General features: G+C 47.8%; 1 pseudogene across 1 annotated transcript; it reads right to left on the reverse strand.

Annotated features, from left to right (window-relative positions):
• Positions 1 to 3048: 3048 nt before the first annotated feature.
• On the reverse strand, positions 3049 to 59154 carry LOC144823998 (uncharacterized; annotated as a pseudogene). Its single transcript, XR_013608867.1, has 2 exons — positions 58642 to 59154; positions 3049 to 6228 (listed from the first exon to the last, which is right to left on the reverse strand). The product of XR_013608867.1 is annotated as an uncharacterized LOC144823998 (transcript).
• Positions 59155 to 72089: the final 12935 nt, after the last annotated feature.

Consider the following 72089-nt stretch of genomic DNA (forward strand, 5'->3'; position numbering starts at 1 on the left):
CCTGTGGCGTCCCGCAGGGTTCATCCTTGTCACCTCTCCTTTTCAACCTGTACCTCACCCCCCTGATCCGCTCCCTCCGGGGAAGGAATGTCACTGCATTTAATTATGCAGACGACATTCAGCTTGTGTTTAACCTCGATTCCTCGGACGAAGCGGCCCAAGACTTTCAGTCCACCCTCTGCCACATCAGTAACTGGATGGGCGCCCACCATCTTAAACTGAATCCCGACAAGACGGAGCTTGTTCTTGTCGGAGGCCCATCCAACCCCTGGAATTCCACCTTCTGGCCCCTTTCCCTTGGCCCCTCCCCTCGCCCTGCTGAGAAGGTGAAAAGCCTGGGTGTCTACATCTCCCAGGATCTCTCTATGAAGCACCAGGTCAGTGCCACTGTGTCCTCCTGTTTTTTCCAGCTTAGGAAGATCCGGAAAATAGCTCACTTCTTGACCACTGAAGCCCTCACTTTGGCACTGCTTGCATTAGTCATCTCCCGGATCGACTATGCTAACGCCCTGTATGCAGGCATCCCACAATATAAAATTAAAAGACTACAGCTGATACAGAATCAGGCAGCCCGCCTGATCTTCCATCAACCCAAACATCACCACGTCCGCCCCTTGCTCAAAGCCCGTCATTGGCTCCCTGTATCGGGGCGTTGTAAGTTCAAACTAGGCTGTTTGACCCATAAATCTCTGGCCGGCATCGGTCCCTCCTTCATCTCCTCTCTTTTGCACCCCTACGTTCCCCCCAGGCACCTCCGATCTTCCTATCATGCGCTCCTCCAGACACCCAGGTTCAGGCGCAAAAAACACGGAGGTCTTAGATTCTCTTTCCTGGCTCCCTCATTCTGGAACTCACTCCCGCTGGAACTCAGACTCTCTCCTTCCTACCCTCACTTTAGGTCCCTCCTCAAAACGCACCTCTTCCGCAGCTTTTATACATAAGCACCTCTTATCGACAGTAACTAAATGGAATTTAATACCTTTTTAATTATGTGTAGCATATATGTATTATTTATCTTGTATTGTGACAGCTCTTAGTATTGTGTGTGCTTTTATGACTTGCTGTCGAATAAAGCTTTTTGAATTGAAAGGTGGAGGATAAAACCATAAGTGGAAGCTAAAATACTTGTGTAAAGGTGAGGGTTGAAACCACTATTTAAAGGTGGATGTTAGAACCTTGGAGCACAGGTGGAGGATAGAACCCAGATGGAGAAGGGGCGGGTACAACTATTTTGCACATTATGCATCACGGGAATTCATACAACGGAGAGGCACTAGCGGAACATCACAATTTTCTGCCTCAATCACAGTCAGACACAAAGTGGAAAATCATTTTGTAGTACTACTTTTTCAAGTGGAACCTCGTGAAACTTATCTACAATCATGGAACAATTGCCCATGACCAGAAGATGGATCAGTGGTGTCTTATTGATCCTTTGATCTTTAGGAATGTAATTTATCTCAAATTGAGGATTCAAGACCTATATTATGTGTGGCTTCAACTACTTTCACACTCGCCATAACACCTTGTGCACATGGACAGCCACATGCGTGTGCCATGATTGGAACACTGGATTAATGGAAAAGAATTGTAGAGCTGTTCTTAATTTATGGGATCAGTTTCACATGATACTTTTTTTTTTTTTTTTTACAAGGGCTTAGCACAAACATTGTTTTAGTCTATGGGGTGCCTGCCACTGAACACAAACATAAACCACACAATTTAATGGGGCAGTTCAAATTAAATTCAGTCAAGTACAGAAGAACAAATAAATGCTTAATAAGAAAGCCTACTCTTTTTGTAATACCTCACAGGCTGACCAGATGTTTCATAATTGCTGAGAAAGTCATGTTTTGTAACCATCTGTCCTAACAGATTTTGAAAATGTAGTATATTCTGGTTTCAGGGGGTTACATTCATACTTTTCTCTCCGCCCCAGTGCAGAATCAGTTAGAAGGCTAAAACAGATAGAAATTGAATAACATATAATACTTAGTATAAAGGCTGTATTTAATTCCCAATATACCCTAATTTCTTTGATTTCTATGCTGACAAGTGCTGTCAATTAAGCCAGTCTGTGCACCTTGGTAACTGCAAAACTGTTATTTCTACTTATATGTCTTTGGCATGTCTCAGTTTTCAGTTTCGGTAATTTGGTCACTCTACCCTTCATACATTGTGTGATATGAGGTGACCCACTAGAGTGCAATTTGTAGTAAATGTTTTCTTACGTTCAGTTCATTCTTGTGGTTTCTGTAAGGTGTGAACTTTCACTTTACATTCCTACCTAATGAATGTCTTGTCAAAGTCTGAAAATTCATGTTATCTAACAACTGTGGACTCTCTGAGCCTTGTCACATTCAATAACATTCATATTGTTTCTCTGTGGTTTGGACATTCTGGTGTACCAGTACATTTCTTTTTGTAATGAAATATTTATCACATTAGAAACATTGATATGGTTTCTCTCCAGTGTTGGATATCTGCTATTGCATTAGCTTATCCTTTCTGCTAAATGCCTTGTCACACTCCGCGCGTTCACATGATTCCTTCCTTGTATAGAGATTCAAATGTTTATTTAGTGATGAGTTTGTGATGAACTTCTTTTCACATTGAGTATATCTGGGTTCTCACCATTGTCAGATTTCAAATTATATAGTAGTCCAGTCTTTGTACTGTATAGCTTGTCACATTCAGTATACTGATGTGGCTTCTCCCGGTGGAAAATCTCAGATGAGAAAACAGTGTTCCTTTTTGTGAATAAATGACTTGTCACATTCTACTTTCGACGGCACATTGGAGCTCTCTTTGTTATGAATGCATTATCTCATTCTGATCAGTGGTATGGTTTCCACCCTGTATGAACCTATCAATGTAAAAATGGTCTTCACTTTTCAATAAAGTGTGTTGGATTGAGTACATTGATATAATTTGCCCCGGTGTGAATTCCCATGGTCTGTCTCCTGTGTGGGTTCTCTGATGTCGCAGTAAGTGTTTTTCTAATGAATGTCTTGTCAAACCAATTACAAGCATATGATTACTTCCCATGTGGATTCTCTGATATAGTACTAATAGGTGCTTTAAAGTGAATTCCTTGTCCTATTCAGTACATTCATAGGGTAATTCTCCAGTGTGGACTTAATGATGCAGCATTAGGATGTTCTTTGCAACAAATGCCTTGTCACATCAAGTGTATTCATATTGTTTCTCCCCAGCGTGGACTTTCAGATGTAGCATTAGGCAGTCCTTTGAAAGAAACCCCTTCTCACAATCACTACAACCATAATGTTTCTCTCTAGGGTGGATTTTCCAATGTCGTATTAGCATGTGATTTAGAGTGAATCACTTGTCACATACAGCGCATTCATATGGTTTCTCTCCAGTGTGGATTTTCTGATGTTGTACTAGCATGTGCTTTAGAGTGAATGCTTTTCCACATTCAGTACATTCATATGGTGTCTTTCATATGTGGACTTTCAGATGTCTCATTAGGTGGGTCTTTCTCCTAAATGCCTTGCCACATTCAGTGCATTCATATGGTCTCTCCCCTGTGTGGGTTTTCTGATGTTCCCACAAGTGGTGTTTTCTACTGTATGCCTTGTCACATTCAGTGCATTCATATGGTTTCTCTCCAGTGTGGGTATTCTGATGTACCATTAAGTGCGGTTTTCTAAAGAATGTTTTGTGACACACACTACATCCATAGGGTTTCTTCCCAGTATGGATTTCGCGATGATGTTCTAGTTGGTACTTTATAGTGTATGCCTTATCACATTCAGTACATTTATATGGTGTCTCTCCAGAGTGGATTTTCTGGTGTCGCCTTAGACTTCCCTTTGCAAAAAATGCCTTGTCACATTCATTGCATTGATATTTCTTCCCGGTGTGGGTTTCCTGATGCTCCATTAACCGCTGTTTTGTGATAAATGCCTTCTCACATTCTCTACAACCATATGGTTTATTTCCAGTGTGTCTCTTCTGATGTAGTATAAGCGTGTGCTTTGTAGTGAATGCCTTTCCACAGTCAGCGCAATCATATGGTTTCTCTCCAGTGTGAGTTTTTTGGTGTTGCTTTAATTCCCCTTTTGTAACAAATGCCTTCTCACATTCACTACACCCATATGGTTTCTCTCCAGAGTGGAGTTTCTGATGTCGCAAGAGATGGCCTTTTCTAAAGAATGCCTTCTCGCATTCACTACAACCATATGGTTTCTCCCCGGTGTGGATTTTCTGATGTTGCAAGAGATATCTTTCTGTAAAGAACGCCCCGTCACATTCAGTGCATTTATAAGGTTTCTCCCCAGTATGGAATTTCTGATGTACAATAAGGGCTTCCTTAGTAATGAATGCCTTGTCACATTCAGTGCATGTATATGGTTTCTCACCAGTGTGCAATCTCTGATGTCGTATTAGGGATTCACGTGTATTGAACGCCTTGTTACATTCCGTGCATTCATATGGTTTCTCTCCAGTGTGCAATCTCTGATGTCGTATTAGGGATTCACGTGTATTGAACGCCTTGTTACATTCCGTGCATTCATATGGTTTCTCTCCAGTGTGGACTCTCTGATGTCGTATTAGTTCTCCGTTAGTAATGAATGCCTTCTCACATTCACTACAACCATAGGGTTTCTCTCCAGTGTGGATTTTCTGATGGTGCTTTAACAGCGCTTTTGTAACAAATGCCTTGTCACATTCAGCACATAAATAAGGTTTCTCCCCAATGTGGACTGCATAATGTTGATTTAGCTCTCCTTTTGTAAAGAATCCCTTGTTACATTCAGTACATTTATGTGGTTTCTCCCCTGTGTGGACTGTATGATGTCGCATTAACTCTTTTTTTGTAATGAATGGCTTGTTACATTCTGTACATTTATATGGTTTTTCTCCAGTGTGGATTTTCAGATGTCGCATTAGGGATTCCTTTTCAACGAATGCCTTATCACATTCAGTACATTTATATGGCTTCTCTTCAGTATGCATTTTCAGGTGTCGCATTAAAGATGTCTTTCCAACAAATGTCTTGTTACATTCTGTACATTTAAATGGTTTCTCCCCAGTGTGGGTTTTCAGATGTTGCTTTAGATTTGTCTTTGCAGCGAATGACCTGTCACATTCACTACAATGAAAGGGTTTCTCTCCAGTGTGGAATCTCTGATGCTGTTTTAACTGCTTTTTGCCACTGAATGCCTTGTCACATTCAGTACATTTATATGGCTTCTCACCAGTGTGAAATCTCTGATGTTGGTTTAATAGCGGTTTGCTTATGAATGCCTTGTCACATTCAGTACACTTATATGGCTTCTCTCCAGTGTGGATTTTCAGATGTTGCATTCGGTTTGTCTTTGCAACGAATGACCTGTCACATTCACTACAATGAAAGGGTTTCTCTCCAGTGTGGAATCTGTGATGTTGCTTCAACAGCTCTTTGCTAATGAATGCCTTGTCACATTCAGTACATTTATATGGCTTCTCTCCAGTGTGAATTTTCAGAAGTTGCATTAGGTTTGCCTTTGCAATGAATATCTTGTCACATTCTCTACATTCATATGATTTTTTCCCAATGTGGACGTTTTGTTGTCGTATTAGCTCTGCCTTTGTAATGAATGCTGGATTAGATTCAGTTAGTTTAAAAGGGTTCCCATCAGTATGGACAGTCTGATGTGACTGCAAGTTTTCCATTGTTATGAATATGTTTTCCTCAGCAGGGCTTGCCTGATCTATCAGCAGGTGTCCTTTTGCATGCAATCTGACATTCAGTACATTCAATAACTTCTTCCTGGTGTCGACTCTTTTCATTGAATGTCTGCCCACATTCCTTACATTTATATGTTCAGTCTTCTGTGGGCAACCTTGTGCAACTTTAGATGGCCTGTGGCCATGAATGTTTTATCACATTGAGACTATTTATAGTCATTCCATTATGTGAACCAAAGTCACATTAAATAAATACTGTCTTTCTTCTATGCTTACTTCATGTGCTCCTTATAGGATACTATAAAATTTGCTTTGAGAGCTTTAGTACATTTAGAAAGTTTTCTATTCCCTAGTGTCTCTCTGGTTAGTCTTTTTGAGTCGAGTATTTTTTTCACGTTGCTTGACAGCGTAGATTAAGATATTTTATTGATTATGAACAGGTCTCCTTGGAATAGGTTTCAATGCCCAACTATGCCTTTAAAAGTAGCCTTATGTCCTTTCCGTCTTCCATTCTTAAAGCATTTCTTTCATCTGTAAAAAAAAAAAAAAAAAAGTAAATCAATACTAAATAAACTATAATTATGATCTAATCTTTTTCAGAAAGCCATATACTGTACATTTATAAAAAAAAGTGAAAGAAACTCTGAAATACACTTAGTCTTTCCTGTTTTCAGCTTCTATTTGATGTGAACTGCAGATGGGGATTAGTCAGTGTAAAAATCAGGGGTTATCAGTGTTTAGAAGTTTTTAAGCTGAGCAAATTCATTTTCACAGTTTCTATCTAGGGCTTTCAAAGACTTTTGCTTTGTGCATGAGCGTTGCAGGATAAACAGTGTATATGAGGTTCCCCGTGCTGTGGGTACGCCATGGAACAATACAAGTCATTTGGATTACTTTTGCCCAGGAGCTCCCTTGACCAGAGGGAAAAAAACACTAGATACACTCTCTAGTACATTACATGCTTGCAGAAGCACAACATGAGCAGCTCCTCACCAAGATCTGCCCTTCTGAAAACACAAAGTATGAAACATATATCAAGGGTGACTACGCACTGGGCTTCATTTTATCATACAAGCAACCATGCTACAGTGAGTAAAAGATGTGTTTGCGTACATGTACCATCATGCATTGGGAAGGACAATGGCAGTCCTGCCAGAACCAGTGTGCAACACACCCCTTGACAATCTTTTGAGCATATAGTGCTTATGGTTTGTTCTACGCCAGTCTTTACAGTCTGGCACTGGGTTAGCGTTCTACATCCACAGAGATTTTCTTAGTTGTTTGCTTTAAGCCTTGGATTCTACATGATACAACATTTCTGCTGAAACATCTAAAAACAAAAATACAGACAATAGAGAAATGTAGACAATTCTAAAAGTTGCAGAAATATTGAATTTTCTAAGGAGTAATTTCTGTAGATCAAAGGTTCTTAACCCCTTCTCTGCTAGCCCCCCCACCCCCCTCCCCAACGCCGTGAAAAGCCTTTTTCTTGGCTATTTGGGGTAGTTCGCACTTACACCCTCATAACTTTTTGTCCCTGTAAGGTATCCACGCCAAATTTGCTTCTATTTTTCCAACATCCTGCGGATTCTATCAGGTGTTGATGGATTCCACTAAAGGGGACTGAGAATTTAGCCAAATTACAGCTACATTTTGGGTTTTTGGGGAAAAATGAGGAAAAGGAGCTGCAGAAGAAAACATCTGTTTTTGTTCCCTGTAAATGGAATCAATGAAGGGTTTGCGGTGCTAGAGTCACCATCCTCCCAGCAACAATCAAAATGGAATAAAAACAGATATTTCAACACTGATTGGGCACTTTATTGGGACATGGCCCATTTTAACTATTTTTGTGATTTCAACCTCCTTCCAGTTAGTGGTAGAAAAGCTTGTGAAATCCATGATGGATCCTGGAAAGCTATAGATTTTTGAAAAGTAGTCACACTCCTGAATTCAGCAAGGGGTCACTTGCGTCGATCCTTCAAGTTTTTCCTATAGAAAGTAACAGTTGAAATAAACAAATATTGAAATTGATTTAAAAAAAAACTGCCATTTGTACATTTCATTTTCATCTGTAACTTCTTCCAACTATGCCAGATATTTTTTAAAGCAATACTCCATTACATTCACTGGACCCTTCTGGTTGCAGGGATATACAGAGTTTGTAGTTTAACCAAGAATCGAAATTTGCCTAGCTACAGTCACGGTAAGTTTCAATTCTATTAAGGACACGAAGGCGAGGATTAGGCTTTTCTTCCTTCGCATTTTAATAAAGTAAATCTCACAGCAGCCTTAGAAAAGCATTATCAAACAATTTTATCATCAAGGATAACAAAAAACAAGACGTTTCCAATCCGCTGGAACTACAAGTCCCATCAGTCCAGCCAACATTGCCACTGCAGTCCTTCAGTGCAGACCACCACGGCTAGATAACGAGTCCCTCCTCTTTCTTCGTGCGAACTACACCAACCGTCTACTGGTCTTTCTTGGAACCATCAGTCCCTAGCAGGAGAAACATAACAGCGTAAGCGTTGTAAAACATCAAACCTTACACCTGTCAAAAACGAAGTCACGTGAGTTATACACTACAATCAAGACTTCAAACCAGAAAAATAAGTACTTACTGACATACGGGTGGGTTCGTATCCACTGGAGACCTGGGAGGGATAATCCTCGCCTCCGTGTCCTTAATAGAATTGAAACTTACTGTCACTGTAGCTAGGCAAATTTCGATTCTATGGCAGGACCGGAGGCTCAGATTATGCTTGTTCAAAGCTTACTCACCACCAAATGAGCAATATCCACCATAGGTTTAAAGTAAAACCTCTTAAACGTAGAATCCGAGGACCAATCCGCTGCTCGCATTAGATCCTCCAACCGAGCGCCCACTGAAAACGCCTTCGAAGCCATGGCTCCTCTGGCCGAGTGGGCTCCAAACTGCTTCGTATCAATACCTGCCTCTTGCATGACCCAACGCACCCACCTCGCTATGGTGGGGGAAGAGACTGCTTTGTGTGGCTTTCGTAAGGCAATTAGCAGTTGTCTCTCGCCCGGAGGGCGAATGTCCAGGCTAACCTCCTCGTAAGCCTTTAGGCATTTGACAACACACAACTTGGGAACGTCCACGAAGGCCGGGTAAGAGATGGAACGCGACCCGGACTTAGTGCGACGCCCCACCGAGAATGTCACCCCATCTGGTGAAAAAACTCGCCGATACATCCAAAGCGCGAACATCGGAAACTCTCCGACAGGACACCAAGCATAAAAGCATCGCTAATTTAGCTGAAAGCTCCTTTAGAGACAACTATGCATTGGGTTGCCAGGAGAGAAAAAGGTTCAGAACCACATTAACGTCCCACAGGATCGAGTACCGTGGTTCGGGAGGTAGAGAAAGACGTATACCCCGCAGGAGCCTACACACAAATGGATGTTCCCCAATCGGCTTCCCGTCCAGCGGGTTGTGCGCCACTGAGATCGCCGAACGTATGGCGTTAATTGATCTGTACGCCAAACCATCCGATGCCAATTCCGCCAGAAAATTCAACATGGGAACAACTCCTGCGACCAAGGGATCCAAGTCCCGTCGAAGACACCAACGCACCCACTTGACCCAAGCGGATCTATAGCGCTTCGCGGTACCGGTAGCCCAAGCCTTGGACATGAGATCCTCAGCTGATCTCGAAAGGCCCGGGAGCGACCAACGTCATAGGTCCACTGAGAAAGGACCCCACAGACCGTTCAGCCACTGAAAAACTCGAACGTCCATCTGCCACTGGCTGGAGTCTCATGTTCCTGGAGTGCTAGTCCGCCACCTGATTGGCTTGTCCCGGCAAGTACTCCGCCGTTACCGACAGGTGGTGGGCTAGAAAGTAGTCCCAGAAATCCTTTGCCAAATTCGCCAGGGCCCTTGACCTCAGCCCGCAGAGATGGTTGACATAGCGGACCGCTGACACGTTGTCCATCCGCAACAGGACACACGATCTCGCTGAGTCTTTGGTCCAGCAACGTACGGCAAAAGAGCCCGCCAGAAGTTCCAAACAGTTGATGTGTAAATTCTGTTCTTCTGACGACCAGACGCCGCCCGTGAAGAAATCTCCGCAGCGGGCGCCCCAGCCCGACCTGCTCGCGTCGGATTCTATCACCAGGTCCGGGGTCGAGCCACAAATCTCCCGACCATTCCAGGCCTCCATATGGGACAACCACCAAACCATCTCCTCCTTGACCTCCTGCGTGAGGGGAACCACCTGATCGTAGGACATACCCTTCCTGAGATGACAAGCCTTGAGACGTTGAAGCGCCCTGTAGTGAAGGGGCACCGGAAAGATTGCCTGGATGGACGAGGAGAGAAGCCCCACCACTCTGACAATCTGCCGCAGGGAAGTCTGTGTTTTGGCTATGGTCTGCCGCAGTACATGGCGGATCTTTGCCATCTTCTGAGCTGGAAGGCTCAAGGTGCATTGAACGGAGTCCACTACGAACCCTAGGAAGGTTACCTTCTGACACAGCTCGAGAACCGACTTATCGCTGTTGATAATAAAACCTAGCCCTTGTAAAAGGGAGACCGCCTGCTGCAGCAGAAGGTGTAATCTTTGGGGACATTGCGCCATTAGCAAGATGTCGTCTAGATAGACAAGCATGCGAATCCCTTGGCCCCGCAGAAACTCTACGGCGGGGTGTAACACTTTCGTGAAACACCATGGGGTCGAGGAAAGGCCGAATGGAAGGGCGGTGAACTCGAAAACCTGACCCCCCCACTGAAACTGGAGGAACCGGCGGTGAGAGGGATGGATGGGAACCACTAGGTACGGATCCTTGAGTGGAGTGGTGTGGCTCACTGGTTAGAGGCGGCAGACCCGGGAGCAGAGGTCGGCCCGGGACCAAGGTTCAATTCCTGACGCGGCAGGGTCTTGGACCAGGGTCAACGGACTCGATAATTCTCGCCTCGGTGCCTACTCTAACTAGGGCTCACACTCGGCAACTCTGGGCATTAGCTTGCCTCATCTCCACAACGGCCCTCCACATACGCTGGGGATGCCTGGTTTCACCTTGGAGATACCCAGTAGGGACCATCTCACAGGGAAAGCCAGGACGGGTTCCCCAGCAGTCTCCAGCGCAGAGATACTCCTTCGGGAGTCGATTCTAGCGCTTTAGAAACCCACAATCAATCAATCAATCCAACCGCACCATACAGTCGTGCGGCAGAAGGACATCCCGGAGGAGGTGAATACCCTCCATCTTGAAATGCCGATAAATCAGCCAACCATTGAACTCCTTCAGGTTGATCACCGGCCACTTTCCCCCATCGGTCTTCTCCACCAAGAAAATATTGCTGAGGAAGCCCGAGGGGTGAAGCGTTGTCGGCCGAACAGCGCCCTTGCGAAGCAATTCCGAGACCTCTACGTCGATTAACTGGGCATCGGCCTCTGAAAACGTTATGGGACGCGGGGTTCCGGACTGCCTGGGATAATTAAAAAACTCTATGTGGAACCCGCGGACCGTTTGCAAAACCCAAGCGTCCGCCGTAAGTGCCTTCCACGCACCCCAAAAGGCCGCTAAGCGACCTCCAATCTGCACTTGACCCGCTGGTATGAAACTTACCGTTGGGATTGTTGCCTGCGTTGGACTTGAATCCCCGGCGAAGCGCTGCCCTCTTGTCGGATAAAAGTTGCTATAACTGGCTGAGGAGTTATACTGGCCTCGCCCGGAGCCTTGCCCTCTGTTGCCGGCATGTTGACCGCCTCGGCAGGGCGCGCGGCCCCCACCGTGCCCGGCCCCTTGGGAGAAACGTTGCTGAAAAACCCGTTTGATATTTGATTGGGCCTTGTCAAGGGAAGTGAACGTAGACACAAATTTCCCCAGTTCCTTTATGAAGGGCTCCCCAAAGAGGCCCCCTTGGGCCACAGCCCCCGCCTCCGAAGAGGCTAGGTCCCCTAGCTTCGGGTCTAACTTAATCAAGAGGGACCTACGGCGCTCTGTGGATAGGGCGCAATTGGCATTGCCTAAGAAAACCACCACCCTCTGCGCCCAGTTCGAGAGGATCTCTGGTGAAATGGCGGCCCCTGAAACCTTAGCTTCCTCCGCAATGTCTAAAATTTTGGTTATGGGGTCCAATAGTTTATCTTGGCAAAACCGCCAAGAGCGGTCTATGCCCTTACGCGGGTCCTTGATAAATTTGGCTAAGAAGGTGGCCATCTTAGGGTCCAGCTCTGGCGTTAGCGCCACCTTTCCCTCAAGCGTGGGTCTGGGACACTCTCCCCCTCAGGCAGCCCCTTGCCTCCTTCTCTAGGGGCTTGCGGAGTCGGCTGGCCACGAACTTCGCCACCTTGTCCCCAGGGGTCCAGGCCGCGGATCGCGGATGAATGATTTCATCTGGATCCAGCATGCCGGAACTATCCTGAGGCAACTCGATGGCGGAGCCCGACGGACGCCAAGACCGCACAGACTCTCCATCGTCCTCCGAGTCAGGAGAATCCGCACCCGGGGAAGGGGGAGCTGTTCCCGAGGGCAACGAAGGGGTGGGCACGGAGGGCGCTTTAGGGGTGACGGAAGTCGCCTTTGCCAAGAAAGCATCGCGAAGCCGCTCAAAGGCACCTCTGTCAACACCCTGCGCATCCCCAGAAGCCCCCTCCTGCAAGGTTTCTTTGGGGCTGGAGGGCCCTCCCCCGATGGCCCCGGGAGCTCTCCAGGCCCCCCCAAGTGGGCTTGCGCAAGTTTGACGCATTCCTCAAAATTTCGGGCAGAAAGGCGGTCCTCCATGGGGCCTACTACCTCGGTGACGCAGCGGTAAATGGAAGAGTCCACCGCCTGAAAGAACTTGTTATCATTAAGGTAGGAGTGTGTAGCCTCCTCGTCATAGTACTCGTCTTGATCCATGACTTAAGCGCACCAGCAGCCCGGTCCTCAATATGTATTACCAAGTCAAGGGCTATCACTACGGGCTGTGTGCAAAATGTGGGCAGACAGGAGGACTGCAAGACTATTTGGACCCAAAGCAACAGGCAATAAGGGGGGCACCTCACCCTAAGAGCGCGCAGACCCTCTGTACACAGACCGGGTCACAAGCACCTTCTCCGCGCACTCTGCCACACCCTTTCACCACACAGTGCCACAACTCGCCCTCAGGCGCTCCACGCGGTCTCAGCCGCAGTACTGACCCCCACGGGGCGTTTTGAACAAATGGGGGGCTGATACAGACCCGAAACCGGGCGTAGGAGAAGGGCTGGGGCAAGGCTCGGGAACGCGGCGCAGCTCCACAGCGCGGCTCCTCTGTGAGGAAAAAACGCGCTGCGGAGCAGCAAGACGTCAGAGCTCCCCCTAGCGGCTGTTTATGCGCCGCGTACGCCGGCACAATCGCGTGAGGAACAACTCCGTTCCCGCGATTAAAAGGGGCTCTGAAACAGAAGAACCGTTATGGTAAACAACAACAAGCCCCAGAAAGCGCTCCCCACCTTTGAGACCCCCCAACAGGGCCAACCCCAGAAAAGCGGAGAGCAAAGAAAGACAACTTAACTGGCTGCGTGAGCAGCGAAGAAAGATGAGGAACACAGAGGAGGGACTCGTTATCTAGCCGTGGTGGTCTGCACTGAAGAAGGACTGCAGTGGCAATGATGGCTGGACTGATGGGACTTGTAGTTCCAGCGGATTGGAAACGTGTTGTTTTTTGTTATCCTTGATGATAAAATTGTTTGATAATGCTTTTCTAAGGCTGCTGTGAGATTTACTTTATTAAAATGCGAAGGAAGAAAAGCATAATCTGAGCCTCCGGTCCGGCCATAGAATCCATGATACCCAGAGCCAATAACTGAGCTGCACCTTGTAATGTTTTTTTTTATTAAGTACCAGGTATATATAGCAATTCATCTGGTAAAATATAAAGAGTGCAAAATAGGTATAAAGGAAAACTATGTATTTCCGAAATGGGCATAAGATGTGGAGTTTAGGAGCAGTTTGTATTTGCACATCCCTGAATTGATGGCTACACATACTATTATGTGAATTAGAGGGCATTTCTTAAAATTACTTCTTTCTTACAACAGTCTGACATTTGAAATGCACAAATGCAGAGGTAGACAATTGTTAATACTAATCCGTATTCCCGTAAATCTCCTGATAAAAATACATTTTTTCCATTGAAAACTGACCCTTTTTTGCAAAATGCCTAGCTGTGAATATTGGCCCTACCTCAGCCGGCACCTAGAGAAACCTAGCCAACCTGTACATTTTTTAAAACTAGACACCTAGTAGAATCCCGGACTAGGTGACTTGTGTGGCTCTCACCAGGTTCTGTTACCCAGAATCCCTTGCAAATTCTAAAATCTGAGGGGAGCCACACACTTCCTTCCACCCAGCATACCCCCAAGGCTTCAGATCAAAATTCTACCTCACATAATTCTTACCTCTGGGTAAGCCTAGTGGCTGCAACAAGAAACGGACCAAAAGGCAGCGTGAAAATATCACTTTTTCCCAATGAAAACTGACCCTTTTTTTTTACAATGTACCTAGCTGTGAATTTTGGGCCATAGCTCAGCCAGAAACTAGGGAAAACTAGCAAACCTGTACATTTTTGAAAACTAAGCACCTATGGGAATCCAGGATGGATGATTTGTGTGGCTCTCACCCGGTTCGGTTACCCAGAATCCCTTGCAATCCGCAAAATTAGTCTCAAAAACCATTTTCCTCACATTTCTGTATTGGAATATTCTTGAATCTGCAGAGAGCCACCAACTGCCTTCCAACTACCATTCACTAAAATTTCCAGATAAAAATGGCACATCACTTGTTGAGGTGGGCCTAGTGCCTGTGACAGGGAAGGGTCCAAAACGTATTGTAGAGACATCAAAAGTATCTATCACAAAACAACCTGGTTTTACAAGGGATGCATCTGCTGTTTTGGTCCCCGGCTCGGTGCCCATTTAGGGAAACCTTCCAAACCCGTCTGAAAACTGGACACCCAGGGGAGCCCAGGCAGGTGTGGCTTGCGTAAATCCCCCCCAAAGTTTTCTTACCTAGAATCCTCTGCAAACCTAAAAAATTAGCTAAGAACGATATTTTCCTTACGTTTCTGTGTGGGTTCTCCATGCCTGCACACATTTCTTCCACCCAGCTTTCTCCTTGGTCTCCCAATAAAAAATTATACCTCACTTATAGGGGTGGGCCAAGTGCCTGCACCAGGGAAGGGACAAAAACATGTAGAGTTTGAGGGGGAACCAAAAGGACAGTTTTTAAAAATACTTTTTAGGCTTATCTACATTGGGTACCCACACAAGACCGGTATCATTTATCGGGAAGCTGAGGGGAACGCTGAGTGGTAGGAAATGTCAACGCAATGATCCCACACAGAAATGTATGGAAAATGTGATTTCTTTAGCTAAGTTTGCAGTGGATTCTGGGAAAGAAAACGTTGGGGGTCCATGCAAGTCACACCTCCCTCGGATCCCCTGGGTGTCTAGTTTTCAGAAATGTCTGGGATTTGTAGGTTTCCCTAGATGGTCGCAGAGCCCTAGATCAACAAGCATTGGCATAGCCAATAGGTCTCGCCTTTGGGACCTTTGTACGTTTTTGGCCCCAGCGATTGGCTTTTGCGATGTTTTTAAGCTCTGTTGAGCTCTACAGCACTACTCTACAGTACCCCTTTACTGCATCATTCTAAAGCACCACTCTGCAGCACCACTTTGCAGCACAAGTTATGGTAACTTTTAGTAACTGTGGACATTAGTAAACAGCAACTTCCTAGGTATGTACACGTAGGTTACCAGTGAAGCTCCGTTTTTTTGCATTTAGGGTAAATCTACATTGCAAAAAAAAAAAAATATCAAGATGTGTGTGGGCAGGTTGGATAGCACGCCTCCACATGTGTTTGAAATTTATTAACACCTTGCTTCTAAAAGACGACCAACTGAAGCCGCCAACAAGCCTGGAGTGGTATGAAGCTTTCCAATAGTTTTTAAATGGGATGTAAATGTGGCTTTGATCAACTTGCACATATGGGGGCTGTTTAAACTACAGGCTGGCAATTGCCTTACACAGAAACAAATATTGTACAAAAGTTAATATTCCGATTGCGCTGTAACAGTTTTGTTTGTAAAAAGCGTCATGAAATTCTCTTTCCAAAACTGCTTCCTTTTTAGACCCACTCTTTAAACCTATATGCTAACATTAAAGAAATGAAATGAAATGAAAGGGAACATTTATAAAGCGCGATGGTTACCCTGAGGCGTCTCAGCGCTACAGACAGATGCGAGCTGATGAAAGAAGAAAGTTAATCAGGGTGAGAGAACAGTAGAGTTTTTAACTGTTTGCAGAAACAAAGCAGATTGGATTCTGAGCGCATGTTGAGGGGAAGGGAGTTCCAGAGTTTTGAGGCATTATAAGAAAAAGAACGGCCTCCACTTCTGGATTTTTTAATCCTGGGGACTGTTACCAGCGAGGAGGATGCTGATCTAAGATATCTTACAAGTTTGTGTGGGGTGATCAGAGAATGATTTATGGATGGACCAGTTTTCCAGTAGGCTTGGTGGGAAATACAGCGAGTCTTGAACTCGATTGTACGCCTCACTGGTAGCGAGTTTAGGGTCCTCAGACCGGCCTTTATTGGAAGACGCCTGGGGATTTGAAGGAGAGTCCGAGCCGCAGAATTCTGCACCACCTGAAGAATGTTAAGAGTGAGTTGGGGGGACCTAGGTACAGGGCGTTTCCGAAGTCCAGTCTGGATAGGACTAGGCCTTGAACCATTATTTTCCTCGCTTCGAAGGGTACTAAGGGGAGGACCTTCCGAATTAGCCTGAGAAGGCCGAAGCAGGTTGCCGAGAGTTTGGTGGCTTGGGCATTAAAGCTGAGGGTTTTATCGAGCCATATACCAAGTCTCTTGATTTTTTCCTTAGGTGAAGGAGGTGGGCCTAATGAGGGAGGCCAGAGTGATTTGAGAGCTAGTGGGGAGGGATTGCCTAAAAACATTAGCTCGGTTTTATCACAGTTCAATTTCAGGTATGACTGGGTCATCCAGTTTGAAACTTCTTCCAAGCAGGTCCTAAGGTTGTCTGGGTTTGTGTTGAGTTGGTTGAGGGAGACCACCAGCTGGGTGTCGTCCGCGTATGTGATTATTTTAATACCGAATGGACGGACCTCCTCAGCTAGTGGCCCCATGTAGACATTAAACAATGTAGGGCTCAAGGACGAGCCCTGAGGGACACCGCAAGGAAGAGATTTGCTTGGGGAGATGGAAGAACCCTCAAATACCTCAAAGGAACGGTCGGTGAGGAACATTTCAAGCCAAGAAATGGCCGTGCCAGAGATCCCGATGTTAGTAAGCCGTGAGAGAAGTGTGCTGTGGTTGACAGTGTCAAAAGTGGCACTGAGGTCCAGGAGGATTATGGCCGCTGATCCTCCCTGCTCCAAGATCTTTTGTGCCTCCTCCGTCACTGCCAGCAGCGCAGTTTCTGTTCCATGCCTGGGATGAAAGCCGGTTTGGGAGTCATCGAGTAGATGGTTAGATTCGATGAAATCTACCAGAGTGGCATTGGCAAATTTTTCCAGTACTTTGCTCATCCAAGGGAGCAGAGAGATGGGTCTGTAGTTTTTCAACTCGGACTGGTCGAGATTTGGTTTTTTTAAGAGGGCCCTAACGATCGCGCGTTTCCAGGGTAATGGAACAACACCTGAGCCTAGGGAGGAATTCAGTAGGTTAAGTACTGTGAGGAGAATGGTGTCGTTGACCATATTCATAGAGCGTGGGGGGCTGGGTCATTAGGAGAGCCTGATTTGACCCGAAGTATTATGGAGTTTAATAGAATGGGGCTGAGTGGCGGAAAGGATTGTAGGGTGGCCGTGGGGTAGGTGTCAGAGATAGGGGTGGTTGGAGATCGGACGCTGGGGGGGGGGGGGGTCAGAAAAGCGGAATAGATGATTTGAATTTTGTTCGAGAAGAACTCTGCTAAATCGTTACAGCGGACTTGTGCATTGCCCGGATCTAAGGGCTGCTCTGGGCGCTTTAGGAGGGTTTTTGCGATCATGTACATTTCTTTTGGTTTGGATGCCGCTGTATTGATATTTTTCTGCGAAAAAAATTTATTGGGCCGTTTTGATCTCCTTTTTATATGCTCTGAGCATGAGTCTGTAGTTGCTTTTATTGACAGGGGAGAAGTCTAGTCTCCATTTCCTTTCGAGGCGTTTGCATTTGGTTTTTAGTTCCCGAAGTGCGGGGGAGTACCAGGGGGCCGTCTTGGAGCTCCGCTTAGGATCCATGCAACTTAGGGGGAGTACCAAGTCTAGACAGTTGGATTGATCTGACCATGGAAATGGGGAGGGAGTATTGACGACCAGTTCCGGACAATTACTAAAGATGGGATCGAGGAGGTGGCCTTTTAAATTAGTTGGATTAGTTACTAACTGGGTCAACTGCAGGGCAGCTAGACTGGCCAGCAAGTGCCGAGCAGTAGGGTTGGTAGGATCGTCAAAATGAATATTAAGGTCACCCAGGAGAGTGAAGTTAGCTGGCGTGGTTGCTAGACAAGCTAGAGTTGATGGAAGGTTGGTGGTGAAGTCACCCAGGAGTCCAGGAGGGCGATATACGAGGATTCCTGAGAACGTGTTAGGGGAAAACTCTATAACAAATGAGATGCTTGCACAATCTGGAATAGGGTGATGAGAGCTCCGGCACTGAAATGTGTCCCGGAAGATAATGGCTAATCCCCCTCCCTTCCCGGTTTTACGGTCAAGGTGAATTATCTGGTACCCAGGAGGGATGGCCTGAACCAGATCCGGTTCGGAATCATTGGTGAGCCATGTTTCAGTCAGAAAAATGGTATCCGGGTCATGGCCCTGAATGAGAAGATTGATTTCTAAATAATGTTTTACCATGGATCTACAGTTTAGAAGGTACATCTTGTACGTTATTGGAAGGGTTTCGTTAGGCGGCAATCCCAGAAAGTAAAAACCGCACCCGGGGCAAGTGGACTGGGGGAGGCTGGGTCCCAGGAGGGATCACAGGGTTTTTGGATGTTGGGCCTAAGGTCGAGGAGCTTCCCGGAGCTGAATGATGTGAGAACTGGAGCGGAAGATGCAGGGTTTCTGGCCCCTGGCCCCGGTCGGGCGCAGACTGCTTGCCTCCGGAGCGCCATCGGCGCTCCCGCTGTGCACGTCCGCAGCGCGTCCTGTGAGGTGTGGCCATTTAAGTGGATGGTGTCGGGAGGGGAGAGCAACTAGTCCGCCGACCCACTCCTCACCTAAGATGGCGGCTACCCACCTGACAGCACCTAGTCGGCTGCGGTGGTAAAGTTTGAGCGCGAGGAGGTATATAAAAATAAAGGTTAAAATATTCAGCGATGTTGTATTCCTGGCGTCCGCCTCAGGAATGGTGAGCGAGCAGGCATAATGTAGCATTGTGGAGGTGGGGAGTAGGGCCTTTCTATTGAACGCACGTCATTAGCAGTGTTAATGTGGGCAGAGTGTATCCTGGAGCTATCCCACAGCCTTATCTGTTGTTATACCCACTGTGCAGCTGAGGAACCAAATGTTGATGTGAAAACTTCCTGAGGAGGAGCGCGTTAAACATTAAAAATTTAAAGCAGGTCTAGAAATTAAAGAAGTGAACAAACGTTTGGGAATGCCTAAACTTCTTGATAAACACATTGTTTTTCATGTTTATAAAATATTGCATTACCTCTTGCACCTAAATAAAAAGATATGGAGAGAAAAAAAATACGTACGGAAAAGAAAACCGAAATAGACATTATAGAAAGTAGTGTACAGAAACAAAAAACTAAGACACAGTAAGACAGAAAGAGGTGTAGATAGATACGGAAGCATAGACAGAGATACAGAGAAATAGAGCGATAACAGGTTATCAAGAAAAACACATGTGTTTTATTTTAGCGATTGTGCCTGTGTTTTTAAACCGCATAACTGTGACAGCACAGTGTGTGAGAGAAGATAGTAGATGGTAGGGGTGGGACAGAGTGAGTACCTTCAGCGCTCAAGCAGAGCGCGCCCTGGAGCCATCCCCACGGCCTTATCACTTGTTATACCAACTGTGCACCAGCAGGACACAGATGTAAATGCTAAGACTATGCTGGTAGGAGGGCTTTTTTGTTTTTTAAAACCTATTGCTTAAAACAAACATGTGTTTACATTTTAAAGATTGTGCCTTTGTTTTGGACCAGTACTACACAATGTGGGAAAAGGAAAATAGTATTACGCGTTTGTGGAGGGTGAGGGGGACGGGAGGGGATTGGTTTTAATTAAACGTGTTTATAAAATAAGTGTTACCGCGCATCTACTAAAAATTTTAGGAACACATCATCAAAGAGCCCCTTCACTGTTTTAACTACTGCTCATTCAGAGACTGCACTTCAAAACAATAACAGGCTACATGGAACTAGAGGGAAAAACGGTGGAAGCGTCCACAGATTTCTTTAATTAACAGAGTGCCCGCTTCTCTCAGAGTCGTGCAACGGGAGGGGGGGGGGGGTATAGTGTCAGAGCGTATTTACTGTTTGACTTGGCCCTTTTCGCAGGGTCATCCTGATCTTTTGACTTCCTCCTATATTTTTTCTACACCTGTTGGCTATTTTTTGGTTCTGGGCACTTTACCACTGCTGATCAGTGCTAAAGTGCATGTGCTCTCCCTATTGTAAATTGATGTATTAATCAGTGGTTCCATGTTTGGCTATCTGGTTTACTTGTCAGACCCTAGTACTGTGCACTAAGTGTGCCCAGGGCGTGTAAACATAAAATGCTGCTGGTGGGTCTGCAGCACTGGTTGTGCCACCCACAGAAGCAGGCTTGTAAAATGTGTCTAAGGTCTGCCATTGCAGAGCCTGCGTGCAGTCTGGTACTGTCATGCTGACTGGGCAAGTGCACCCACTTGCCAGTCCCTAAACCTTCCCTTTTCTTCATATCATACCAGCTCCCCAGAGTTCTTGTGGAAGTGCCTGCTGCTGTTTTGGGCCTTCTGAGGAACTGCGTGTCGCAAGGAGCTGGAAGCACGACTCAACGAGAAGAAGCATGTCGCCGTCGCTGTGCCTGCCGTCGCACATCCGGAGAAGGAGGGTGTCGCTGCTGGAACGGTCGCTCTGCACTGCATCGGAGAGAAGTGTGCCGCAACGAAGGTGAAGCGGGTCGCCGTCGCTGCTTCTGCCGTCGCAACTCCGAAGAAGGAGGGTGTCACCGCTGTGGTTGTCTCGCAACGAGGTCAGAGCGTGTCGTCGTTGATGTGCCTGCTGGCGCACATCCGGAGAAGGAGGGTGTCACCGCTGGAACTGTCGCATTGCACCGCATCGACCAAGAGCACCTCGCATCGCCGAGAAGCATTCCGCCGTCGGAGCTGCTGCCGTCGCATCTTGAATGTCGCCGCGGTAGTTGTCGCATCGAGCGGAAGCTTCACGTATCGTGGGAGAAGAGCGTCACCGCTGGAGCTGCCGCATCTTGGATGTCGCCGATGTAGTCCATGCATCGAACCGAGAACCTTCTCGCATCCCCGAGATGCGTGCTGCATCTGGAAGATCTTCATGTCTTTATTTCTTTGTATTTGAACTTTGGCACATTTCCCATCGCTGCGACATTGCTTGTCGTGGAAGCGCAACGCAACTTAAGGTACATTGGCGCAGTGTGGCGCATCTAAAAACTGAACTGAAAAGTAATCATAGAGTGTATTTTTGTCGTTTATGGTCTTGTGGTAACTCTAAATAAAGTCTACTTATTTTTTATATTTGTGTGGTGTCCATTTGTAGTGTTGTCACAGAGTGGCTGTATCTGGTCACAACTGCTTAACTTACAACGCCTCTGAAATAAAGCCTTGGCTGTTCTCGCCACGCTACCTTGAGGGTGAGCAGGGGTTATTATAAGAGTGTAATCCCCCTTTCCCTGACTGGAGGAGAGGGTCCCTATTTGTCACAAGTACCTACCTGTGCCAACTAGAGACCCCCAAATCTAACATTTGCCATATGAAATGGCCCCAAATCATCAAATATTTTTTCTCCAAAATGTTAATTTATTAAATATAAATAAGAAATAACTGATATGCACGCAAGACTTCCATGTGTGCAATTTTTAGTTTGACCTGCTTCTGACCCATGATTCAGGGATGTTCACAGATCCTTGCTCTTCCTCCTCCCCTTCGTTCATGTCCGGGCTGCGAGCCTGAAGGCGTTAAAGTCAGGTGTTGAGCAGCTGCAGGAGCACTGACTACAACCGGGACAGAGGCAGCGCTGTGTGTGCTGTGGAGGCAGAGACGGAGTAAGGGAGGGTGGGGGTTGGCCCAATATAGAAATGAAAAATTCAAAACACACCATGAAGCTGACAGCACGTCTGCTAAAAAAACAAGCATTGTTAGCACTGTGCTGTCCAAAGTATGAAGCACGGTTTTGGAGTTTACCACGCCATGTTTTAGACAGCACATCGCTATCAACGCTTGTTTATTTTAGTGCGGGATAGCTAAAATAAACATGCATTGTTATCACCCTGGTGTCCAAAACATGAAGAAAACATGAAGCGCGGTGTTGGAGTTTACCGCACTTAGGGGTCCATTAGGATGTCGTGTGGATTGCCCCTGCCAGGCTGGCGGTAGCCACTGCCAGCCTGGCTGGGGCAATCCACCCGACATCCTCACTAGTTTCCCCCCCGCCATATTAGTATGGCGGGGGGACCTCGGCGGACGGAAAGACCGTCCGCCGCTTTTCCGCCCTGGTCGCCTTGCGGCTGGGGCGGAAAAGGAATAATATGGTGGCGGTGTCTATCAGACACCACCAGCCATATTAGCATGGGCATTTTACAATGCCTTTCCGTGGCGGCAATGCCGCTACGGAAAGGCATGCGGTCTTCACTCTGGGGGCCCCCTGCGGGCCCCCAGAGTGAAGGAGGGGTGGGGGCTGCACACGGGGGGTAGCTGTGGTACCCCCCCGACATTTGCATAAACAAAGCGGCAGGCACCGCGCGGTGCCTGCCGCTTTGTATATACAAATGCTGAAATGCATTTGTCAAATAACAAAGAAAAATGCCAATACTGATAAATACAACTCATCATCCACATCAAGAAAGTCAATTCAAGAAAGGGTATATTTTTTTAGAAATTCAACAGTTCATTACAATTTTTTTTTTATTTTTTCATAAAAAAGAGAAGCATTAGAGAAAATGAAACAATTACGGACACATCACACTAAATTAAATAACTCAATCATGTCACAGTCAAAAAGCATTCACCACATTCATACCCAAGTCAAACATACCACATACTGTTATTACAAAGGAAAACATTCTGCTGTTACAAAGAACAAAAAGTACTAACTGGATCTGCATTGGTTATACGATAATTCGATACAATTATTTGAAAATGGTACATTCCATTAGATTCTTGAGTTTTATACCATTCAATAAGAAATTAACAGGTAATGTATAAAAGATTGTAAGGAGTCTGGAGATAATAAGGACTCCTAAGCAGACCAGTAGAGGAATGGCCTATGCGTTTCGAATCTCCTTCTAATCAACAGGGATTCTCGTCAGGGCCTCACAACACTGCAAAAGGTGGAGAAAAACATGGAAGAATAGTTTAAGACAAAAAGATACCGAGTGAAGAAAAATTCAATTCAAAACTGAAGAGACACATCAAGAGTCTACAACTTAGCAATACCCAATGGGTAGATTCACACTAGATTCAAATGAGCTTTAGTCGGAAGACCTCCTAATACTTCAATGAAATATGACCAACTTCTCTAGGTTTTTTTGGGTTCCGCTTCATACAGGTGGCACCTATTGCACACTGGTTTTTCTGAATACTTACCACCCAACGGACTGTACGTAGATCCTATGGGGGTAGGAGCAGAATAGGCTTCTCAGAATTGACACAGCCTAAAAAATGGAATAGTATGACTCAGACGAAAGAATTTGAGCTTTTGACATAACAGGGGAAGAGAGAGTAGAATTCTTACCAATAATTAACTGAAGGTGAGCACCAGTTGGTCAAGATTATGGTGTATACTGAAATATACGTGGACCTGTGTAGGATAAAACAGACCATAAGAATGGTGCCCAATAGTACAAAATGGCTAAGTCGACTACGTTTATGCCGGATGAGCCTTATGTACTCTAAAATCTATCCATGGGGGCAAATACCTGGTTTACGTTGAATCCAACAGCCACATATGCAGAGGGAATTGGCCTCGGCGCGTTGAACGGGGGCTGTCTCCGTCGCCGTCAGCAAGGGTAACGACAATGTATGCCCGGTAGCGCGAGGGTCACAAATGTTTTGGAATATTCCCGCATAATGAAAAGGGAATAAAATACTTGTTGTGAAGGCAGTTGACTCAAAAGACTCCGGGTGGTGTGGGGGTTTCGAATAAATCCAGAAACCAGAATCTTATATTTATATCACCTTTAGAAAAGATAGAGTGTAGAAGGCTATTTCGGATTTCTTCTCCGTGGCATTACGAGGAGGGGCAGCGTCAACACATACCCGCTTGAATGCGTGTGCTGGAAAAAGAAGAACGGCAAACAATTAGAATGCCGTGAACACAGTTTGTGGTTCTAAATAGCCAAAACTAGGGGCACAAAGAGGAGTCCAATCTTCACGTGGCCGAGCATAGGTTCTTACCGGTATACTTTACAGGGAGTGGGAATACACTCCATGATTTTCAGAAAAGCACAGCAGACCTGCAATAAATGCATTTAGCTGCAGCTTGTTGGGTCTTGGGACTTCCAAGGTCAGTAAGATTCAATCGGTTGCCTCTGAACCTCGTTTTTACCGAGCTGCAGAGCGCTGTGAAAAGAGTCAAGTGAAGCCACTAATAGCAGAACGCATAAGGGAACCAACGACATGAGTGGATGTACATTTAGTGCAAAAGTCCCCCCACCTCTTTCTGACAGAAAACAAAGACAAGCCACGGACGATACACGGAGATGACGGTACACACAGACTACAGAACACAAAGACAACAGCGACGCACAACGACACAACAGAGACAACAGGACACGGGGTAGACCTACAAAGTAAACAACAAAAACGGAAGACTGAGACAAGCCACAGACGACGGTACACGGAGACGACAGGAAACGGGGTAGACGTACAAAGTCAATAAATATTTAACTGGCTTTTTGGTGCGGAAAGTGGGAGCCAGGCAGAACGCAATCAATGCGTCTTAACGACCTGCTGAGCGGTACTTTTGGACCTCTCCTGGTTTATCTGCTCGGCCCTCCCTGGTGGAAGCTCGGCTCCCTGGCGGGCTCGGGTGAAGCCCTGTGCCGGTCACTGCCACGGAAACTAGCGCGCGCTCTATCTTCAGGCCAAGGGGGCTGACACAATCAGCTGCCCCTCCCAGGGATGTCCCGGGCTGCTGATACCAGGCTCGTCCCCCATTATTGTTCACGAAATAATACAGAGTAATCTTTCGGCGATGATGGGCTTCGATTACATACGTAACGTGCACTGAAACAATGGCTACCGGTGGTAGCAGAGGAAATTACCTATAGCCGATTTCCTGCATTTAGCCAGGGATTGTTATGAAGTGCGTTACATCATTGAGTGATTGAATCTGTTCCTCGTAAATCGTTGCAGTAGGCGGCCCGAGGTGTTGTACTTCCGCTGCTTTGCTCTGCTTTGTTGTAGACATCATGTGACGGGTGCCATTTTTCAGATTATCGCTGCTCGACTGCCGCTTCTGGGGTGCTCCCATTTTAATGAAAACAGCCCATCAAATTATAACTATAATAAAAACAAGGGGAGACATGTCGGGGATTAGCGCGGAATCAGCGAGGCTGCTGTAAGCGAGGAGAAAGGAGGGGAGCTGGAGGGGAGGGCGACACAGAGCTGCTGGAAGCAGCGTGACTCACCTGCGGCCTTCAGCCAGTACTGCGTCCGTGCTTGGTGCTTCGGTGGGCAGGGCGGCACCGAAGCTGACAGAGGGCCAAGCACTTAAACAAGAAAGGAGCGCACAGCCTTCTTCCGGCAGCGGTTGGGGGAAATGACAAAATAAACGGCTGCAAAAAAAAATAAAAAGTAAACGCCCACCGCCGCATGACGTGATGAAAGGGGCAGGATGAGAAAAACATCGCCGGAACGCCCACGAATCGCCTCGGACCATGACGGATAGATCTCACTTCCAATGGCTAGCCTCCATTTATGGAGCTAGCCAATGGAAATGAGAGGCGTGACAAAGGCACCATACTCTTCTCAAAAGTTTTCGCTCGGCGAAAGTCTGCTACGCAGCTTTCGTCGAGGCGAAACCTAAAAAGGCCAGATTCCGATCCAGCTTGGAAACCGTTCCGACCGACACAGACCGGGAATGTATTCCTACCGACAGGAACACGCGTTGTACGAGCGGGGCACAATACGGATGACCAACACATACAGGAATCAAGCTGTCTGAGTGAATTGGTCGGAAAAGAGCCCTACGCGAACGACTCGTACGTTGCAACATAGCTTAACGTGAATGGGACAGGCTCGGAACTACTACCGCAAATGCTGATAAAAGCATCCGTTGCGTCAACTGAACGTCTCCGTCATGCTCAACTAAACACAACAGAAACAGAGAGAAAAAGTTCATACAAGCATTGTCAAATGCAAAAAAATAAATCAACTATGTATGGCACACACACGACTACACCTATATAAAGAGCCAAAATCCTTAACATGATCTTTTGCAAATTCAACAGACAGAAATCTCAGGCCAATGCCCTGACAGAACACCCTCAGCGCTTTATCCTGAGCTACCATCGAAACAAAAGATAGACGATGATTTACTCTAAGGTCCACCGATCATTTAAATGCCCCCTCCTTATGCCCCTACCCATCCTCTAGTACAGCACCAAGAATCACAGATCGAAACTGAAGGTAGCGCCAGAGCCTCGGTACCCACGGCCTCCGCGCCGACCAAGCCTCTCGTGCTAAATACCTCGTCAAAAGACACCTCGGAAAGAATCGAAGCAAACGAGAAAGAACCGGCGAGAATCCACCGTTTGAGCAAAAATGAGCGAGCCGGTATTGAGAAAATAGTCAAAACCCTAGTAGACAGAAAAGAAACAGAAGAGTACTTAACAGATTCGTGCAACTCCTAAGCTGACAATCACAAGCGACACTTCGTTGTGCGTTTTTGTTACCACACCCTCACAGCCTATGAAGAAAAATATAAGAATGTAGGACCTGACCGACTCATGACTCTATATAGAAAGGTGGATACGAGAGTGAATGTGACGTAACAGAACTCTTCTCCTATACCCTAGAAGTCTTCCACCACCTCATAGAACAAGGGCGAATAGTCAAAAGCGTCACACCTGTAATAACTGAACCCCTGATAGAGAGATTAGATAATATGATGCCCATAAAGGAAGCTGCCCCCTACTGGGTTCCCCCTAGAGGACAGGGAACTCACGATGACATAAATCACCAGGATGCTAAAGGAAGAGTAGTTTACAACCGGGTGTATCAGCCCTGGGATGGACAGGACATCCTGACGTTCCAAAAATCCTTGCCGGACTTGCGAAACAATCCCACCGCGTTCTACACGGAATTAGGTACTGCTCTAGGATCGACAATTATGATCCTTGCTGACATAGACTTATTCTTTGGGCTATGTCTGCCAGCTGACGTGCAGAAAAAAAATCCGGAAAATAAACCACACTGACCTGTTCGGGCATACCTGGGAGCAACTCAATGTACTAGACAAGCAACGAAACCCTGGACAGAAACCCCTGAAAGCTATACTAGACCTCCCAGATAAGATAGTACATCAAGCATTTACAATGCAACGGTTTCGCCTTTTCAAAAGTTAGAGCTATTGGCATTGTAAATGACAAAATTGTCATTTATGTGTTGGTTATGAAAACGGATAAATAAATGTCATTGTCATTTACAATGCCAATAGCTTAATCTCTCGCAAATGCCACACACAGACCCACACCTACACACACACAGACCCACACCTACACACACACAGAGCCCCCCCACACACAGAGCCCCCCCCCCGACACACAGAGCCACACTTATGTCTACTATAGTCAACAAAAACGTGTCCCATCAAAACAAAGATAGAAGGGCTCATGTCAAAATAGAGGATGCTCTTCTAAAACGACTACTCAGTTTTTAAAATTTCAGCCATTATAGCTTTGAAACAGGTTTGATATTTTAGTACACGGTACTTCGACTGATAGAACAAGTTCAGGTTGCCCAAAAAAGGGAGGCACCTCTTCGCTTCAGAAATGCGCCCAAAATGACAGCCTCTAGCACTCGTGACACGCTGAGGTCGCGGCCTCAGCAATTAGCATATAAACTGATAGAAAACTGCATGAATTAAAAAGCTTTCCAGAAATGCCGTATGATAGCGTGGAAATATTTATTTATTTGCGGGTTTGTAACGCGCTTGAATAAACTCCCGAAGGAGTATCTCCGCGCTCCAGAGACAACAGTGGCAAAACCAAGGGGCAGTAATCCTGAACAAAGAATGATATATGATTACATCTTGGCCTAGCTACTTTAGGCCTGAAACAGGAAGGTTTTAAATTTTTTCCTAAAGGCAAAGTGATCCGAGCACTGCCTTAGCAGGAGAGGAAGTTTATGCCACAATCTTGGGCCCACCACTGACAGTGCTTTACCACCCTGTCTTGGGCACCCTCAGAAGCAGCTGATTACTGGTCCTAAGAGCGCGTGTGGAAACATAGGGAACACATTTTTTTGCCAGATAAGAGGGTCCTAGGTCATGTAGTCCTTTATGTACTATGCAACATATCTTAAATTTCACTCTTTGGCGGACAGATAGCCAGTGAAGTTTTTCTAGCAAAGGTTTAGACGGGGATCTGGGAGGAGCGTTGAGGACCAACCTGGCCGCAGTATTCTGTATCACTTGAAGTCGGTCCAGTACCTCTTCATTAGCAGCTGCCAGGAGGCCATTACAGTAATCGAGCCGACTGAGCACTAAGGCCTGGACCAGAGTCTTTCTAGTGGAGTCCGGTAGGTCAAAATGCGTCAAGCCTGGTCAAATGCGGTGTCAGCGGAAACAGGCCGCAGTGACAGCAGTGGGAAGAGACCGGGGGAGGGAGGCTGACAGTGCCAGGAACGGCAGCTCAAGAAACGAAACCTAGTGCCACTGACAGCTACCCACGTGTGAGTGCCGGTGGGGGCGCGGTTATCAACTGGTAAGATCCACGGTCGGAGGCTACAGAGCTACCTTTAGGCACACACGTCTGCTAGAGGCGCCAGGCCCACTCTCTCTCAGCTGTCATGAGTCACACGTGACAGCTGACACCACTTAACGGACCCTGAACATGGTCAGCCGTGCCAATATGACCAAAAGACGAAAACCTTAAGAGATCTCCACGTTAATTCAATGACTTGATGAAATCCACCCCCTCAGTAGTCAAACTCTTACCCCTGCAGGCCTCGACTGTAGTTGCCACTCCTCCTCCAAGGGGCCCGTGAGGCAGCAGGTAAATCATGCCGTAGGTGCTTGTATTGTTCTCGCACTTCCAGCAGCCAGGGTGGTACTGGTGAAGGTGGTCATAGTAGTTTGGGTGGTGTAAGGGAGTGGCGGGCGCGGGTTCTGGCTGGGTACAGCCCGGACAGTGCACGGAGCGCCGATGCCGTGGGAGCTGCTGCTGCGGGCAGTGCGCCCGCTGAGAGTTGATGTAGCTGGGCGGGGGGGAGCTGTCATGACCCGGGGAAGAAACGGGGGAAGGCGGAGGGCTTATATCGGCAGGGGTATTCAAGCAGAGATAGTGCGGGTAACAGCAGTCTGGACCCTCAGGGGCACGGGAGCCCCCGGCGGAGGACCCACGCAAGCCTTGCTGGGACGTTTCCCAAATTTGCATCCAGAAGGCATTGGCAGGGCCCTTCTGCTCCGGCTGAATCCAGCCTACTCTGGGATCCATGCAGAGGCCACGCGGGGGCTTCACAGAGGCTTGGGTGCCATTCCCGGGCTGTCAGGCGCGCGCAGGGAGGGAAGGTTATGGATGAACGTGATGTTAGGGGCGAGGTGTTGCTGTCTCAAGGATCCGCTCTCTGGCTCCTTCAAACTGAAACGCTGGACCAATGTGGCGGCGTCCTATCGCTCGAGCCGGGAGAGGAAGGAACTCAGCATGCGCGCGATGAACACACAAATGAAGGAAATGTGAAGACTTACCAAACTGCCAGGAATTAAATACGAGTACCAAAATGAAAGGGAAACTAAAAAAGACAAACAGAAAGCAATATATTGAAGAAAGGCGAGAGAATAAAACAAATTAAATGAAAATACCATGGACAGGGGCGCCGGGGGGGGGGGAGCGGAACACGGGAGGTGCTGGAGGACACCGAGGGTCATGGCGTTCGGGCACAGAGGGGGAGACCACACCTCCGGTATCATGGAGACATACTCGGGGGCTGCCGAAGACAAAACAGAGAAAAGGTCCGAGCTGCAGACCTTCCCAAGTAAGCTACTGCCCCGCCTCCATCTTCGGAGGAATGAAAATAAAAAACACCTTGGAGGGAAAAAAAAAAAAACCACCGCCGCAATGACGTTCACAAAGGGGCGGGATGAGTAAAAATCGCCGGAACGCCCACGAATCTGCTCGGGGAATGAGTGACGCATCTCTGTTCCAATGGCTAGCCTCCATTTATGGAGCTAGCCAATGGAACAGAGAGGCGGGACAAAGCCCCAGACTGTTCTCAAAAGATTTCGCCTGCGCAGCGGACGCCAGGCGAAACCTACTGCACAGCGGGCACCAGGCGAAACCTAAAAAAGTAAAGACCCTGATTCCATAGTAACAGCTTGCCGCCAGAAACCCCAAGAAGACGTCTCAGAATACTTCTCCCGGTTCAAAACGGTGTTCTCCGATTATAGTGGACAAGACATGACCACTGCGACCGGACATCACTTGCTTGTACAAAATTATGTTACGGGTCTGTTGCCGGAGGTATCACAGAAACTACAGACTGGTCAAAGCAGTTGGGCAGCCTCTAAACCAGCGGCCATTATCCAGATGGCCCAGTATTACGAACACCAGAAAAACGAAAGCGATAGAGCCACTGAAAAGAAAAAGAAAGATTTAAAAGAACACGTTATGATAGCACAACTACAAGGAGTGAATATAGGAAAGGAACAATACAAGGGAGGTTATCAACAGAATACTCCTAGAACCCCACCGCCCAGAAGCAATGTACCCGCACCCGACGCTGGACGTAGGGACTTAGGGGAAGATCAGTGTGCATTTTGTAAAGGGTACGGACACTGGAAGTCTCAATGCCCAGTCCTGATAGAAATGAATAGGAACAAAGGAGCGAGAGAATCAGCGAATGGACCAAGAGGTAGAGGACGCGGAAGAGGGTACACAAACGACGCTAGTGAAGAGAGACCAGGTAGAGCGAATACATTTGACCATCCCCGACAGAATCAGCACCAACAATCTGACTACGACAACGCGTACGACTTTGCATAGGACTGCCAAGGGCAAGGGAGGGATCCAGTCAACCTCTATGTTGACCAGCAGGGCCCTTATGTTACCGCAAAGGTCCTGGGCACGAAGTCTCCATTTCTGGTAGACACGGGAGCAACACGTAGTGCATTATCAAACGACTGATTTCAAGGGCACCCTTGTCTGGCTCGCACGTGACATCAATAGGATTTGATGGTACGCCCTCCACTAATCCCTTATCTAAACCGATCCCTTTTGACCTTGACGATAATATCATTGACACAACGTTTCTCCTCTCCTCCAATAACTCAGACGCCATTATGGGTCTCGACCTGCTGAAACATTTTCGTGCGAGTATCAGATGCTCATCCGACGGAGTCCGAGTCATCTTATATGACAACCACCACCAACTAAGACCTCACCCATCCCAACACATGTACCCCATTAACGAAGCAGACGTGTCCCTACTGGATACTTTTCCATCACACTTATGGGCTAAAGCTGACTCAGACGTAGGACGAATGATGATAGACTCAGTGCATGTGACGATACGACAGGACGCAACCTTACCGAAAGTACCCCAGTACAAGATATCACCAGAAGGCGAGAAAGGATTGGTCGAGATAATACAGTCGCTAGTAGACGCAGAAGTGGTAGAAGAGGTAGTAAGCAATGTCTGTAACAGCCCAATCCTCCCGATCATCAAAAGACAAGGAGAAGGAGATGAGAAAGCATACCGCTTCATTATCGACCTACGAGAGATCAATAAGATAGTTGTGCCACAGTACCCTGTAGTCTCTGACATCACCACCATCCTGACCCTAATCCCATCCACTGCCACAACGTTCACTGTAATTGATCTCAAGAACGCCTTCTTCTCCATACTCATTCACCAAGACAGCCGCTATCTTTTCGGGTTCACCCTAAGATCCTGCTTGTATAGATTTTATCAAGCACCCCAGGGGTACACCGAAAGCCTGAGCATCTATAGCCAGGCGCTCAAGAGACAGTTAGACACAGTTCAGTTACCAGACGGGGTGGTGTTGATACAGTATGTAGACTATATCCTTCTAGCAGCAGACACCACTCCACTTGCAGTCAAAGCCACCATCCAGCTCCTACACTTTCTTGCAGAGAATGGTCACAAAGCTTCCCGAAAGAAGTTACAGTTTTGTAATTACGAGGCACCCTTTGTTTGACACCCATTCTAGGAACCCCAGACTACTCCAAACCAATCTCCCTCTACACACACGAAAGAGGGGGATGTTCATTATCTGTCCTGACTCAATCGATTGGTCCCAAGCAGCGCCCTTGCACTTATTTCTCAGCCACCCTTTGTTAGAAATGGGATTTCTGGTTGGCTGAGGCTTGCGCCAAAGTCAGGCAGAAACCACCATTATAAGTCAGGGCAAGGGAGTTACACGCCAAAGCTAACCCCTGCTCACCCTCTAGGTAACATGACGCGAGCAGCAAGGCTAATCTTGGAGGCTATGTAGGTTAACCTCAAACCACACGTGATACAGGTACCAACTCTGGGCGCAGGGCGGGGAACAAATGTACTGGAGACAATTACACAATGATACCTTTAGGAGAAGAAAATAGGGAACTTAAAAAAAAAAACAATAATCCCCAACTGGGGCGGTACCTCTGGAAGAAGAACCGGTCAGGACACTTGTTGCAGTCGTCCTTCCCTCCAGGTCAGGCGGATCCTGAACCTGGCCTCCCAACCTCTGGTCGAAAACCTTTGGTGGAATAATTGCCTGGCACTCCAGAACTTCTGGGGACTGACACACCATCCGCCTGAGGCTAACAAATGACACATATGTTGTGTGACTGTCTGGCGCAGATCTCCCGTCCCCTGTCCACCTGAGAGTGCGCGAAGATCCCCCAGAACAGAAGTGGTGTCACCATGGTCACTACATGGGAACCTCACCCAACTGGGTAGTCTCTGACCCACTGGTTCTTCCACTGGGGAACTCATCCCCCAATCACTCCTCACTCCGGACTCCTGTACCCTCCCTACCGGAGCGGTACTGCCAGACTCTAGAACCACAGGAGCTCTGTTTACAGACGCTCCAGGTCCTCTACTCACTAGGAGATCTTCCTCAAATGGAGTAACAGGACAGCCTAGGTCCCCAACCTGGTGTTCCCTACAGAATCCATCCAAGTCCTGAGGCAGGGCTTCATGCGTCTGGAGACCCTCGGTCACCCACTTACGCCTGCTCAACTGAGCCAGGCAGTAAGCCCCTACACCCTCCTCGCTATCCTGGGACCTAGCTGGGCTACACTGATCCTCTTCCACCACGCTGGGCGGGAAGATACCTGAGCCACTACTTTTGGAATCACTCCCTAATGACTCTAGAGAACCTCTCGCACTTTCCCAGCGGTCTGCTTCATCTGCAAGCTCCCTTGCCTCAGACAATTCACACCCCAACAGGTGTTGGCGCAACCCTGGTGAACAACAACTTAGCAGGTGCTCTCTGAGAACCATATTGAACAGTATGTAAAAATCAGATTCCGGGGGGGCGTGGCTAGCAGCCGAAGAAGGCGGCAGCTTAGAGGGCGAGCTCCGAGTTTGAAGCGGCCCCTTTACAAATCCGATCACTGATCCGATCACCGAAGCTATCCTGCGGGAAGGTACCGAAGCCCGGGACCAGGCGGCACACCCGGCAGCATCAAAAATGAAAATCCGTTCAAGGGAAGCAGAGTTAGAAGCGCGGATCGCCTGGGCCACGGAGGGAACTGAGGCCGGGAAGTGGAGTGAATCCGGGACCCGACAGGAAGTGCAGCGGGTCGGGAACACCCGCGCCGGAAGTGACTGCTGGTGGAGCGGCTCCGGGGACGGGGAGTGCACACAAACCGACACGGAGGTCGGAATCCGAGCGCTGGTGGCCCGAAGGACATCTACCGCCCACAGGGACTGGCTGAGACAAGGGGCGCACCCGACACCCTCCGCAGAGTAGACCGGACCGGCTACATCCGAATGCGGAACCGCCATCTTGGTCCCGGCTGAAGGCAGACAGTGGCGAATGTGCAGCCGTCCGCTGTGAGGTGCAGTGTACCACCGTGGAAAACGGTAGGGAGTCCCTGCCAGAACCCTGAGATCCGCTGAGGCGCCACTCCGACCCTTGCGCCACAACAGGTGAGAGGGGCTCCGCAGAGGGCTCCTCCGCCCAGGGCCCGTCGCCGCCCGCCCTGCCTGCGGCGCTGTGCAGCGCCAACACCCTTCCATAAAGCCCAATTGGGGGGCGGACAAAAAGACCCGAATGGGGCCACGTTGCTGACGGATGTGAGAGGGGTACGGTGCGGAAGACGTCCGTGAGCGAGTGTGACCCAGGCCGCCTGCTTGAACGCGATCTGCGCTGGCTCATCTCCCTGGCGTGCCGCACGACGCGCCTGCACGCCCGGGTGACCCACCTACACAGAGGCCCCGAGTGTCCGTAACCCATTGGGAAATTTGGAGCCACCACCGGGCGCTTCATCCGTGAACTGCTCCTGCCATCTGCTCCTTTGAGTTTCATCACTGCGGCAATACCCGAAATGGCGGGTAAGGGGACAAAGGGTGGAAATTCTCAGGCAAGACTTGAAAAATACGCCTTTGAAAAAACGTTATCCTCTCCAACGGACGCGAAACTACCGGCGGGGAAGGCGGCTGACACGGCTGGGGGGAAGAAGGCGACGCTGGAGGATGTGATGCGGGCGCTGACACAGGTCCAAGCAACTGTGGGATCGATCTCAACTGAAATAACATTGATAAGAGCGGACTTCCACAATATGTCCGAAAAAGTGAAATCGATGGAGGTGGTAACTAAGTCGCTAGTGGAGGATGTCTCAGAACTACAACTCAGTGTGGAACGGATCTCAAAGGAAAATAGAGAACTGCGTGATAAGCTGGACGAGCAGGAAGGGCGCTCACGGCGGAACAGCATCCGCATCATAGGGGTTCCGGAATCGGAAGACACTAGAGCTATGGACCTATATGTGGAAAACTTAATCCAACAGGAACTTAAACCCAAAGGTCTCTCCGCATTTTTTTCGGTGGAAAGAGCACACCGAGTCCCTGGGGGTCGACCGAAAACAGGAGCCTCCCCAAGGCCAATCATTGCCCGGCTCTTTAATTTCAGAGACAGGGATGCGATCTTACAAGCAGCACGAAACTCGCCCCCAATTAAGATCCAAAACTCCACACTGGCGTTCTTTCCAGACTATACAGCCGAGGTCGCGCGCAGGAGGAGGACCTTCGTTGAGGTTAAAAAAGAACTACGAGCGAGAGAAATCCCATATGCAATGCTGTTCCCGGCCAAACTACGAATCGCGGCGGACAACAAAACCTGGTTCTTTGACACCCCAGACGCGGCTCACGACTGGCTAGAGGGCTGGAGAACGACAGGCCTGCCTCGCCGCTCCAATAGACCGAACAAACATCGAATCAAGATACGCGGCCAAGCTCCCAGGTATCCGGTGAGAATGCGGGTCGGCGATCACCGATGACCGAGGTTCCGGACCGTGAAGATACTGAGTAACAATGACTTCCAATGACTATAATGCTGAACCAATTGTGAGTCTGCCAGGGTGGGCCGCCAAGGATACAGGGCGGAGGTCCTCCGTGGACTGGATGAGGGGCCGCCGACTCCAGAGAGTCCTTCACCCCAGCGAGCAAGTACTACGTTTTGGGTTCGGGATAGGCACTCTGCTAGGTTGGGGGGGTGGGCAGTTTTAAGTCCGTTTAGCAGGGAAGCAGGGAGGGGGGGGGAGTTGTGGGGTTGGGGGGGGGAAACAGTTTTGGGGCTCATGTTCGGGACCAGTTGGTCCTCAAGGTTCAAAGTTTGACTCAGACTCACGCTAGGTACTATAACAACACTCATACACAATTCCACGAGACTCGCACACAGGCCCTCAATAGCGGGCACGCTGACGCTCAGCATGCTTCGCTCCTTCCAAAGCATAAAGCCAGTTACACGCACTGATGGGCCGACCCCCGCATCAACACCTTCCGTGGGAGGCGGGAGGGAATTACTCCAGTGGCACTACACGGGCCATTTGACGAGACACCACCATGGCCAGGGTAGATAGCCTCGCCCCGATAGCCCCATTGCACATCGCATCCTGGAATGTAAGGGGACTGGGCGATAAGATCAAAAGAGGCCTGGTTATGCAAGGAATTAAGAGGTTGAGCCCCGCCCTGGTCCTGGTGCAGGAGACACACTTAGTGGGTACGGCCACGCGAGCGATGGATAGACGGGGCTATCGCATGATTGCTCACGCAGAATTCACCTCGGGATCCCGCGGGACTGGAATAATGCTACGAACATCCTCCAAATTCATTGTGACATCCACCACGACCGACGACCAGGGCCGCTTCGTGGCGGTCCATGGCCAATGGGAGGGCAGGCCGTTGAATGTGGTTTCGGTCTACATTCCGCCGGCGCTGCACGCAGTAGCGCTGCCGGCCCTCGGCAAGTTCCTCCTGAATCTCCCTGCCGGAGACTTGATCATTGGGGGAGACTTCAACATGGTAATGCATAACACTCATGACAGATTCCCATTCTCGACCACACACGGGGAGTCCCAATAAATTTCATAGTTTTCTGGAAGCGCAAGGGTTGACAGATATGTGGCGCCTGCTACACCCGGACCAACGACAATACACCTATTACTCGGCCACACACAATAGCCTCTCACGGATAGATTACTTCCTCACACTAGGGAGCGGTCTCCTTACGATTGACAAAGCGCAGATACAACCGAGGGGTATATCGGACCATTCACCGATTACTTTAACTGTGTCCATCTCTGGGACACTACGTAGGAGGGTCTATCCAATTTGTCCAGGGTACCTTAAGGCACCGCCTATTAGGGCGGAATTAAAGAAAGTTACCCGATATTACTTTGAAGAAAATCGGTCTTCAGTGCAATCGCCTTCGATATTATGGGAGGCGTACAAAACAGTTTTTAGGGGGCAGGCCATAGCAGCAATCACACACTATAAGAGAGCGCGAGGAAAAGAGGCCTCAGAACTGGAACTGAACTTAGAGAGGGCCAACACAGCCCATATGGCAGATCCATCAGATGACACCATCAGATGACACACTACACTCACTACAATTACATCAGCGTCGCCTCGACGATCACCTGAGGCGCCTAACCTCGGCAGATATTGCAGCCACTAAACATAAGGTGTACGACATCGGAGATAAGGCTAGCAGACTCCTGGCATGGCTCGATAAAAAACAGGGGGGGAACAGGAACATTTTGCAACTTAAGGACTCACATGGGACGGTACACTCCAGGCCGAACGACATTGTAAAGGTATTGGCCGATTACTTTTCTGAGGTATATACCCCCACGACACCCGTGACTGAGGACGAGGCTCGAGAGGCCCTGAACCATATCCCCGTGCCCACTCTAACGGAGGAGGCGGCAAACGACCTGGAGGCCGCTCTCACAGTTGGTGAAGTTCAGATGGCCATAACTGCACTCCACTCGGGAAAGGCCTTAGGCCCAAATGGGATACCCATTGAGTGGTTTAAAATGATGTCGGAGTCCCTAAGTACACCCCTTCTACAGATGTTCGATGAGAGTAGGAGGGAGGGAGCGTTGCCCCCAGACCAGCGGATGGCGACTATAGTGACCATTCCAAAACCGGGTAAACCGCCGGACGAATGTACATCGTATAGGCCTATTTCACTCCTTAATCCCGAAGCGAAAATCCTAGCGAAACTGTTAGCAAACAGGCTCATGCCGTGCTTAACCCAGTTGATTCATCCGGATCAGTCTGGATTCATGCCACACCGGAGCACGGCATTAAATCTTCGCAGAGTACAGGGAATACTGGCCAGAACCCCGCTGTTGCAGGAACCGGCGGCTATACTATCCTTGGACGCCAAGATGGCATTCGATATGGTGGAGTGGAACTACATGTTCGCAGTACTCACCCGTATGGGATTTGGGCCCACCTTTATCGGATGGATCAAATTGTTGTATAAGGATCCAGTGGCACGAGTGGTGGCTAATGGACACATATCGCGAGAGATCACGTTGGCGCGAGGGACGAGGCAGGGCTGCCCGCTCTCGCCCCTCCTTTTCGCGTTGGTCCTGGAACCTCTGGCGGTTGCTATTCGAGCGACGCCACTGTTGAAGGGGATTGCATGGGATGATAGTTGGGAAGATAGGGTGTCCCTGTACGCGGACGACATGTTGATTTACCTCACAGACTTGGAAAATAGCCTCCCGAACCTTCTCATGTTGTGTGACTCGCATGGGCGGCTATCCGGATACACTATCAATTGGTCGAAATCGACCCTCTACGAACTCCGGGGACCGATCCCGGCCCTCCCGGAGGCTTGTCCTTTAGTACTGGCGGGTGCCTCATTTAAATATCTAGGAATACATGTCACCCGAGAGTCCACAGACTTTTTCGCTCTTAATCTACAACCCCCTCTCGTGCGGCTACGCAATGACGTGCAACACTGGAAGGAGCTACCACTTACTTTGCTCGGCAGAGCAGCATTATTTAAAATGATGGCGCTGCCTCGTTTTCTGTACGTACTCGAGAATACACCCATGCTCGTGCCCGCCAGCTTGTAGCGATCGCTTCCATAGCAAAGGCCAAAAGCAAAAGATTCCGGAGTGCGACTACTATGTGGATGAACTACAAGTCCCAGAAGGCCATCCGGCGCTGGGGGCTGACGCAATGGGAAGACCTTACATAAGCCCCACCCCCGGCCAGAACGGTGCTTGTCAATTGTGTTCTGACCTGTTTCTTAGCGGATGAGCCAACACTCTGTGGGTATTGTCCGGTGCTTCACGTCGCCGAGCAAGAGCCTGCGTGTTCAGTGTGTCCGGTGCTTCACGTCGCCGAGCAAGAGCCTGCGTGTTCAGTGTGTCCGGTGCTTCACGTCGCCGAGCAAGAGCCTGCGTGTTCAGTGTGTCCGGTGCTTCACGTCGCCGAGTAAGAGCCTGCGTGTTCAGAGGATCCCCGGGAGAATCCTGTCTCCAGTCGTGCAAGTATTGCTGAGGAGTGCGGGCTCGCCTCCTTTTTTTCGTTGTACTTTGTTTTCTTTCCGTTTCCAGCGGAATGCCGCCATTTCTTGTTTACTTGTGTGGTAGCGCTGGGTTCTTTGTCAGTGGTTGCTGACTTATTGCCTCCACAGTTCCACAAGAGGTATTGCGGCTCGTGGAGAGGCTGCGAGGAGCGCGTTGGTACCTTGTATAACTATAGAGGCGCATTGTGCCTACTTAGAGATAGGTCGAGGAGTGAAGTTAACTTCTCAAGACTTCTGGTGTTTCTTAGTTCGTGTGCCCTGCACATGTCAGGATTCCCTTCTGGGATACATGGGGTGTTGAAACTGGTGAGTCCGTGTTTAACTGACAGGGGGGTTTATGGTTCACGTAGTTACCTCTGCGGCACTAATCTCTTACTCTGTCTCCTCCTCTATCTGCAGTGTCCCAGTAGCAGTAACCTCATGGTGTAGCGACCAGCCGTCACTAGAAGTACCTATCCCCGATGTCCATCTACCTCCCGGCCCCTAACCATACAGGCTCAGAACAGTGGGTTTATTCCAGTGTTGGGGTTTGTGTAGTACGGAGTCGGAAGGAATATCGTCTATCGTCTCTGCTGGCCCTCAGAGTAAGGTTAGTGGCGCTTGCGTGTTCTTGCGCTGCTCTCAATCCTGACACAGCTTCTTTCAGAAGGTGACGGCACTGATATCAACTCTCTTGTGGGGGAACCACCCAGCACGCATAGCTCACGTAAAGCTCAACAGGAGTTGGTTCGATGGCGGGATAGCACTGCCTAACGTACAATTGTATTACTGGGCTGCCCAACTAAAGGTTATTAATCAGTGGATGCACGCCCCACAAAACGACCCGGCGTTTATGGCGGACAGGATACAATTAGGCACCCACACCCTGCTGACACCACTGTATCACAAAGGGGTAGCAACGAAACTGTGGGACCCACTAAACATACCGTTCAGTTATGGTACAAGGCACACACGAAACTACATTGGGGAGGGGTCATTATGAAACTTACCCCACTGTGGGACTCCAAAACACTGGGGCACCTGAGACACACTAAGGGCTTTACTCACTGGGATAATATCGGGATTTCTACGGTGGGAGACATGTGGTCTAGAGAGGGGATACTTTCCTTTGCGTCCCTTCGGGACCAATACGATTTGGGAGATAATGAACTCTTTCGATACATTCAAATTAGGCATGCCCTTCTAGCAGCGATCCCCCAGGATACTACACCACCAGAATCTACACCACTCGAAGACCGTTTGCTTACAGACTTTATGCAAGAGAAAGCGACCTCATTGACTTACCGAAAATTGCTTAATAACATGTCTGACCCCTTGGAGAAACTAAAAGAGAAATGGATGGAGGACGTCGGCGATTTCGACGACTCTGAATGGAACGCTGCTATTGCCTCCCCACGGGAGGCTGGAATATCAGCTAGGTTCCGCCTGATTCAGTTGAAAATCCTTCACAGGATATACTACACGAGAACCGTTCTGCATAAGTTGCTGAGGGCGGACCACCCATATTGTTTAAGGGGATGCGGGGAGGAAGGTACCTTTATTCATACACTTTGGAGCTGCACCAGTATCGTTAGTTATTGGCAGCGAGTACTCCGCACCATCGCACAGATACTTAACACCACATTACCATTAGACTCGCGGGTATGCCTGCTTAATGTATGGGGGCCAACTGATTTGACTCTCTACCGGAAACTATGGGTCACGATAGGCCTCATGACTGCCAAGCGGGATATCGCACAGAAATGGGGGACAGCTGAACTCCCCACCCTGGCACAGTGGAATAGAAATATGGACATGCTTATGCTGACAGAGAGGGCAGTATACCAATCAAGAGCCAGCCCGCGTAAATGGAACGGTATCTGGCAGCCCTGGAACACCTACAGGGGAGACATCTGTGACCCCTTGCCGGAGGACGATATCGATAGCTCAGAAGGGGAGGAAGACCTTGAGTAACGATCGGAGGGTGTAAATGAGGCTATACACGTAGGGCACAGGCTTTGTCCGATACAACGAGAGCAGCAGGGGTAGGAGGTTGGGAGGAGGTTTTGGCGTTTGTTGACTAATGGGAGGGGCCCACTCTGGAGTAACGCCTTGAACTTACAGGCGGATGTGAGTTTTATGAGACATAGTTGAGTCACGTTTTAAGGGTTTTATAAGTTGTACGTAGAATACAAAATGCAAGAATTTAGGACACACTTGATTACTGTCTTCGTATGGTTCCCACGCAATGCCTATGTATTACTTTGGTGCATACCTGGGTGGGGCAGATTATGTAATGAATGATTAGGAGTATGAAGCTTTCATTTTGCCGGCCTCAGGGTTGTAGGCGCAAAGACAGACATTTTGTGGAGATTATATATCTGTGTTCTTGCAACAATAAAAAAGATTTAAAAAAAAAAAAAAATCAGATTCCGTGCAAATCCCTAGCCAAGCCCACAGGGCTCCAATACATTCCTCCTGAAAATCATCCCAAGACTGGTGAGACAGTTTCCTACTGCCCCTGAATTTCAACCTATACTCCTCTTCCTGGGAAACAGGTACCATACTCTGGGAACTGGGACTGGGACTTCCTGCACTGAAGTCTAGATAGATGCCACCTCTGGACTCAACCCTCCCCGGGGAATCCAGAAAATTATAACTGCGGTCAGGGATAACCTACCCTCTAGGGCTATCTTCTCCCTGGCCAAGGCCCTCGCAGCCTCTGCAATTCTTTCTTGCACACCCAGCTGCGCTATCTCTCTGGCATCCTCTAACCGGAGCTTCTCCATAGCCAGCTGGTGCTCCCTCTCTTCCCCCCTATCCAACCACTCCTCTGGGGACAGGGAAAGGGATGGGGCGCTGCCCCCTACACTGGACCCAGCAAGGGACTCCCTACCTTCACTCTCGACTGGCGTCTAGGTACTGTCATCTTCTTCCTCCTCTTCTGAATCTTCAGGGCTCACCACAGACCCACCACCCTCATGGTGTGAGGCCCAGGCCCATTCCTCACTGCACTCAAGATCCCATTGATCCTTTTGCCATCTGACCAGGCGGTCCCTAAGTTCGTAATAGTTTGACTCACCCCTCCCTATGTCTTTCTCTTCATAGAACCTTACCAGCTCCCACGTACTGTAGGTATCGAGATCATTGAAATAAAAAGCAGGCTCCATTTTGGCGGACGTTCTAGAGAAAAGATTAACACAGGGAACCTAGGGGCCTGAGCTTAACAGGAGTACACAATTCACAAAGGTATTCAGCAAGCTCCCTATCCCAGAGAACTCACACTCACTTGTCTAGTGCCACGCACCATTCATCCACACACAACACCCCCCTCGGACTGGTAAGGCAGTTTCTACCACCCCTTATTCCTCAACCTGACCACACGTGACACAGGTACCAACTCTGGGAGCAGGGCGGGGAACAAATGTACTGGAGACAATTACCCAATGATACCTTTAGGAGAAGAAAATATAGAACTTCAAAAAAAACAATAATCCCCAAAATGTGGTCATCTAAAATGCAGAGTTTTGTGGTGCGGCCAGTTGCCACTGCGGTACAACGCAACCACAAATCCGGATCCTCACCGCTTCCCACCAATGTTAGAAATGGGATCTCTGGCTGGCCAAGGCTTGCGCCAAAGTCAGTCAGAGACCACCACTCTAAGTCAGTGCAAGGGAGTTACACGCCAAAGCTTACCCCTGCTCACCCTCTAGGTAACGTGACGCGAGCAGCAAGGCTAATCTTGGAGGCTATGTAGGTTAAGTGTTTGTGCGCGCACCCAGCAACAACACCCAAGGCCCACCACAAAAGAAACTCCACACAAGGTTATATGTAAAAATAGCCTTTGTATTATACCAAAACACATTAGATAAAAACACACACTTTACAATGTGCCAACAGGCACGGGCAGAATTTACAGGGGATATGCCACCTGGACCACTGTCAGGAATAGGCACTTTTAGAACTAGCACTTAGAACATAGAATATAAAATCACTGTAGCACAAATTAGAAAAATGTAGCACACAACCAGTAATCACTGGTAACAGGTAAGTACCACCTACGCAACCCTAACCACCTTAGGAAAATATTACGCAGGGAATTAGGATCTCACTAGCACCACCTGTACTAGAAAGAACAACCACCTAAGTATCACCATACATTTAGGGGTATAAGCATGAACGTATTACCCATGATGCATCACAACATTCAGAGGTGTAGGGAAGGAAAACACATGATGCATAACCATACATTCAGCGGTGTAGGAGAACACAATTGCTCATAAATCACCTTAGTCACCACCTGTGACTGTCCCTAGGCCAACTGGCCTCGCTGGGGTTGGGCCGCCCTGTGTCTCAAAGTCAGGACAGGCTGCGCAGGCAGCCAAAGAAAGATGCAGGGGCCTAAACGTACCAGCTGCCACTAAGTGCTGGGCAGCTGGTACAACAATGAGGGGGCCAACTTGGGAGCCTCGCAGGCTCTGCACAACTGACTATGCCCTCAGGAGCCGCTGGTGGCCTCCTGCCAAATGTGGGGCAAGTGGGAGCAGCCCGCTGCCTTCCGGGGCCGCACTACCACGCAAAAAGGTGCCCCCTGAGCCTCTCTGGGCTCTACAAACAACGGTGGCACTTTTGAGCCTCTCGGGGCTCTGGACAAACGGTGGCGCCTGCTTTGCTGGAGTCCCCCTCCTGGGGACTCAAAAAGACAATGGCCCCTTTCTCGTGGGAGCGGCCTGCTGCCAACCGGGGCCGCTCCACGCAACACAAGACTGCCTCCGCTCATGGGGGGGGGGGGCCCACGGTCAAGACGATACCCCAGGCGCCCTCTTGGGCTTGCAACAACTGTCCTTGCGATGGAGGGGAGGGGCGGGCACCGACAACATGCCCCGACGCCCTCCTTTTCCCTAAGGGACACCGGACCCCACTCACCGCTCCGCAGACTCCTCCGGACTCCTCTGCTTCTGTGAGGGCGGCGGTCTCAGTACGCCTCGAGCGTAAGCTTCTCAGTAGCCTGGTGCGATTCCGTACTCTTCCGGCGTACCCGTCGTACCTTGCTCGGAGCTTGCAGGTCATGGCAGCTTTCAGCTGTGCGGTGCGGCTCCGGCCGTGACATGGGTGCAAATGGCAGCGCGCCCCCTCGAACGAGCCTCCAAGCTCTGGGGCGCGCTGCCGAGGCCACGCACTTAGTCTCCTGACACCAATACGGGGTGAAAAAGGCCGGGTGGGCACCGGCCAAATCAAATGAAGCGCTCCCAGGCGCTAGTAAAAAAAGATAAAGCGCTCTCAGGCGCTTGTGGCATATAAAAGCGCTCCCAGGTGCTTGTGGCATATAAAAGCGCTCCGAGGCGCATGGGAAACCATGAAGCGCTCCCAGGCGCTAGGAAAACACCAGTTCAGCATAAAGGTCAGCAAAAGTCCTCTCAGAGAGCAAGGAAAAGGGGGGCGGCAAGGCTGGGCCAAGGGCCAGCTCACTGGGCCCTCCAGGCAGGAAGGCAGTCCCAAGTGGCGGTTCCTCCTGGCGCCCAGCAGCAGCCCCCCTCAAGTAGGATCAGGAAAAGAAGAACAAACTGTAAGGGGACACAGCCCCTTTTTATACACAGTAAACCTTTGTCTTTGTTCAGGGTGAGGGGAAAGACCAGTCGCAGCTGGTTTGTGAGCACTTTGATGGGCTCAGCCCCTTCCTCTATTCACTGGCAGGGCTAGGGACATTAGACGCACCACAGGGGGCGGAGCCAGCATTGTGTGGGGAAAGCCCAGCCCTATTTAGGACACAGGTGCACTCCTCCCCAGCCATCAGCATGCTAATCTCCACACTCACCACCGGGGCAGACCAATCCAGACTCCTGGATCCAGGCTCACCAGCCAATCACGTGCCAGCACACTCACTGCACACGCACACCCATGTGTAGCAGTGGCACTTCCACACTAGACACAATCACGCCACATACATCATCGCGCAGCATTTAATCACACAAATCCACACATATCAAACTCGCATCTGCACTCCTCACACATCAGGAACTACCAGGGACACACACATTCCCCATGCATTCCTATGGGAGGGCAGGCCAACCTCACTCCGCGCACTCAGAGTGCGCACGCACTTTCCACTGGGACACAGTGAAAGTGCGCAGAAACCAAAAATCACTACCACCCATTCACATTTAAAAAGCAAAAAGTTTAGGTGTGAACCTGCCAGAAGGGCCATGTCCAACACCCTTGACCCAGTAGCCAGAGCATTACCAGCGTGCCTACGCGCTGTAGCAGTTGCAACAGTTTTGATACGACAGAGTAAGGGAATAGTACTCTCCAACCGCCTTACAGTGTTAGTACCCCATGCCGTTGACACCCTCTTGAATCAGACTAAAACCCAGCACCTCACTAGTCACAGATACGAGTTGACCCTATTAGCACCACACAACTCTGAAACGATGCACCACTCTGAACCCAACTACATTGTTACCACTGCCTGAAAACTATCCTAATGTGACTCCCCTACATGACTGTGTGACCCGCACTGACTAACAGACGAAGAGTAGGGTAGACCTCCGAGACACTGCTTTCCCAGAACCTGATGGGGAACTATGGGTAGATGGCTCATGCATCAAACAGTCAGATGGCACCACCTCAGCTGCATATGCCGTCACCAAAGCCCGAACCATTGTCGAAACAGCCTGAATTGTCCAACGATCCGCACAGGCGGCAGAACTGATTGCCCTCACACGAGCATGTATTTTAGGAGCAGGGACGACAGTAAACATATACACGGACAGCAAGTGTGCCTTTGGGGTAGTTCACCATTTTGGGCTCCTATGGAGGGAAAGAGGATTCCTGACCTCGCACGACAACCATCCTACATGGAGATCTAGTCTCCGCCTTGACCGAAGCAGTCCTCCTCCCCAAGCAGCTAGCAGTAATTGAATGCCAAGCACATAAGAAAGTAACAGACATTATTGGACAGGGAAATGCACTAGCTGACGTTACTGCCCGAGCCACAGCCGAAGATAGAACGACAACACGAATGTATGTGACCAGGTAACAAGCTGAGAAATGGACAGACGCTAGGACCACTTTAAGAGACATCCAACTGACGAGTACACAACACGAACTGACTGAGTGGGCACGGGTGGGACTAAAAGCGACGAAGGCTGCTGGAGGACAAAAGACAGACAAATGGCTATTACCTATTACTTATCTGATCCCCATATTGACCATGGCACACTTATCCGCACACATAGGATCCGCTCCCATGACCAAACTGATTACTAGGGTATGGCATAATGACAAGATAGCAGATTCAGCAAAATGCCTGGTACAACAATGCATGGTATGCCTGCAACACAACCCGGGGAAAGTTACAGTAGTACCACGGGGAGGGTTTGGAGTCCCTGACCATCCCTTTGAGCTCCTCCAAATGGATTACATTCAGTTAGAGAGGTGCCATGGTCCGAAATACGTCCTAGTTATTGTATGCGCATTTAGCAAATGGGTGGAAGCATACCCCACTAGTGACAATACCGCCACCGCTACTGCAAAGGTGTTGCTGAAAGAATTCTTCCCCCGCTATGGCCTTTGTAGAATTTTATGGTGCGACAATGGCCCCCACTTCGTAGCCGAAGTTATCCAACACATACTGAAAGGGTTGGGGGTAAAGCAAAAGTTCCATGCAGTTTTCCACCCCCAATCTGCAGGCTTGGTAGAGAGACAACGCCACACTGAAGTTAAAACTAGCAAAGATAGTTCCCACCACTGGACTGAAATGGCCCGATGCGCTCCACCCCAACCGGACACCAATTGACTACGAGGTTGTCTTTGGCCGGCCTATGAACATTTGGGCAGCACCAAAACCAACTTCCATCCACGATGTCCCAGACATACTAATGTCCGATTACTTGCACAAATTAATGAATGTGTTACCCTGCAATAAAGAGTTACAAATGTGTATAAAAGGCCAGGCCACAGAGATGCAGTTAGAGCACCTCGAGAAGACATTCTGCTTGTCCGATTTGACGTGTTCTCCTCTGGAGAAATAAACACGTTCCTTGCTTTCCAGTTACCAGCGCCCGCCTCTTTATTTGATAGTTAACCGAGTGAATTAGAGGCGACTAACGCCAAGATGTGCTTGATGATAACTAGGGAAAATCTGCTTATTCAACAACCCCACTGTCAGACATATTGAATGCAAACTTTGACTCCCCATAATGGAAGCATGGATCATGGGGCCTTATCCGGACTGTGGGAGAGGAGGAGGTTCCTCAATTTCTTCAACTACTATCAAGGACTGCTCTACACATACCTTCTTATCCAGAACAAATAGCACTCTTGGGACCGGTCAGTCCATGACATTAAAAGTAAATGTACCGGCAGGATGGCTGACACATGGGCCTGATGTATGAATTGGCCACAAGTCACACGAGGGCTCTGGCCCCCTCACACACGTTCACACTCTCGGCCATCTTAACTGTAAATCTCCACTCACTCTATGGGGATGCATTGTCCCAGGGGTGCTCCCTCGGCAGCCTGTAAAGGTGTGTGGAGTACAGGACAAGTGGTGAGATGCAGACATATAAACACATCAATACACACACACAAAGCATCATATACATCATTGACAAGGGATACCTGACAGTGAATGGAATGGCCACAGAAATATAGCGGACTCTGTTGCATGGTGTCATTACACAAAGAGCTGATGTGAGCTTGTTATGTATCATTTTAGGACCCTGGTGTAATTTTCCCGATTCATGCCCTTATATACAGCATGGGCAGCAGAAAGAGGAACCTAGGGCCCCGGCTGACACCAGAATTGTCTGATGGCTGGTGAGAGGAGCACAGTTATGCCATGAGGATCACCCCGGACAGAAACGGGCAAATTAGCCTTGGCCCTGCTTCAATAGGAATAGTCCTGCTAAAATTGAGAGCCAGAGCCCTCAGAACAAGAGCACAAACAGCTCTAACCCCGTTTTGGCTTATTTTCCCTGGTCAGTCGGGTGATTGAGTCCTATGATGGAGTGAGCACAGGGCCCAAGTCTAGGCTCTTAAAGCATGGCGCTGAAGAAAGCGCAAAAGGAATGGGTGAAAAGCTGGAATTACTCTCTACCACTGGTAACAGCTTGAGGCTGCATTCCCATCCATCATTTTTTTGCTCGCCATCCCATCTCGGACAGGAACCAGCCATGCTCCAATATTTGCATCACTGTGAATAACATGTTCCAACCTTAACTCAGTGATATCCACTTAATCACATGTGAAAGGTGAAAGGTTGGACAGCCCTGCTAGAATCCAAATCTGTTTAGGTTGATCATAGATATCTGTAGATGGCACATAAATGGCATATATACCTACCTACATACACCCAGCTGTGTATATTGAGCAGTAAGCAGGTTTATATATGGAAGGTTTATTTTTGTATTTGAAGGCAAAACATAGTCTTTTTTTGTGCATTTTACTTGTAATAGTGCTGCACAATATCACTGGCTTAACAGCACCAAGAAATAAATGAAACTCTATAAAGATGTACGTTATAATTCAAAACATTGGTCTAAAGGTATGGACTTTTCTGTGGAAAGCAAATTTCTTTTGGCAAAGCACAAACTTTTAACCGCCATGTGATGGGTATTTATTGTATCTCGCATATTGAAGTGGAAGTGTTGCTCGATACTTCTGCTATTTTGTTTGCTCTTGATACATGCACAATTTTCAGTTTTGCCTCATGTAACGTAACGTTTGCTTTTGTAACATGCTCACTTGTAATTTTCTCCTCATGTATCATTACTGTTCCTATTGTGAAGCGCTTTGACACCTTTGGGTAAAGTCTGCGCTATATAAAAACGCATAAAATAAAGAATTTCTACTTGTTGATGGGTGTGATAATGGCATTTTGACCCCTGCCGATTTCCACCAAGCCACATTAAATATGGTAGGTCATTGTTTTTTTGTTATGGTATTGAGATAATCATGTATATAATATGAGACAGGAAGGAAGCTGCGATTTTTTAAAGTAATAAAATCACCTAGTGGCTTGTCTGGGCTCTAAACCGTCAATGTAGGGAACACTTTGGATGTAACTGAAGGTCAAGCCAGTAGCCTCAGCCCTGACAGCCCAGGCCACAGAATGTGAGGTGGGGGGCGGGGGAGGGTGTTGCACGCTTCTCTTGGGCTGTGAATTTACACCCACTGACCCTGCTCCATGTCAATTGGAATAATTTTTCTGGCTCATTTTTATGGCCTTTAACCTCTGCATGTAAATAAAGACAACCTAGGAAGGCACCTTTTGTGCTTCCAAGCTGTCTTCATTTACATGTAATTGCAGACCCATTTGCGCCCCCCTGGGAACACTTCCACGGACCCCCATGGGGCGTACCCCACAGTTTGAAGACCTTTGGTCTAGAGGCTTTCTGCCCGGTGAGGGGCCATTCGCCCCCTCGAGCAGCGGATTGGTGTAACCCAGTGCATAAATGGCTGGGATGGCAGGCATAAAAGAGAGCACCTCCATATCGGTTTATGGTGGGGGAGGTGCGGACACCTTGCTTGCAGGTTCTGGGATAGGATTGTAGGTCGGTGCCACCTTGAAGATGGTCCACAGTTCTTACAGTGCTTCTCTCCTAACCTTCGTCTGTCCTACATTTGTGGTCTGAAAGCGTGTTCTCATGTGTATTATTATGTTGGTGTTGAAGGTTCCCCCTCTGGCTAGGGGAAAGCATGTGTCTTAGTGTGTGCATGTCACTCCTGGCAAAATGTATCTAGCTTTTTAGCCTGCTTTGGGAATTGAGTTTGCATGTGGTTTAATGGCAACTGCATGATGGGTTGGGAGCTTTCTTTAAGGGACCGGTACACTTAACTTCGCAAGTTTTTAAAAATAATCCTAAATTCTACTCTGATTGTAGGGGAAATATGTACACTGGATTGTGCCGGAAATAACTACTTTACTACGAGTTTAGCTTTAGACGAAGATTTATAAAAGCAGAGTTTTCACAATACACAAAACAAATCATATGAAGGGTAACAATCTGTAAGAAAGTGCAATGGTTAATTCAAAGCATTATGAATTGTTTTTAGCTGTGGAAAAGCAAATATAGTAGCGGGCACCGGGCATTTCTCCTGTGGGCTGCCATGGTGGGAGCCGGTTATGGGCCCCTGGGGGCCGTTTTTGTTACTGGGCCGTTTTTGCAACATAGCTTCAATACCGGCCCCTGTAAAAAAAAAAATTGCTGAAACCGGCCCTGGCAAACAGCTCGGCTACACCCCCAACCCCCCCAGGGGGCCAGGCAAGTACTTTGCCAGGGCCGGTTTTGGTTTCCAGTCTGACACTACCATCCCAGCAATCACAACTCTATAGCGCCCACACCTCAGCACTCACTGCTCTATCAATCTAAAGCACGGGTATTCATAGTACGGCCCGTTGGCCGCCAGCGGCCCAGCAGGCTTTCCATGGCAGTCCGCGGACCTTGCAGACAATTTACTGTGTTTTAAAAAAAACAATTAAGAGTGTGAGCAAACACTGCGCACCGTGACTCTGAGAGACTCGGCTGCTCTGTGGGGGCCCGGGCATTCCAGTGATAGTCAGAGTGCAGCTGCAGGGGCACTAAGAGGTGAAATACAAAAGCCTCCTTAAAATACAAATGGTTTTTTAAAGACCTCTGAAGTGCTCGGGTGCGGCTGTGTGTGTGTGTTCGCCAGGGAGCTGTCTCAGCCCGGGCACACACAGGCAGGGTGAGATGAAGAGGGAGGGAGGGAAAGAGAGGGAGGGAGGGAAAGGGAGGGAGGGTGACAGAGGGAGGGAGGGAAAGGGAGGCAGACAGAGGGAGAGGGAGGGAGGGAAAGCGAGGGAGAGCGAGGGAAAGGGAGGCAGACTTAGGGAGAGCGAGGGAGGGAAGGAAAGGAGGGAGGGAAAGGGAGGCAGAGGGAGACGGAGAGGGAGGGAGACAGACAGAGGGAGACAAAGAGGGAGAGGGAGGGAAACAGAGGGAGACAGAGAAAGGGAGAGAGACTCAGGGTGACAGACGGAGGGAGGAGGGTGACAGACGGAGGGGGGAGGGAAGGAGGGAGGAGGGTGACAGACGGAGGGAAGGAGGAGGGAGGGTGACAGACAGAGAGAGGGAGGAGGGAGGGAGGAGGGAGGGTGACAGACAGAGGGAGGGAGGAGGGAGGGCGACAGAGTGAGGAGGGCGACAGAGTGAGGGAGACAGAGAGGGAAGGAGAGAGAGCTCTGTGATGCGCTCTCCAACAGCCACTGCTGGGTGCTCCCGATCGTCCCACGGTTCCTGGAGGATTGCTGGTGCGGGTATCAGATGCAGCAGGCTCTGGCCCTGGCGCCGGTGTCCAACGGGTGCATTATTCCTTTCATAAAGGACCTGGAGCATGCTCAGTGCCCACGGGAGCTGACTTTCATGTACAAAGTGTGGGCCTCCTCGGTGAAGGATGCCGGGTTCATGCGCGTAAAGACAAACGCTGACAAACTATTTTGTCTATTAATGTTTCTTGGTGGCTCGCTGCGTACCCAGTGTGTGGCGGGCCCCGGGGGGCATTGCTTTTTGGGCATTTATTCTTTAACATGTTTATGTCCTATATATAGCCTTGAAGCCAAAGTGTCTACATTGTAAATAAACCAAATATACATAGCTTCATGTTGTTAAATAACTAAAAAACAAAGATATGTGTTTGTTGTAGGAAAAATGGTCAAATAAAATGCTGCAAAATTGCCGCAAAATTTCCATATTTGTGCCGCTAAATTTCAATTTTTGGGCCGCTAAATTTGCTAATCCATGCCGTTGTATCCTGGGGTCTGCTTGGAGTGGCTGTTACCAGTTCAAACTACCACAACCATCACACACTTAACATAACACAAACCACTGCTACGTGCCGAGAGGGCGGACAGCCACTGTTCTCCTCTCCCCCACCTCTCAAACCTCAGTACTCCTCCTCCACCCCAGAGCAGAAGCACCCCCTTACCTCACAGCTCCCTGAGGAACTGTGTTCCTAGCTTCAACTGTTACCGATCTGCCCTCCCTTGACCCTGCCACTGCTCTATCCTCACCAATCAAGCCTTTAATTGTGCAATCACTAACAACAACAAACAAGCATTGGAAATGCAATAGGTCTCGCAGCATTAGAGTTAGTGCTTTTAGAATTGTTTATGGTTTTTTTTGTAAATCTTAAGCATTTTTGTTTCCTGTAGCCAATGCTAAAGAATTAAAAAAAAAAAAGCCATAAACATTTCTAAAAGCTCTAACTCAAATGCTCCGAGACCTATTGCACTGGGTGAGGGGTTGAGGGTGAGTGAGGGTGAGTGAGGGTGAGTGAGGGTGAGTGAGGGTGAGTGAGGGTGAGTGAGGGTGAGTGAGGGTGAGTGAGGGTGAGTGAGGGTGAGTGAGGGTGAGTGAGGGTGAGAGTGGGTGAGGGTGAGAGTGGGTGAGGGTGAGAGTGGGTGAGGGTGAGTGAGGGTGAGTGAGGGTGAGTGAGGGTGAGTGAGGGTGAGTGAGGGTGAGTGAGGGTGAGTGAGGGTGAGTGAGTGAGGGTGAGTGAGGGTGAGTGAGGGTGAGTGAGGGTGAGGGTGAGGGGTTGAGGGTGAGGGGTTGAGGGTGGGTGAGGGTGAGTGAGGGTGAGTGAGGGTGAGGGGTTGAGGGTGAGTGAGGTTTTTCTTTTTTTTTTTAAAGGCACAAGCAGGCTCTTTGGAGCAAGTATACTGCATTCCTCTTTCCTATAAACGCTGACACTTTGAAGTTAGCCTAGAGCAAAATAAAAAGCTTCCCATGTAAACACAGCTTGACATTTTATTTGGGTGAGTAGTTTATGTATGTCCTGGAAAATACCTTAAGAAATGGGTCGAAAACAGAGTTGCCTCTTAAGTATCATCAACACATTTATTTCAACAAACCAGTTTTAACAGGCTGGGTTGCGTATTAATATTTTTTGGAGTCAAAGGATGTACAGTCTGTGCCAAGTTTTGCTGTTTACAATACATGGTGAAGTCGGGGAGCTGGTAAACTGTGCACGAGGGGCATGCGTGATTCGTAAATGCTACAGCAGTGAGAGTGAAGACAACCAATGAGAGACGACTAGGTCCGTGCACTGGGAGACGGTGTGAGTATCGCAGCCAATGGGAAGCCAAAAAGGCCCTGCTGGCTCACGAGAAGCAGGCGTGAACTGCTGTGCGATTGGCTGAAAGGCTCATGAAGATCGCCGACAACAGCAACCGATACACGAGGAGTAGGCGTGCAGGGCTTGTGACTGGGGCAGGGGAGGGGCTTGCGGGCGGCTTCCCTAGGAAATTGACGTAGCTGTAGATTCAAAATGGCCGCCGGGTTTACGTGCGGTCATTCACGTCCTTGCAGTATTACAGCTCCACAATGTATCTCATGTTCGCTCTTTATTATTTCTAGCGGCTGAGTCGGGTCGGGTTGGGCCCTTTTTACTCTGCCATTGTAGATTCCTTGCTAGCTCTATGTTTGCGGGAGGGGTTAGGGTTGCAAGGCTACTGCTGGCATTTAGAATGTATTTCGAGTTAAGTTTTCATACTGTTTCAAAAGCACGCGGAGTTAACGTGTTTTCACTGCTCGCTTTTCAGGTAGTTGTACAAGTGCGCCCCCAAAAATCCCAGTGCATGAATTCTTTCTCTTTGCTAAGTAAAAAAAAAAGCCTTTCACCGTAACACGGCTGGCAGGGGAGGGGGCGGAGAGGGGAGAGGTGCGACACGGCAGTAGGAGGAGGAGGGGGGAGGAGAGTAGGGGAGGCACGGCCTAGCGGCAGGCAGGCAGGGGAGGAGAGGAGGAGGGGGGAGGAGAGGAGGGGAGGCACGGCCTAGCGGCCGTGCAATCAAGTAGTGAGGGGGCGGAGCTGGGGGAGGCTGTGAGAGAGAGTAGGCAAGGCAGGCGGCTGGGGGCATGTGCACGCGCTTTTAAGCTCAATGCACATGCGCATTGAGCTTAAAAGTCACGGGCACTGCAAGGAATCGCCACGATTCCTTGCAAGTTAGATAAAGTCTGGATGAGCCCCTATAGTCTCGCTTGCTCGATGCGCATGCGCATCGACAGGCGAGACCTAAAAAAGCAAAGGTCTATTTACAGAGCATACTTGGGACGTCTGATCTGGCTATTTCCGCATGGGGACAGGAATAACAAAAACATTAAAAGAAGAAATAAATAGATTTGGACCCATTCAGCTGCTGAAACAGGAACGAGTTTGAAAACAAACTCCAATACTGTCACCCATGGTCGCCTGCTGTCAGGGCTAATTTGGTTTCCAAACACAGAAGTATAGTTTCTCTGCTGCGCCATGCCTGGCACACTTCTGCCTATCCGGAACAGTTTCTTCTGCAAATGAGCGGTCTTTGGGCGTTTATGGCAAATCTATCGCCGGCACTTCTACACGACAGCAAATATTAAGACATGCACACTAAAAAAAAAAAACTACAGTGTAACAACCAAGGAAAGGGGCCGGTAGCCATGGGAGGAGACAAATGACGACATAGCCGTACTAGGAGGGGCTAACAAGCCTATTAAGGAATCAAACACCAGCATGTGCGAAGGACAAAGACCTAAGCCAATGAAAAATATGGGCAGGGCTTCTCCTCCGTATTTTACTAACATTTCGCCAGAGCAGTGCTTGTGTGCTGGCTCAGGCTCGACCTAAAAAAAAAAAAAAAACTCTAAAGGGAGCTGCTAGCCATATTACATGTTTTCTTCATAGATCGGCCAGTACCGTCAAATGATGCTACTTTGAGATCCTTGTGACAAATTATAACTTACAAAAGTGCTTTTTACTTAGTAGAAATAAACTAAAAATATTAAAAATACTAGGTTAATTAAATTAATGGCAAGGAACGGTAAAACAGCAGGAAGATGTCTTTGTGTTTACTCACCAGAGAATTCCTCATTAAGTATTAAACGCTATATTGGGTGTGTGTGCCCTTATGGTTTTCTTTTTGCAAGTTTCTTATTGTTATCTTGTGTACAGTTAATGAAAAAACACACAGATACCAAACAATGAGCACTGGTGGCTGCAATGCTCCAAATTGAAACTTTCATGACTGCCATCCTCTCTTTGTGGTGTAAAGTGGACTTTGACCTCTCGTAGAACAGTCTCCAGCCTTCAAGTACTATATATTTGTATAACTTGTATTCATTCCCTTCTTTGTGCTCTATTCATTTTGTCCCAGATTTAGTAGTGTGTCTCCGGACTCTCCCTCTTACCAACCCCAATCTCTACAGGACCTTCTCGCCTCTGTACCCCCTTTATCTTCTAGGATACTTAGCAGTGCCATTTGAGGACTTTGATAGATCAGGCTGCCTGAATCTGTTCTGCACAGGGTTACCATTCCCTCCCAGAAAGGCTGGATAATTCTACAGTGCCAGATCGTGTGGAGTAAATCCCCTGCCTTTATTTCTGAGGCAGGATGGGCCAGGGCGATGCTGCATCACCACAGTTGTAATGGGGTTAAACAAACCCTATGAAAAGAAGTATTTTAATTAAAATTATTAAAAGATACTCGGTAGAAGTCTCCACTTCTCTAAGCACCATCACCACTAAAGTACTTTATTCATCTTCCAGGGGCCCCAGATCCCCCCACATGCCTCCCCCAGCTTATTGAACATGTCTGGGATATATACGGTGAGGATCTTATATGGTGCAGATATTCCGCCTCGCCAGTAGGCTAAAGGTGGAACCTCTGATGCTAGGTAAATATAGTATAATGTCACGTCGGAGCTGCAGATAGCAAACGAACGGTAACTGCAAGATCACAAATCTCTGCAAAAACGTTACCTAGTTTGGGGTGGAGATTTCACCTATAGTAGAGGCAAGATGGCCCCGTTCTTTAAAAACACTTAGGCCAATGAATAGTGGAAAATGGAATGTATGTAATAGAGACCACTGTAAAATATTGCGTATTTTAATGTCGCATTGAAATTGCGCAGGTCATTTTGTGATTTTCATTATAACTAAGGCACTGTGTTTTCCGGTTTTACTGACTTTTTGCAGATATAATCTGTCTGTATTTATTTTTAAAGGAGGAAGAATACTGAAAATGATGTTTCCTGTGAGGGACTCTCCGTGCTGTTTTCCAAGAATTCCAAAGCAACAGCTGAACAGATAGACTGCATGGGGAGTTGAAAAACAGGACAGGATTCCCTTAAATACAAGCATATGTTAAGATATTTTTGTAGTATAATGCTAATATTTACTCGTGGGTGTAGAATGTTGTTATATTTGGCTGCTTCATTTGCTAAAACACAACAGGCATCAAAGCATAAGTGCACGTTTATCAGTTAAATAAATGCTGAAATGTGCCATTATATGACTATTCTCAAAACACAAAATAGATATGGGTAAATAGCAAAACAAATGGTAATAAATAAATATGGAAAAAGATAGATGGAAACAATAAAAAATACCATTAAACCAGGAGCACTTATTATTACCTATGGCAATGTCAATAATGTCAAAATGTTACACTGAAGATTTTTCACCCTGTATTGGCATTCGTGTTTGAAATTGTTTTCAATGTAATTTTTCTGTCTGCTTTCCTCTTATCTGCAATATTCCATTTGTCAGCCAGTAGGGGGCACTATAGCCCTGCTTTAGGTATTTCCTTTGTTTCATATACATTCAAAGTAATCCCTACAAAAGTCAAAAGAAAACCTTCAAACCAAAACAACAATGTTAAAAGCCAAAAGGTCTCATCTTTGGGATCTACTGTCTCTGCCAATGGTTTTTAGCCGTGCTGTACAGTGTGCCCGTCGCAGAACACTGTGGATAAAGCTTTTGATGGTTCCTATGTGTCCTCGTTCCCTGGATGTCTAGGCTAATGTCTGGAATGCTGTTAGTTAATGATGTAATAGATTATTGGGGTGCGGTTCTCAGCGGAAGCTAGGAGGTGGGGACAGTTGGAGGGAGGATGGAGTTATGACACGGTCTACTTGACACAATATAAAGAAGTATCTGAAGACTGTTGAGTGAGGGCCCGGTCCTCTAACTTAAATATGTTGACGACTTGATAGCTTGCATAAATAATATTCTGGTGGCAGCTAGGAGCCATTTCTGGCAGGAGAAGAGGCCTGTAATAAGAAGGAATATGGCCTTGTGACCATAGAGGACTAGTTTTGGGTAGGTAGCTCTCAAATATCTGTAGTGACCTGGGTCAAGGGGCACTGTGACCTAGCCCCGACCATGGGGAGGGGACAGAGACCAGACACGACTTCCGGTCAGGGAGTGGGGAGGGATCATAACTGGACACGAGGGTAAGGAGAAAGGACGTACATGTGGGCACCGCAGAGAAACCAATAAAGAGTGATGTGTACCTGTCTCTGCGTGGGTCATTCCAAAGATACGACAACTGGTGACGATCAGGTGGGATGAGGAATCGACATCAGAAGCGTGCAGCCCCTTGACAATGTCCAAATGGAACCAGGAGCCCACTCTGGTCCGTCGACCATCGGAACGAAAACCGTTCCGTTGGGAGCTCATCTAGCTCAAAGAAGACAAAACCAGGAGCCTACCCCGGTCTGTTGCCCCCCAAAAAGAGGACGCGAAATCAGGAGCCCACCCCGATCGCGAGGAAAGCGGAGCCAGGAGCCTACCCTGGTCCGTGCCCCCCCAAAAGACGCGAAATCTGGAGCCCACCCTGATCGCGAGGAAAGAGGAGCCTACCCTGGTCCGTGCACCCCCAAAAGACGCGAAATCAGGAGCCCACCTCAATTGCGAGGAAAGCGGAGGCAGGAGCCCACCCTGGTCCGTGCACCCCCAAAAGAAGACGCGAAATCAGGAGCCCACAGCGATTGTGAGGAAAGCGGAGGCAGGAGCCCATTCTGGTCCGCGTACTGGCGCCTGCATTGTGAGCCCACCCCGGCCGCATCAAGTGAGGTGAAGGGGAGGCAAGGACAGCACCCGACCCCGAAGGAAGCCGACTGCTGACTGCCAAGCTGAACATGGACTGGAAACACTTACCACGCATGATCAGATGGAAACACTTACCACAGATGATCAGAACAAAGACAACACCCTTCAACCAACACACCCTGCACGGTGGAGCCTGTTAGCATGGAGGCAAGCGCTTCAGCGCCCAGCAGAGGGGTAGGAAGCGCTATATCTTACAATGCAATACACAGAGAACTGCAATGGACCCACTCTGCATGAAATGCAAAGTCCATGATAACTCCGCTCCTAGACTCTGTCTGTTAGACTCCCCAAGTGACCCCTCAGTGGAGAGGAGTCGGTGAAGGTCACTCCTCCAGGAGGCTCTCCTCACGCTGCTATAGGCGGCTGTAAACACCCTGCAGCATCCTTCACCATGGCCCCCCAGGTGGAATAACTCCCCGCCCAGGCATCCCTGAGAGTCTGTGACTTGAACCAAACCCTGCGCTCCCGGGGTCACTCCTTCGGCAGACTTGATCCAACATATAATGACCCGGAGTCCAGCAACGCCTAACAGACCAACAACAACCAGACCCGAGGAGGAGACTTTGTATGAGTGGTGATAAAAGCAGGCAGCGATATGACTGGTCGATAGAAATATTTTCATCATCATTTTCATATAAAACACAAACAGTGATGACGCCTCACTCACCCCTGCAGGGATCCTGCGCTTCACTGCAGAAGGGCCTGACGGGAGGCGGAAGCTGTCCAGGAAGCCGAGTTCACCCACTGCGCGTGCGCAGAGCCCTGAACTACCGTCTCGAGCACAACCAGGAACTGGGCTTGGGCGGCTCCCAACTTCCAGTCCGATGCAAGAGCAGTCATTGAGTTGTGTCCCATTCGAACTTGTAACCGAAGCACAGTGCGTGCGCAGTGATTATACTTCCGGTTCTGGTAACATTAGAAATCTCGGCTCAGCGCATGCGTAGGTTCTCACCTCCACTCTCCACAGTCCCAGCTCGAGTCCACGCTCACTCCCTGCTCCCAGAGTGCGCTCTCTCCCGCAAAAACGGCCGACATTGTCCCCATTTGTGCGGGATAGACCTCTCCTGGCGGGGTGCAGACGTTGCCTTTACTTGCCCATTTGACGCCGCCGTCATTGAAAAGAGTCATCAATCATTGCCAGTGCAGAAGCGCTACCTATACGGGCCTGGCTTCACGCTGCTGCCCCGCCCACAGAGTGGCAGTTATTCATTTCTATTGTTGTGATTGGCTCAGCCGCGGAGTGGGCGGGGCGTCGAGGCACGCCATCTCGCGCAGGCTCGACAGGACGACGGAGCCTCCTGCGTGGCTGCTTCCGGGGGTTCCTGCTGGAGCTCAGCTGGGTGAGGCGCGGCCCTACCGAGAACCACGCATCGTGCGTTAGACTAACGCATTTCAGTGTGGTTATCCTATCACCACACTGAAATGCTAAGTCACGCTTAATGAGTATAGCGCCCGGCTCGGTTGTCGAGCTGTTAATGCACTTATATGAGTAAACTAAAGCTGACGTGGCAGCACACTATTCTCGGCAGGCTTGGGGGCTGACTGAGCTAATAGCTGATAACTCGCTGGCTGCTACCATGCATGCCTGTCAAGTATCACGCATCGTGTGTGACACTAACGCATTTCAGTGTGGTGTTCCGCATCACCGCACTTAAATGCATTGTCACGCATAATTGTAATCATGCCAGTCTGAAACTGGCTACTCGGCAGTGCCAGTGCGCGCCGCCGGCGCCTGTAACATATTCTGTGCCACGGTTCTGCTGCTTCCAACAGACGTGCGTTGCCAGCAGCGCTCTCTTCAGTACCTTAATAGTGAAAGAACTGACTGCTCAGCTCTTGAGGGCTACAATGTTACAATCATGCCTCCCCTGCTGCCTGGCTGCATGTCATTTGCTGCCGCGGCCCGGCTTTCAGGCGCCACTCATCAGACCCGAGGGCGGCTGTAGAGTACTGGTTAGGTTAAGTATTTCCTTTGTTTCCTTTACATGGTATTCTATAGCTGATGTAAGTATGTTCCTGAGCGCGCACTTATGAAGAGAATGTTTCTCTTCAAAAGTGCATCGCTCGTGATGCTGTAGTGTTCATGCTTGTTAACTGTTTTACTTGTCAGATAACTGTTGACCTTCCCATGAAGCGGTCGTGCTCCTGTAATTTGCTGTGTTACTTGAACTGAATTAAACTTCAAGGAATATTTCTACAATTCAGCCTCTTCTACCTTTCTTATTAATGTAAAGCCCCTCTTTACATTTGGCGACGACGGAAAAGAAAAGCAGCATTTTACCAGTTTTGCAGATTCGCCGATTCATGCTACGCGCATGAAAACAAAGAAGTAAACCAGGAAAGCTCCTCATACCTTGCTCAGCGCTGAAAACGGACTCGCGGAAACGAAAACCAGCCTTTCCTCAGCTTTTCAACTCTTTTTGGTCTTTCCGATCAGCTCTTTGGCTGAGAGCATACGTCACTGTGACGAGGAAAGTAAACGTCAGCACGTTTACCTACGTTCGGCGGCCATCTTTGTTTTCATAACACTCTCGTTTCCCTGGTAACCGAAACGAGACGAGGATCGGCTTGCTGGGAATCACTTTGTTTTCTTTTATCATTTAAGCAACCATTGTTTAAAACAACCTTCGCGCTGGGCAATACAAGGTATTTATCATCTTTCTTACATTGTTTACTCATTAAGACTATTTAAAAAAAAAAAAAAAATCAAAAGCTGCTCCAGGAAGATAATCCTTCAGCTTGTTTAAACATATTTAAAGACATGGCTACCAATCAACAGATTGTTTACCTGGATCATTTCCTACCCACTCCAGGCAAACCAAAGGAGGTATGGAAACTTTGGTTTAAAAATTTTGAAAATTATTTGGTAGCAATTGGTGCGGATGAATATTCTGCAAAGAGGAAACTGGCAATTTTATACAGTCATTTAGGCTCTGCTGGAAGGGAGATTTTTAACAATTTACCCATTTTACAACCTCCTTCCGGTAATGGAGAAGGATGGAATGAATACACTGATGCAATTTTAAGACTGAGCAGGAAATTTTTAGAGGAACCAAGTGTAATGATGGAACGTTTTACGTTCATGAAAAGAAAACAGGACCAACATGAGTCTGTTGAGGAATTCATTTCTGCGTTACGAAATTTGGCGGCAGAATGTAACTTTGGTCCCTACTTGGATACAGTTTTGCGTGACCAGTTTGTCTATAAATGTTTCCATAAGAAGATTCAAGAAAGAATACTTAGTTGTCGTGACCCTACATTGTCTGAAGTCATAGATATGGCCAAGAGCGTGGAAAGATCTATAGTCTCTTCAAGGTGTATCTCCGATGGAAATCCTTCTCGTTCGGATAATGAGATACAAGTTAATGCTTTGTTAATGAAAAACAAACCAGTCAAAACTTTTCAGAAGAAAACTACCACATATTGTTTTAGATGTGGATCTAAAACTCATCTTAGCAATAGTCCTACTTGTCCAGCTTTGGGAAAAAAGTGTACTTTTTGCAACAAATTTGGTCATTTTAATTTGGTTTGTAGAAATAAGAAATCTGTTCGTGTTAACATGCTTTCCACCTTTGATGATGATAACGTTGATATTTCTGTTCCATCTCTTTCTTCTATTGATTCGAGTTTACATGATGTTCACATTAATACTGTTGATAATTTGGATAAGAAAATATTGTCCATTGATCTGGTTGATATATCAACCGACAATATTCGGGTTAAAGACCCAACATGTGTTGTACATGTTGGTGACATTAGGTTGGATATGATGGCTGACTCTGGGGCTCCGGTAACCATCATTTCTGATGTTCTTTTTAATTCACGTTGGAGAAAAAGTACACAACTTTTACCATTAGATATTATCCCAAAAGCTTATGCTGGTAAGAGCATTGATATGTTGGGGTATTTTATTTCCATCATTTCTTGTTTAGGCAGATCTACTTCTACAAAAGTTTACGTGGCTATAAATGGTAAGTGTATTGTAGGCTGGCAAGACTTGGCTAAAATGGGCTTAAAATTGGTACCAGGTTCTAGTACACCTGTGCAAATAAATGAAATTCCCATTTACGAAGTATATAATGATGAAAACAAAGAAATTCATGATTTGATTTCAGAATTTCCTGAAGTTTTCAAGGAGTCTGTTGGGCATATAAAAAAATGTGAACACTTAATCAGATTAAAACCAGACGCCATTCCCATTGTTCACAAGTTAAGAAATGTACCCTTAAATGTCAGAGATGAATTAAAAAAAGTCCTAGATAATTTGGTATCTGAGGGAATCATCATACCCACTGATTCCTCCCTTTGGGTCAGTCCTATAGTTGTGGTTAAAAAAAAAGATTCAAGTATCCGTTTGTGTGCGGATTTACGCTCTTTGAACCAGAACATATTGGTTGATTGTCATCCATTACCGAAAATACAAGAGCTACTCACAGGCATTTCTGAGTCAAAGTTATTTTCCCTTCTTGATCTCAGAAGTGCATACCACCAGATTCCCCTCACAAAGTCATCATCTGAACTTACCACTTTTATAACTCCCTTTGGAGCATTTCGTTATCTACGCCTTCCCTTTGGCCTGGCATCCGCTGCCAGCGTGTTCCAAAAATTCATGGATTCCATTTTAGTTGACATTAAAAACGTACAAGCTTATCAAGATGATGTGCTTGTACATTCCAAAGATAAACCCGAACATTTAAAAATCTTAAGAAAGGTTCTTTCCCTTTTCAAAGAGGTTGGCATAACTCTTGGCAAGAAGAAATGTAAATTTATGGTAGAAGAGTTAGACTATCTTGGACATAGTATTTCCATTGAAGGTATCAAGCCCAAACTTTGTTTAACTAAGGCCATTTCAGACGTTCCCATTCCCAAAGATAAGGATAAACTCAAATCATTCTTAGGTTTAGCAGAATATTATTCTCGCTTTATTCAGAATTATGCACAAATTGTTCAACCTCTTCGCTTACTACTTAAAAAGGAGGCGAAGTTCATATGGTCTGATGAAGCAAATTATGCTTTTAATCTTGTGAAGAAAGTTATTATTGAAGCTCCAGCCTTGTCTTCATTCAACCCCAATTTGAAGTGCATCATTTCCGTTGATGCAAGTCAGAGAGGTTTGGGGGCTGCACTTTGTCAACAGAACGGTCACAAAGAATACACTGTGGGTTTTGCTTCAAGATCCCTTAATTGTGCTGAGTCAAACTACAGCACGATTGAAAGGGAAGCTCTTGCTTGTTCTTGGGCCATAGAGATGTTCAAGATATACATTTGGGGATCACATTTCGTGCTCCTTAGTGATCACAAACCGCTCTTGAATCTTCTGTCCGGCAATGGAACGGGTAAAGCTTCCTCTAGATTGGCAATAATTCTTTCAAGGCTTCATGAGTATAACTTCACAATTAATCATATTTCAGGAGGAAAAAATATTAGGGCGGATGCCCTATCCAGACTTAGTTTGGTAAATATGGATGATAAACAACATGAAGTAGATGACATAGAGTGTGTAGTGGCCTCTATAGAAGAACTAGTATTATCTCCTTTTTCCATCTCTGAAAGTGAATGGCCCAAAAGTTATTCTAATGACACTGTTTTAGTTTCTGTTAAAAATTTAATTATTTCAGGTTGGCCCAAGATTCGTTCTCTACCTGCTTCCCTGAAAGTTTTTCACAAGTTTCAGAAGAACTTTCGATCGTTAATGATGTGATTTTTAGAGGTGACCTATGCCTTCCTCCCTTTGACTTAAGGAGGAGAATCTTTGAATCATCCCACCAAGGTCACTTGGGTGTTGGCAGCACCTCGAGAAAGATAAAAGAACATTTCTGGTGGCCTGGACTTGAAAAAGATGTCAACTCATGGATTGATCAATGCTCAACTTGTTTAGTATCAGATAAGCATTGGAAGGTTCCTCAGTTGCCCTTGCATACCGTACCGTTGCCAAAGGAAGCTTAGCATAAATTAGCGATTGATTTTTCGGGTCCTTTTCTGGTTTTACCGAAAAACAAACGTTATATTATTGCTGTAATTGATTATTACTCGAAGTGGTGTGAATTTGATTTTTGCAAGAACCCGAACTCATGCACGGTGGTTGAATTTTTGAAAAAGATATTTTTAAGTGAAGGTCCGCCCAAAGAACTGGTGAGTGACAATGGCTCACATTTTTGTTCATCCACCCTTGAAAAATTCTTAAAATCTCATGATATCAAACATTTGAAGGTCGCCCTTTACTCTCCGTCTTCAAATGGTTTGATAGAGAGAATGAACAAATTTATTAAAGAGGGCATACAAACGTCTATTGCCTCTAATCTAGATGTAGAGGAGTTTCTCAGAAGCAAATTGTGGTCTTATTTGGTCACTTCTCACTGCACCACTGGAATTTCGCCTTTTATTTATTTATTTATTTTTTTTTTTAAACCTTTATTATGCAGAAAATGCTCACAAATACGGGCCTACAACCCATCGGGCCGGCCACCACACGTATAGAAACACAGTGTGCAGTACAGAAGCTCCAGCAGGATATCACAGCAATCCAAACGGGAAGCAAAGGCGAAAAGCCACAGAGCAACCACAGCGGGCAGGATGAGAGAAGGTTAATTTTATAATATAAGAAAGGGTATAGCAGAATAATGGCAATCATTAAAGTCCAGAGGGCCGTGGCGGGCCGCGAGCAAGCAGAGGTACAGAAAACAGGACAATGCAAAAAGAACAGGTACATTTTGGCAAAGGCAGAACGTGAGTCCCACAGCAATAAGCAATTGCAACCGCTGCCCAGCGCCCACCCACCACCACAAAAGCACACCATGATACAAGAACTGAAAATAGGCTTGCAAAACAAAGAGCCCTCCGCTACAACAACCCAGGGGAGGGAAGGGAAGAAAAAAAGGGGGGAAGGGGGAAAAAGGGAAGGGACTTCGGGAAAGAAAAAGAGGGGAAGAAAGAACGCAGCATCACGGCAGGCGCCCCATGGCTAACGAAGCACTCAAAAATAGACCGGCACATGGAACCAGTGGTAACAGGAGTAATGGATGCGTAGTAAACCGTGACGGCAGGGAGACCCGAAGGCCCATGCAAACCAAGAAACACCCCAGGGGGCCAACATGCCGACACCGCGTCCAGAAAAAAGGGGATACATAAGAGCCATAGAACCAAAAAAGGAAAAAAAGGGGGGAAATAACAAAATGACAGACCCCCCCCACCCCGCACACCCCACCCTGCACCCCTGCAGAAGGCTATGGCCTACCCCCCCGCAGCGTGCCTGTCGCCCTAACCAGAACCCGAAATATAGAAGAGTTAAAAGTAAAGAAAGAACCACAAAGACAAAAAGAAGAAGGGAAAATAGGGGAATAACAACGGGAGAGGAGCCACATAATCAAAACCCATCAGCTCCCACCCCCCTGTCCGAACATACTCAGAGCCCACGGGAAGATAGTCAGTACAAGGATAAGCTCCAGGAACATGAAGGAGAGTCGAACATAGTCATACAGTCACAAATGGATCATCCGACCATACCGCAAGATAATAGTCCACCGAGGCAAGTTCATCTCAACCCTGTCCTCGTCTAACCCAAGCTGTAGTCGTCCAACGCACAAGGAACCAGATCAGGAGGAACCAGAGGCGAATAACAGGGAGTCCAATCGTCAATCCACACAAGTCATAGCGATTGCGACCCGGATGAACAGGAAAGGACAGCAACCACCTCAGGCAATGCAGGCACAGTTCCGTCGACAACAGGAGGAAAGTCGACCCGGCGGAGCAACCACAGGATCTTCGGTCGGCCATTCGAGGCAAAAAAGGAATGGGAGACACAACGAGACCGGTCCGGACGGGACCCGGCCGGCGGACCCCCCGCACAGGGGGGAGCACAGGATGATTGAGGGCAGCGGGCATCCGTACACCCACACAAGCTGCAGCCGTCGGGCCCACGACCTCCAGGAAAGTTCCAGCAGCACACAGCAGCGATGAAGCCGCACACACCGGGGGGGGCCCGGCAGGCCCGGCAAAACGATCCTCCTCCAGTTCAGCGATAGGTGCGGCCATGGGAGCACTCCAGGAGCGCAAGGCGGCGAGAATGTCGCCAAGCGTAGGCTCACCTTTACAGTATTCAGCAAACGTGCCACGCGGCGGACCAGCGTCGCCAGTCTCGGCCAGGCTGAGAGACAGGGAGCCGTCCGCCATCTTGGAAGCCCGGCGGGGCCGCGGCAATATCCGACCCCCGTCCGGCCACAAGCGGGGCAAACAGGATACAGCCGACCACCAGCAGAGGCACCCCCAGAGCAGGAAGGCGGGCCACCAGAAGAAGGAGGGTCGCCGGCTCCCCCACGCCACCGGCTCCGTTCTCCGAGTCCGGGCGGAGGGACTCAAAATGGCCGGACCGGAGAACAAAGGGGAGACAAGCCACATACACGGTCAACCCCGTCCATGGAAGGCAGCGCCCCAACACCAGGCCGCAGGACCGCCGGATCAGGCCCGGATAGCCGTAACCGGTCTAATTGCACATCGGCCTCTCCGACCGAGCCCACACCGCCACCAAGGGCCGGCCACAGCGCTCCGCCCCGCCCGGGCGCAGCCGAGGAGTTTCAGGCCTGCTCGCTCCGGAGGCCCCGAAGCGAACAAGGGCGCAGCTCAGGATCCGCAGCATCCAGGAACAGACGGATCAGACGGTAAGTGCCAGCAAAATGTCTCAGTTCCATAGTCTATCAAAGAATACTTCCCGGGGCAGGATAAAACACAGGATAGACGTTCCAAACAGGAAAGTGAACGGAGCCGAGCTAAAACGCGGCCATCGCGGACGCGAGCTTGGCTCCTCGGAATTTCGCCTTTTAGATTGCTTAAGAAACGTGCTCCAAATGGGAACATTTGTCCATCTTGGATTAAAGAACTTAAAGTCAATGATAATTTTTGTTGGGCTTGTCATGATAGAGATATTGTTAAGGAAAATGTTTCTTCCAAGCAATTGGTTCAACAGAAGAATTTTGATTCCAAATTAAATTCTTCAAAACCAGATTTTGTAATAGGAGATTGGGTCATGGTCAAACTTGACAACAGAATCACTAAAGGTTTATCAAAGTTTTCCTTTCCCACACAAGTTCTTAAGGTCTCCAAAGGTTCTCTTTTTCTAGATAAGAAAGGGTGGTGGAACAAACGAGTTATTGTTAAGCTTACATCTGAACAAGCCAGAAAGATTTGTTCCTATAAACATTCTGTTGATTTTCCTTCATGTTCTTATTTTCCCCTAGGAGCACCTTCTGATGATATTCACTTGTGTAATCCTCAGAATGCTTGCTCTTCTGATGTCAATACTAGTCAGGATGTCGATTATAACTGTGACTCACATTGTGGAAAATTAGTGCGTTTTGGTGAACATTATCTGCGCCATCTTGCCTCTTCCCCTGATGCCACACTTTTGTCGTGCGCGCCCGCCATTTTAAGATGCCCCGATCAGAACAAACCCTTTTGCATGCCGCTGGCCCCTGACATAGCCCTTTGCCTTCACTAAGCCTGCACGCTGACCACCCCCTGCTTGCACCTGCCTTGAGTCATAAACCCCTCTTCGGCGCTGCTCTGCCCCAGGCCCTCATCCTGTTCCCAGCGCGACACCTCCCTGCTTTCCTTTCATGATCTCCGGCCCTTAGATGCAAACCCCCTTTTTCCCCGTGTGCCCGTTTTGTCCTCCCCGTTCCCAAGCCGACACCCAGCTCTGCCGATACCATCCTTGCCCCTCCCCGTACAATAGAAAGCTTCCCCCATCAAAGAATCCCCGGGTTGATCAAAGCCCCCACCCCATGAGATCCGATCAAACTCCCCACATTCCGTGAATCGGCGGATTATCCAGCTGCGCGATTCTCATCACCTGTTGTGACTAGGGTGGGGACTTCAACTGTAAATGTGTGTGGGAACGGGCCCAAAGGGGAGTTCCGAGAATGTCTTTTCCGTACATCAAAGCTTTAACATGTATATGTAATCTACAATAAAGTCATAAATGTGGGTATAAGAGGCCAGGCCTCAGAAATACAGTTAGAGCACCTCAGAACGATACCTTCTGTCCGTTTCGTTGTGTTCTCCTCCGGAGAGAATAAAAAAACCTTGTTTCCTGCTTTCCAGTCTCCAGCGCCTGCCTCTTCATTGTTTTAAATAACTAGAGGGTCACAGAGGCAATACCGCCGGGCAAATATCGATTGTCCCCGACCCGATTTGAACTATTTTACAACATGTTATTTCCACTTCTTCAAATGATTGTATTTCTCCCAACAACTCCAATGCTACTTTACCTGTTTCCCCAAAAACTCAAAGAAATTGTACCTTTCCCTCTCGTTTTAAGGATTATTATTTTTATGTAATCCCTTCTCTTCATTTATCTCTCTTTCTTTTATTTAGGGACGGGAGAAGATGTAGAGTACTGGTTAGGTTAAGTATTTCCTTTGTTTCCTTTACATGGGTATTCTATAGCTGATGTAAGTATGTTCCTGAGCGCGCACTTATGAAGAGAATGTTTCTCTTCAAAAGTGCATCGCTCGTGATGCTGTAGTGTTCATGCTTGTTAACTGTTTTACTTGTCAGATAACTGTTGACCTTCCCATGAAGCGGTCGTGCTCCTCTAATTTGCTGTGTTACTTGAACTGAATTAAACTTCAAGGAATATTTCTACAATTCAGCCTCTTCTACCTTTCTTATTAATGTAAAGCCCCTCTTTACAGCGGCCCGGGCCTGCCCCCTCAGCAGTGGCTGCTGCAGCTGTGTTGCACCGTGGGGCCCCCGAGATTGGGACCTCGTGCCCCATCACATCCTGGAGGAGCCAAGAGGAAGTGAGGTAAGGGGGTTGGCAGGTCAGAACGGCAGGGGATTCCAGAGATCATCAGAGGCGCCATCAACATCGGTAGTACTAGTGATGGTCACACCGGGCGCAAACTAAGAAGTGCAGAGCGGCTACAGTACAATAAAATTTGTGGCAGACTTAATGCAATGGCAGCGCTGCTCTCAGTATGACAAAGTTGTGCACTGGTCATTCATTTCAAATAGGCAACGGACCCGACCAGCGGCTCAGCTAAGACCCCCGCACAGACCGGGGCAGCCTTTGGAGTTGCTGAGCCACCCATCATGCCCAGGCCTGTGTTTGCTGCGGCGAGAGTCTTTAGGCAAGGTGCGGCCCGTATGAAGAATGATTGTGTCGGAAAGTAAGTAAGTAGTGCCTCGTGATGTATCTCTCTATGCTGCAAATTGTTTTATTAATGGCGCGCGCCGTGCTGCCGGTTGTCCATGCTTTTACTATTACTATAATGATTGAGCTTCGATAACTGTATGCAGCAATAGAGCAGGTCTAGGAAAAACTAGGCCGGTTTAAACGTGATCAATTGCCGAGTAGGGGCGGCACTGTAAGAGTGGCTGTTTGCACTCTGTCTCCAGAATTATGCAGCCGTAGGGTGTGCAAGAAGGTCTGCATTGAGCAGGGGTTGCTGAAGTCAGACAGCAGCATAGAAGGTATGGAATATACCAATGATCGGATGAACGGAATGTACACTTCCTGAAGTTCAGTGAATGGTGGAATTTTTTTAATGGAGATTTGTTTCTGTATAAAACCATGTAATCGGTTTTAAAGGGACTAAGCACAGGTGTACATAAAACCCAAACATAACTGATGTGGGAGGGTGCACAACTGGAAAATCATTCATACCTTCCCATCATAAAGACAAAGGAGAACCAGACGGTTGAAGAGAATATCACATTATACTTCTGAAAACAATGTATATAGGGCCCTCAGAGTCTGTTCATCTGTGCAGGTTGCAGGCTCTGTGTTCACATCAGGTTATGCTAGAATTGCAAGTGGTCTCATAAAATGTAGCAGAGTCGATATAGGGACTCGTTGAGCAGCTCGTTTTCTGAGAAGTTTTCATGGAGTACAAGTCTCAGCTTTGTGCCGAATTTAACTGCGCATCTTTATTTTTCTTGTTTTTGTTCATGTGCACAGGACTGCTTGACAATACCCCTGATAGTACATTTTTTTATAATTGTGCCACAGCCATGGTTTTCTTCTGAGCTGCCACCTGTCTGCCCTGTTATAGCTGAGAACTGACTGTACATCACATAGCAGTCTGTCTTCTCACTGACTGTAAGCTGTGTTAGTAGTTGCTCGCACCTTGGTCAGGTGATTGTGAGAGCCACTGGTGCTTGCCAACGTAACTTCTCAGTGAACCAAGCATCACTGAGTCAGCAGAGCCTGTAGTGTATCTCTGTGTGACAAACTGTGAGTAGAGTGATGGTGCCACCAGCAGGGTGTGGCAGGTAGTGGGTGGCATGCAGGACCAGGGCGCACTGCTCAGTAATACAGCTTGTGGATTATGATGTGACTCGTCTTAGAGTTCCTTCTTGCTCAAATGGGTGTAATTTCTGAAATGTATATATTTCTTGTGTCTTCATTGCTAGATTTTGCTCACAAGAAAGTGTCACTCATAGTTGTTGAAATGTCATTCCTAATTACAATGAATTTAAGAAAATGTCACACATAGCAATCTGAAACCTTGGCAGCTATGCCTACGTACAGTAGGGAAGGTGTTGGAATAGTAAATATACTATTCTTTAGCCTAGAGCGCCCTCCAGCGCAAGTCGTGGTAACGACTTGCATTGTAAAACCAGCGTTGTAATGGTAGTGCGGTGTAAACACTGCGTCGTAATGGATGTTCCCCTCCCATGTGCCCCCTGAGAAGCTGGGGTCTTCATTCCCTGCTTTCCGATACACTGAGGGTTCGGTGAGTGATATGTGATTGGGCTCTTGAGTCTGTGATCTGTGCTTACTTCTCTTTCTGCTGTTTCTGACCCTACAGCTTGGACAGCTGCTCCATGACAGACGCTGCCTGTGCAGACCTCAGCTCTGAGGTCAGTGCCTGCCCCTCCCTCACTGAACTCAGCCTGACTGACAACCCATTGGAAGACCCTGGAGTGAGAGAGCTGTGTGAAGGACTGAAGCACCCCGGCTGCAGAGTCAAGACGTTGGAGTAAGTACCCCCAGGCTTGTGTTCTCATTCATGTCTCACCATGGGGACTGACGGCAAAGCGGAAGTCATGAATGATATCCTGAGGTCTTCCCTTCAACGGCTCTGGAGCCTCTTGGAGGGATAGGGCTCGGCGGTGAAGAGACGAGGGCCACCATTAGCAGTACTCTTTTGTAAAGACAACGCTACACTTTGGGAATCTTCTTGACGTTTAGTGGCAGATAAACAACCTGTATCTGTAAAACTAAATTAACATTGAGGCAGAACTGTACATTTGAAGGAAGTCGGATACGCCAAATCATGAAATGGTAATTTAACCACTTGGCTAGTTTGGGGCCTACATATGTGTGAGAAAACATGTGTGAGACATATGTAAACATATTTATGTTATATGCATTTAATCTTTATTATCATACATGTCATATGCCAAATGTTAAGAACATATATTCAATATTAAGCACTTACAATGAACTTTTGGGACGCATCCTGCAATGCCAACATTTTCATATTGCATGAATTAATTTGAATTAATGTCAAAATTGCATATTGCATTGAGAAATATAAATTGTGGTTTTCATCAAATAAGTTTGAAAAACACGCTTGAATATGAAAAAGTCATGCTATAGTCTTTTTACCATGTCTAAATGCAGCAAAACAGCTTTCACTATTTCTGAGGGAATTTGCCACCATTCACTGTGTAACTACGCTTTGACAAAGACTCTAAGGTCAAAACACATCTATTGTCGCAATGTACTTAGCGGTGAAAAATTCCTTGGAGTGCCGGCGTTTTCTCTGTGTTTGTTCCGTGCACCAGCCCTGAGAGGTGGAAGTCAGGTACATATGAGGTGGTCAGAGTCTATTTCTTTTCAAAGCATCAAATGTCACATAAACATTATATATCTCAAATTATAAACAGTCCATAGGTATAGTGCATATTTTATTTTAGCACATAGTTTAACGGATACTTAGTATCAATCAATAAGTTCCGGAAAGTGTTGAATCAAACAAAAATATGGAAAAACATCACAATTAATTCATTGGATCGAATAAACTTATAATCAACAGTGTGAATCAATTCATTGAGAACTCATCATATGTATAACTTGTAGTTGTCAAGAAATATAACATATTATTCACA

Source organism: Lissotriton helveticus, chromosome 3_1, assembly GCF_964261635.1.
Source record: "Lissotriton helveticus chromosome 3_1, aLisHel1.1, whole genome shotgun sequence".
NCBI classification, from domain to species: domain Eukaryota; kingdom Metazoa; phylum Chordata; class Amphibia; order Caudata; family Salamandridae; genus Lissotriton; species Lissotriton helveticus.